Raw genomic sequence first — 60,948 nt, 5'->3', positions numbered from 1 at the left:
GGGCTTCTTTGACGGCTCCCTCAGGATCAGGTCTTAGATGTAGCTCCCCATTTCCTCCTTCTCCCTGCAGACTTCTCTTGGCATCAGCACATCATCCTTTTAACCTCTGCACTTAATAAAACATATTCTCTTCTGTTTTCCAGTAGGCTTAGCTGTTCTGGCATTTACTAACCTGCCACCTACTGCAAAATAAATGGAGAATGAAATAGTCTAAGACTTTGTACAAAACCTTGGCCCCTCAGGGTAAAAATCTAAGCCTAAACAAGTGGGAACAGGCCCGGTTGCCTGGCCAGTTTCTGGGGGACTGGAAAGAGATGACAGTGAAGGAAGAAAACCATGTTTGGCACATAGTTGGTGCTCAATCAATATTTGTTTGGTAAAGGAATTAAGGGATGGCTTGAGGGACTCTCAGGTATTGCAAGGCCTCTCAGGTATTGTGGGGTATCTAGGTATGGCCACCTGCTTCTGCCTTGGGAAAGAGGAAGGAAGGGGAGAAGATATCTATGTATTCTGGCTCTCCAGGCATTTGTGCTGAGGCCAGTTTTCTTCTTGAGTTAGGAGTTCCATGATTGGTAATTTTCTCTTTTCGGAGAGAAAGAAGGGGGTGTGTGTGTGTGTGTGTGTGGTTCCCAATACTTATTTCCTTACACTCATGCCTGAATACCACGGGTTACAAACCATTCCTTTGTCATGATACCAAGAAAAATAAAAAGTTAAAAATGTCAAGAGAGAGCTCTGTCCAGCATTTAGGATCCAGTTACATGGTCCTTACAGCCGCTTGTCAGACCCCAACCGCCAAAATGGTGAAGCAGATTGAGAGCAAGTATGCTTTTCAGGAAGCCTTGAACAGTGCAGGGGAAAAACTTGTAGTAGTTGACTTTTCAGCCATGTGGTGTGGGCCTTGCAAAACGATTAAGCCTTTCTTTCATTCCTTCTCTGACAAGTATTCCAACATGGCGTTCCTTGAAGCAGATGTGGATGACTGTTGGGATGTTGCTTCAGAGCGTGAAGTCAAATGCATGCCAACCTTCCAGTTTTTTATTTTTTATTTTTTATTTTTTTTTTTAATTTTTTTTTTAACATTTATTTATTTTTGAGACAGAGAGAGACAGAGCATGAACGGGGGAGGGGCAGAGAGAGAGGGAGACACAGAATCGGAAGCAGGCTCCAGGCTCCGAGCCATCAGCCCAGAGCCTGACGCGGGGCTCGAACTCACGGACCGCGAGATCGTGACCTGGCTGAAGTCGGACGCTTAACCGACTGCGCCACCCAGGTGCCCCTTTCCAGTTTTTTAAAAAAGGACAAAAGGTGGGTGAACTTTCTGGGGCTAGTAAGGAAAAACTTGAAGCTACCATTAATGAATTAATCTAATTATGTTTTCTGAAAACATAACCAGCCATTGGCTGTTGAAAACTTGTAAATTTTTTTATTTACCAAAAGGAAAGATCAAGTATGAAGACTGTATACCCAATTGCCATCTGATTATATAAAATGGCAATAAAATATTAAGTCTACCCTTAAAAAAAAAAAAGTCAAGAGAGTTCAGTTTTACTTAGCAAATATATGTGCTCAGCACTTAGGATACAAAGAAGACTTGATTCTAATCTCAAAGGGCTTCGAATGTGGGTAGACATAAAGCCAAACAGAGTATTTACTGCAGGGGAGATAGTGCTGTAACAGGTTAGCTCAGGGCCTTGCTACTCCAAGTATGGTTTCAGCAGCAGCAGCAGCAGCAGCAGCAGCAGCAGCATCTTCTGGAAACCTGTGAGGAATGCAGACTCTGGCTCCAACCCAGTCTGACTGAGTGTGCATGTGAGTTTTAATGAGATTGCTAGGCGAATCATATACACGTTAATATTTGAGAAGTACTGGCCTAGGGTGCGGGGATGGGATGTGGGTGTGTTTCTTAGAGGAAGTAAATCCTGAGCTATGTTTTGAGAATGGGTAGGGTTAACTGGGTGGTATCACAAGCAGAGACAAAAGCATAAGTAAAAGTTTAGTGGCATGAAGAAGCATAGGGATGATTTGGGAAGCGGCTTAAAATTGATCCACAAAAGGGAGAGAGTGTAGGAGAGAGGAGGAGGGAGAAATGTAGGAAGATGGCAGGTCAGGCCGTGGCCAGATCCGGACGCACGTGCTCTAGGTTACGTAGATTTGCCTTGATCTAATCCATGATAGAGACGCATGATGAGATGTTTGGATTAGTGTTTAGAACACTGCAGCCCTGAGAAGCCTGAGAAATCAAGGCCAAAGGGCAGAGAAATTATTTAGGAAGATACAGCAACAGTTTGGGAGAGAGAGAATGAGAGTAGTTAGGTACTGCAGGTAGTGCGGTGGGAATGGAGAGAAGGGAACAAGTTTAAGAAACTTTAAGAGGTAATAAGCAGATGAAAGACTTCAGTATGAACTGGCGTGAGAGAATGGGAGAGAGCTGTGCCTTGACTAGATGAATCGGGCAGGCTTCCGGCTAGGATTAGTGGGTGGTTGCTCACGACACCACTAACAGAGATGAAAGAATAAAGGAGGATGAGCAGGTTTGAGGAGGGAAATTATGAGTTCAGTTTTCAACATGTTCAGCTCAGGTGACTAGGAAACATGTATAGGTTGGGGGAAAAAAAGAAAACAAGGGTGGAGAATGGGTGAATCAATCAGGGTGGAGAAGGAAAGTGATGAGGAAGAAACAATGCCCTGTCCAGGTTTGGGGCTATGGTAATACACATAGTATATCTGTGAGTTTTTCCCCCAGCCCTATTTCCACAAGCTGCCTTCTTGGAACTGGTTCCAGAAACTGGTTGGATCTCAAAGAAGAGCAAATGGTTTTGATTCATGGTTTCCTATCCTGCAATCAACTCGTTGTTGACACCATTTCCTCTACTAAAAGAAAAAAAAAAATAAACCTGGAGTTCAAGCTGCTCCAGGGTCAGAATGAATAGTTGTCTTTTTCCATATTGACCTGTGGGGTGAATAATTTTGGCCACTTCCCCAACACTACTTCCAAAGTAGTGATAATACAACGCCAAGGTGTGTGGATATTTGTGGTCATTCGTCAGGTTCTGGAGGACTTCTGCCACAAATCATCCCTGGTTTTGAACTTTTACAGCACTTTCATTTTGGACCTTAAAATTCAGAAATTGGTAATAGCTTGTTTTGGATCATTTCCATAATTATTTCCTATTTTGCAATCTGTTCTCTGCTCACAGAGTAAAAATCGTCTGGGACTTCAGCGTCTCCACAGCAAAAAGTCCAAAAACACGTTAACATTTTCGGTACAGTCATCCCCAGCCAATAAAAAGCAAAAGGTCGGCACGTGGTTTATTAGTTTGGGCAGGAGGGAGGTATTCCAACTAGATCCTTTCGCTCTTGCCAGGATCAAACATGGCGGGCCGCAGCCAGAATTTCCCGAACACCCAGTTCGCTTTCCCGTGACCCTAGTCAGTCTTCGACGCTCCTCTTTCTACCTTCCTTCCTCCTCAGCCGCTCCCAGAGGGTCAGCACTCGGGAGCGCGACAGCGGGCCTCCTTCCCGCCCCCACTCGAGGGCCCGCCCACCAGCCCGCGCCAGCCAATCGAAGGCCGCGCTGCGGCGGCTGGCAGCGCCGGCCGGCCCCGCCCCTCAGCCTCGCTGTGGCCTGCGGCTCCCGGGCCGGTAGCGCCGCTGTCGGTCGCGAGGACGGGTGGTGTGGAACCGCGGGTCGCGGGCGCTCGCCGCCTGCCACAGCTCAGCCCAGCGTCGCCGAGGCTGTGAGCCCCGAGCCTCCGCCATGGACTTCGAAGACGGTAAGCGGCGCCTCTGGCTGGTCGCCACGGCGGGCGGGAGGCGGGGTGGCCGCCCCGGGGGTCTGTTTACGGTCTCAAGATGGCCGTGTGGGCTTTGTTCTGCGGGCCCGGAGGCCGCCCGCCCGCCGCGGGCCCAGTGCCCGGAATCGGCCTGTGTGGGAACCCGCGCGCCTTGTCGCGCCCGCCCGGCGCCCGCTGCCGCCGGGGACCTGGGAGTTCCGTGCCGGCCTCGGTGAGGGGAAGGGCGCGCCCAGAGCGCCACGGCCTCCGGTCTCGGGCCCCGGACTCGCGCTCCGGACTCGCCCCGGCCCCGGTGCGTGGAAATTGCCCCGACGCCTCCCAACTCCCCGGTCTCGGGCAGAGGGGCGGGTGGGGCCTCCCCGGCCTCGCGTCGCGTTCGCCTCACAGGGCGGCGACCCAGCTCGTCCGTGTAGTAAATCCCCAACCAGGTTGCTTCTTAACAGATACAATTTCCAGAGGCTTGTTCACGGTGATGTTTCTCGTCTTAGTTTGAAGACGAGTTTAAAGGGCGTCTGTAAGTGACAAGTATAGGTAGATCTCTGTGCCGAATGGAAACCTGAGCTATATTACTGGTTAGCAAACTGGGCTGTTTATCCACCAAAATTACCTGGTCGTTAATCCCTAATTTCAAATAGCTGCGTGAACCTAAGCATTTTTTCCTCTGGATTGTGTATGGATGGGACTTAAGTTAGAATTCTGGCACGGCATCACATGCCCTTCAAATTCAGCTCTGTGCCCAGCCGCCTGCGTTGGACTTAACGTTTAAAGAAACCGTATTCCAGCAATACCTTTCAGCTGTCTCTCACGCTAGTTCTTTAAACCATTTTCACAGGCTCCCAGAGTAAAATTAATTTGTTTTTCACCATGTCTTCAAATCTTGCCCAACTTTTTTATAGGAATTGGTGTCAAGATAAAATGAGTCGGTTAACGACAGCGTTAGGGAGACGTGGAAAAGGGTTTCAGTGATTAAAGTGGTCTTAATCCTGAGTAACCAGACGTGTCTAATTAAAACCGGCTCGCCAACTAGTTGTAAGCCCCTCACCCAACCGAAACAATTACATTAAACATTGAATGTACTGTGATCTCAGCATGAGTCTGACTAAACGATCTTTTGATCTTTGATTTGATTTCATGCCAGAAAGAATTAAAGCTGCCAAATCTAAGTATATGAAAGGGGGCTGAAAGAACCCATGTTTAAAAAAGTTTATTTGTTTATTTTGAGAGAGAGAGAGAGAAAATCCCAAGCTGTCGGTGCAGCGCCAGATGTGGGGCTTGATCTCACGAAGCCTGACATCGTGACCTGAGCCGAAATCAAGAGTAGGGCTCTTAACCAGCTAAGCCCCCCAGGCGCCCCTGGGATAACCCTTTGGTGGAGCCTTTTCAATTAGTTTGAAATAGGAAGTCCAGCTGTTAAGAGTAGCACACTCCCGTGTTTTTGTTTGTTTTGGTTGGACTTTGACTCATTTGGATACAGATACCTTAAAACTATGTTTATTTGAAGTATCGAAGCTGGGAATGAAAGTTAAAAATATATTGCTATGTTTTCATACCAAAGTTTGATGATAGTACCAACACTCAGGGTACAGCAGAATCTACCCAGGTGGGGGGAGGGAACAATGGGAGTGGTTCCCCCCCCCCCCCACCAAGGGAATCCATTTTCTGTAGAGAGTTGAAAAACAATAAAACTTAGTTTGCTTACTTTTAATTGTCACCATGTGCCTACAACTCCAGCGTTAGTAATAAAATTATAAACAGTGTCAGTGAGTAAACACTCCTCCTCTCTCTTGCTTCCTTTTCTCCTTTACTGCTATATTTGGGAGTGGAATTTGACTAACAATACATCTGAATCTAATCCTATGCAGCGTAGCTGGATTCTGTTGCATTCAAGGGATCACTGTATCAGCTTTCTTTCTTTTAGTATTTATTAGTAAAATTAATTAAAGGACTTAACAATTGCCAAATCCGTTTTAACGGAAATTGCCAATATGGTTTTTGGTGATGTCACATCCTGGAGAGATACAGTGAAGGCAAACATATATGTTTGTGTATATGCATTCTCAAATAAGATCTTGAAAACTTTAGAGAGCGAGTAGGTAAAAGAAATATATTTAACTTTGAAACAATTACATATTACATACAATCAATTCTCACATGGCCCTTTTTGCAATATTTGATACATAATTTAATCTATCTGCCTTCCTTTTGTTTCCCTGTATAAATCAGTACTGGATTCCCTTTTTTGGCAATTATTGTATATCAGGTGTTAAAGCGAATTTTTACATTTTAGTAATTTGGATGATTTGCCTCTTGGGGAGATAATGAAGAGAGATACATGTTTTTCCATATTAAATGTTTGTAATTATTTACACTCCATTTTTGTAGATAATAGAGTTAATGACATTTTAAGAAATTGTGTTTGATTTGAATAGATGAGTATGTAATTTCAGACTTTCGCTAATATTGCACTAATTTCTTTCTGTTAAATGTGTCTTCATAGATTATACACACTCTGCTTGCAGAAATACTTATCAGGGCTTTAATGGTGAGTATCCTCTTTTGTTTGCTCTTAAATAATGTTAAAGGAATGCATTTCAGTTTTTCTCTACATGCACATAAAGTAACAATGTAAAAAGCCAGTTCTACCTTGTTTCAGTCATTGTTTTGTCTCTTAATGTATCACTGCTCAGTGTTAATGTGTCACACTATGTATAGTTTTTGAATTAAGGAATTTGGGAATCAGAAAAAGTCAGGGCTATTCCGTATAGTTTGACTCTTTTGTTAGAATTATGATTCCTTTACTTTATTCCAAAAGGCCTTGACTACATTCTGAGTGATGAGTTACAAGAAACTGGTCGAGTTCTTTTTGCTGACTGAGAAGCTTTGGTATTGAATAATGTAGATTAAGTGGATTATTGTCTTGGTTTTATATCGCTTCTATTGTAATACATTTTGACCTTGTTTTTGAGGTCATTTGCTTTAGTGTCTAAATGTGTTTGTATATAAAGAGCTGTCTAGAGGAGCACATGAAGAAGCCTGATTGTTTATTTTATTTTTTTAAATATTTTTTTAATGTTTACTTTTTGAGAGAGGGAGACAGAGCATGAGCAGGGGAGGGGCAGAGAGAGAGGGAGACACAGAATATGAAGCAGGCTCCAGGCTCCGAGCTGTCAGCACAGAGCCCATTGTGGGACTCAAACCCATGAACTGTGATATCTTGACCTGAGCTGAAGTTGGACACCCAACCGACTGAGCCACCCAGGAGTCCCTAAGCCTGATTGTTCATTGACTTAAGCATGACGTTAGAGTTGTGACTACAGAGCTAGATAAAATCATAAGAGGTAGGCAGAGTACAGTTGGATGTTATTTTGATAGTTATTAAAGTTCTGCCAGACAGGATGATAACACAAAAAAGAACGTGGAAGAATTCAGTGAGGTAAAAAAGGACCCCCATAGAGTGGAAGTACACATATTGATTGCCAGAGAAAAGGAAAATTCAGCTGTGTACAGAATATAATATATTCACAAAATAAAACTGAAGCAGGTGTACTAAATAAAACCATGTGCCATTTTATGAGAATAATTGCTGTCCAATTAATTTCTGTGTATCATCTTTAAGAATTTAGAGAAACTTTGTATTTGATGTGGGCTATGTGTAGGAAGTAGTATATATTGAGTGCTGAAGAATACCTTTTTTTTTTTTTTAAGTTTATTTATTTTGAGAGAGAGAGCATGAGCAGGAGAAGGGCAGAGAGAGAGGGAGAGACAGAATCCCAAGCAGGCTCTGAATTGTCAGCCCAGAGCTGGATGCAGGGCTTGATCTCACAAACTGAGATTGTGACCTGAGCTGAAATCAAGAGTTGGATGCTTCACTGACTGAGCTATCCACATGCCTCTGGTTGTTGTTGTTGCTGTTGTTGTTGTTTTCTTAATGTATTTTTGAGTAATCACTACACCCAACCTGGGGCTCAAACTTACAACCCCAAGATCAAGAGTTGCATGCTCTACTAACTGATCCAGCTAGTTGCCCTTGAAGAACACAGTTTTGAACAGGAGAATGTCATAATAAAACTACCAGAGGAACTTTAATTTGTATCCACATTTAGGTAGATTGAAAACTGGAAACTTAGAGGAGTGCCTGGCTGGCTCAGTTGGAAGAGTATGTGACTCTTGCTCTTGGGGTTGTAAGTTCAAGCCCCATGCTGGATGTAGAGATTTCTTAAAAATAAAATCTTAAAAAAGGAAAAGAAAAGAAAAAACTGGAAAATAAGCTAAAAAGCCATTTAATAAATTTAGGTGTTAGGATTTAAAGATCCTGAACTTGGGAGAAGACTAGTAATTTTGAAAATAGTAAGATGTTTCTAGAGAAAATTAACAGAACTTGCAGGCTGACTGACTAGTAATGAGTAGAAAATTGAGAAGGATGAATAAAAACGAGTCCAAGATTTTAGTATATGTGCTGCCGAAGCGAGCACAAAAACGAGTCCAAGATTTTAAACTGGAGTGAGTAGGACTAATACGTTCACCAAAGAGAGACATTTGGAATGATAAAAGGCTTCAATTTCTAGTAGTGTTTACCAGAGATTTGGATTCAATGTCTAAATGTAGGACTTTGACAGGTAGAGTCATACCAGGCCGGAAGTTTATTTTCTTAATGTATAGTGATGCAAAAAGAACTTTAGCAATTTCTATCACAGTGGTGACTTTTTGCTTAAGAGATGCACTTTATTTTTTATTGAAGTATAATTGACATACAACATTACATTAATTTCAGGGGTACAGCATGATGATTCACTGTAGGAAATGATTTCACTGGGAAAATGATTACTGCAATAATTCTAGTTACCATCCATCACCATATATAATTAAATTTTTTTCTTGTTAAAATTTTTTTTTTTTTAACGTTTATTTATTTTTGAGACAGAGAGAGACAGAGAATGAACAGGGGAGGGGCAGAGAGAGAGGGAGACACAGAATCGGAAGCAGGCTCCAGGCTCTGAGCTGTCAGCCCAGAGCCCGACGTGGGGCTCGAACTCACGGACCGCGAGATCGTGACCTGAGCCGAAGTCGGACGCTTAACCGACTGAGCCACCCAGGCGCCCCTAAATTTTTTTCTTATAATGAGAACTTTTAAGATTTAATCTCTTAACAGTTAAGTCATCATGCTATACATTATATCCTGTGACTTATTTTTTCTCCTCATGACTTATTTTTTTATAACTGGACTTTTGTACCTTTTGATTCCCTTTGCCCACCTGCACTCTCCCCTCTAGAAACCACTAACCTGTTCTCTGTATCTATGAGCTTGGCTTTTTTGTTTTGTTTTGTTTTGTTTAGATTCCACATAACAGTATTTGTCTTGCTTTGTAACTTATTTCACTTAGCATAATGCCCTCAGGGTCCATCCATGTTGTTGCAAATGGCAAGATTTCATTCCTTTTTATGGCTGAGTCCTGTTCCTCGTATATGTGAACCCCATCTTTTTTATCCATTCATCCTTTAGTGGACACTTAAGTTGTTTTCATACCTCTCCTATTATAAATAAAGCTGCAGCGAACATGGGGTGCATATATCCTTTTGGATTAATGTTTTACCAATGTTGTGAATTTTATTTTTTCTCTTAATTTTAGTTCCAACAGTGGTTTTCATCTGAGGGTGATTGTTAGATTCCCCTGGGGAGCTTTTCCAAAGTGTGTTTGTTTAGGTCATACTCTAGTCCTCTTGAATCTTAGTTTTAAATAAGGGATCCCTGGTTGTGCATGTGATGAAAAAGTGCTGTGAATGATTTTGGAATGCATTGCTGGTTAAAGATCATTATTTGACAACACTTTGAGGTCTAGGTTATCTACACTTCATACATGAGGAACTTAATTTCAGAGATGTAATTTGACTTTATTCATTTAACAAATATTTCTTGAGTGACTGCTGTGTATTAGATACTATTCTAGGAACTGGCAATATAGCAATGAGCAAAATGGAAAATATTCTTGCCCTTGTAGGGAGTACAATCTAGTGGGATGAATTGGAGAATAAGCAAGATAAAGAAGTAACACATATCGTATATTAGATGGTAACAATTGCTTAGAAGAAAAAGGCCACAGAGGATGTTGGCGGTGGTGGTGGTGGTGGTGGTGTGTGTGTGTGTTGGGGAAGGACTTGCTAAGGTGACCTTTGAGCACAGATTTGAGAAGGTGCGGATGCAAGCCATGGCTATCTAAAGGGAGAATGCTGTAGGCTTTAGCAAATACGAAGCCAAATGAAGCCAACAATACAATTCATTGTTAGCATTGTCTTTTCCAGCGACTGAAATGAAGTAGAAGGTACTGGAAAATACGTCAAGTTCCAAATTTCCTCCACACCGTTTCCTGGAAGGAAGTTGTATTTTCAATGATTCCATGTTTCCTTCCTGCCTCACAATAACTCTTTTTATATAAACAGCAGAGAAAAAAAGGAGAGCATTCCAGATAGAGGAAAGCAGGAATAAAGGTACAGCTGAGTACATTGTGCTTCAGAGAGACTTAAGAAGAATGTTTTGACTAGAGCTGATGATTTTTGCTGAGCAGTCTTAAGACAGAGTTAGAGTGGTGAGGTGTAGCCAAAGGCATTGAAAATCAAAGATAACTTGTTTATATCTAAGAGACAATAGAAAATGAAGACCTGAAAGAGTGGAGGGATTGAGCAGTGCGGATACAGAGAAAGAGCATTCCAGGCAGAGGGAGCAGCAGGTGCAAAAATGGGTGTGTGCATACTGTGTTCTAGGAACAGCTGAGGGTCTAGTATACCTAGAGTAGAGCGATAACGGGAGGAATGGTAGATGATGAAGTTAAGAAGTGATAGGTAAATCATACAGGGCAGTATTTGTCAGATATAGCAGTTGACTTCTTTTTTAATGTTTATTTATTTATTTTGAGAGCAAGCGAGTGAGCGAGCATGAGCTGGGAAAGGGGCAGAGAAAGAGGGAGAGAATCCCAAGCAGGCTCCACGCTGTCAGCACAGAGCCTGATGTGGGGCTCAATCCCACAAACCGTGAGATCATGACCTGAGCCAAAATCAAGAGTCGGACACTGAACCAAGTGACCCACCCAGGTGCCCTACAAGTGTTGACATTTTGGACTAGATAATTCTTTGTGGGGGGATGTCTTGTGCATTGTAGACTGTTCAGCAGCATCTTTGGCCTCTGTGCACTAGATGTGAGCAGCACCTGCCCTTTGGTTGTGAAAACCAAAAGTGCTTTCAGAGATTGTCAAATGTCCTCTGGAAGGCAAAATTGTCCTTGGTTCAAAGCCACTGGTATAGGGCCTTACGGATTATTTAAGGGTTTGGCTTTTACTTCAGGCAAAATGGGAAGCCATTGGAAGTTACTGAGCATTGAACTTTATTTAAGTTTATTTATTTAAGTAATCTCCACAGCCAGTGTGGGGCTTGAACTCATGACCCCGAGATCAAAAGTTGGCATGCTCTTCCAACTGAGCCAGCCAAGTACCCTGAACATGATTTAAATTCACATTTTAACAGATTTATTCTGGCTGTTTTCTTCAGAATAAACAGAAAGGAAGCAAAAGTGAAAGCAGAAAACTAGTTAGGAGGCTGTTGTAGTAATGTAGATTTGAGATGCTGGTGGCCTGTATCAAAATGCTAGTAGTATGGAGGTGGTGAACAGAGGTCCTATTTCAAGAGTTGGTGTGACACAGCTTGTTAATTATTTTGATAAGTCGGTTGTTTTTTCCTGTTACTCCTCAGCTCCTTCCTTATGATTTAATTGTAACTGAGTTTTAACATTTGTTGAACTTATAGAGTGATCAAAGCAATAGAATAGATTTGATTTAAAACATGAGGTCGGTTTTTGAGTGAATTACTTTCATTTTATAATAATAATAAAGATATGCTATATTCTTCTAGTTTTATTCATTTATTTAAAAAATATTTTGATGTTTATTTTTGAGAGAGAGAGAGAGAGAGACAGAGTGTGAGCGGGGGAGGTGCAGAGAGAGAGGGAGACATAGAATCTGAAGCAGACTCCAGGCTTTGAGCCGGCAGCACAGAGCCTGACGCGGGGCTCGAATTCATGGACCGCGAGATCATGACCTGAGCTGAAGTCGGAGGCTTAACCGACTGAACCACCCAGGCGCCCTGTTCCAGTTTTATTTGTAAAGTGATTTCTAAGTTCATTTGGTAACCTGGAAGAATGTTGTTTATATAGAAGCAGTCATCTTATAGAATCTATATCCCTATAATCATACTGATTACATACAGTATAAAGACTTTTCCTTTTTTCCTTTTTAATTAACTGAATAGTACTATACTATGAATAATAAGCCAAAATCATTGCTATGTAGTTTTCTTAATTTTTGTGTACTCTACAGTGCCTGGCATAAGGTGGGTGTTCAATAGTAGTAATTTATGACTCCATAGTGAAATAAAAACACAGAATAAAAAACTAAAAGATTTAGTATCTGAAGGCAGCCTCTGCGAGCTCAAAATTGAAACTCGCAGAAATAACAATATGAAACTTTTTGCTTTGTTTATCTAACTGAACTTAGCTCTAAGATTATTTTTTAATATGAGGCTTAGAGGAAGGCTTTTTATTTTGAAATTTTTATTTTAATTTCAAAATTGTCCTCTGAGATAATATAAGAATAAATTACCAACTCTAAAGACAGATAATTGACATCGGGCTCTGTGCTGAGTGTGGAGCCCACTTAACATTCTCCCCCCACCCCAATACCCTTCTCCCCCACTTGTGCTCTCTCTCTCTCTCTCAAAAAAAAAAAAAAAAAGATAAATGACTATTTTATTAATCTAGAATTGTGTTGTCTAATATGGTAGCCATTAGCTGCATGTGACTGCACACTTGAATGTGGACAGTTGGAATTTAGATGAGCTATAAATGTGAATAATGCGCCCCATTTGAAGTCTTAGTATAAAAAATGTATTAATAAACTTTTTGTGTTCTGTTATGCTTATTGGTACTTACAAGTTTTATGTAATTCTAAATTTCACTGAAAAGCTCAAGTTTTATCATTGGCAGCAAATGCTGTTAGTTGTTTTCCTTTAAGTGACAGTTTTACTTTGTTCATTTTTGAGAAAATGCCAAATGCTCAGTCTGTCTGTCTAGTAAAAATAGTATTCTTTGTAAAAGTGGCTAATTTCATTTCACAACCAAGCACTTGCACAATGGCTTTTCCTGGCAAAAACCGTGATACTTTGGTATGCAGCAAAATTGCTTTTTGTGCTACAGACACTACCAGAAAGAAATTGTACTCAAAAGTCATGGTTTAATAAAATTGATAATTCTTAACTGTTTCATCAAGGACATTTTTAAGTAGAGATGGCCCTTTTTATTATTTTTTTACTGCAAGTGTGCAGTATTAAGGACTACAATGACTGCTAATATCCTTTGGTGCCATTGCCTTGATTTGTGGTGTGGGACCTGCACTTTTACCCACCAGTGCTTTTGCGTCTTCAGTGCAAATGTCAGCACTGTGAAAAAGGCAAATAATGTTGCAGTGTTATTTATGAAAATAGTTTGATCTTGTGGATCCCTGAAAAGGTCCTAGCAACTCGCAGTGGTGAAGAGACTATTCTTTGAGAACAATGGTTCTGGGGTATATACAAAATTAGTAGAAATCAGACCCTGCCCACAAGATGAGTGTACATTTAGGATGAGGCCACAAATAGCAGAACATAAGGCAGAGTATCCTAAGCTCCATATAAGAGCTATAGACTTTTAGGTATTTAGAAGAAAGAGATGATAATCAACTGAGATGGTATCATTAAATTTGATCTTAAAAGGGTTAGTATTTGAAATGGACTTTTAAAAGATGAGAAGATTTAAAAAAAAATTGTTTTTTATTATATTTATTTATTTTTGAGAGACAGAGTGAGACAGAGCACAAGCGGGGGAGGGGCAGAGAGAGAAGGAGTCACAGAATCTGAAGCAGGTCCCAGGCTCAGAGCAAGTGTTCAGCACAGAGCTCGACAATGGGCTCGAACCCACAAACCGTGAGATCATAACATGAGCCGAAGTCGGTCACTTAACTGACTGAGCCACCCAGGCACCTTAAAAGTGAGAATATTTTAAGAAGCAGATATTTGGGGTGTTAGCTGAGAGTGTTTCACATAGAAGCAACAGCATAAAGCTAGAAGGGTGGATACATATTGGACTTTGAGAAAATAATGTCATCTCTTTGGACTGTAGTTCCCTAATCTATAAAGCAAGAAGATTGAATTTTATCATTTAGGTTGCTTCCAGCTTTAAGGTCGCAAGATTCTGAGTGATATTTTTGTGAAGTTGTTGCTGTTGTCATTATTATTAGGACCAGAAATATTTAAGTGGTTGTAATTAAAATTTAGTGTTTTAAAAAATATAAATTAAGGTATTTGCTCTTTGTATATTGTTGTATTTATTAGTGTATAAAATTTGAGGAGGGTGACAATAAAGGATTTTAAAGGACTTTATAGGACACATTCTAAATGATTTAAAAATATCATTTTTATAATCATAGTAAATTTATTTTATTACCTCTTTCGTTGTATTTTTTACATCAGAGGTTGGGATATAGATGGAATTGCAGTGTAATAAGACATACTTAATACCCTTAATGTATTAGAATTTGTTTTGTGTGTGTTTTGTATTGCTAGAGTTCACATTCATTCCCTATTCAGAGTATTTGAGGATTTAAATATTTGTTGAGTTGTTATTTATAGGTGTAATACCACAGGTTGGTCCCCTACTCCATGATTTTTACTTTTTAAAAATGTCTATTTCGGTTAGTATATGAACAAATTTAAATTAGGCTAATTGAAAATGTGGCTGCTTCTGAGTTTTTAGATCTTTTGAGAGCAGCTAGATGCAAAAAAGTATACTTACAACAAAGTTTTTCTTCTTGACATTAATAAATGATTTTTTTTGAGAGTAGGAATTATTATTATATACTATGTAATAAGCTAATATAGAACCTTAAAGTAGCACCCTAGTCAAATAGATGTTGATTAAATTAAAAATAATTCTAATATAGAACTTTCTTAGTTGACAATGTTTTTTTGAAAAATAGGTTTTATTAGCAAATCTGATTATTCAGTAGATTATCATTTGTGAGGTTTTTTCCTTCCACGTCTACTGTGAGTTTAGCTTAAATGTTAATGATGACTTATTATCTCACATCATTGATACGAATATCTTGTGTTTTATGCAAAGATTCCTGAAGAGGGTGGTATATCTTACTGACCTTTTGTTACTGACTCTGTTTTAGGAATGGATCGTGATTATGGCCCCGGATCTTATGGAGGTCTGACATTCAAGGATATTTATCTAAAAATTCTTCTTTTGAGTGCCAGTAAAGGTGAGCATCATTTAATTTTTTTCTTTTTAAACTCTTTATAGGGATGGACCGTGACTATGGCCATGGATCCTATGGGGGTCAAAGATCCATGGACTCCTACCTAAACCAGTCATATGGCATGGACAATCACAGTGGTGGTGGTGGGGGTAGCAGGTAAATTGCTTAATCACTTGGCCAAATGATTAGATGACTATAAGATTCTGGATATTTTAATTTAAGTATTCCTTAGGCATGTTATGATGCTTGAATTTCACTATTTGGTATTGAATAATCACTTTAAATGTTTAGAGGTGTTAATTAATGGTTATAAAAATTACCTCAGGATTACTGGCAGACATTATTTTAGGAAAACTTCAAGTAGCTATTTTCATTTCACTATAATAGAGTAAGCTTTTCTGTCTTTAGTAGTGAACTCTTTTTTTTTTTTTTTTTTACTTCCTTTTAACTCCTCATCAGTCAGAATGTTCTGAACAAATGATATAAAAATGTTATTGGAAATATTATCTGTGAACCTTTTTCTTTATGATTTTTAAAAGTGTCTTTTCTGATGTGGGGTGTTCTGTAAAGCAGCAAAGCAGTCTTTGACTGGAATGGGTTTAACTGAACCAGTCTAGCAACATTCAGTTTTCTGAGAAACATTTAAGGTAGTTATTCTTTTAATTTTAATTTTAGAGTAAGTTGTAGGAGCAAATTGTAATAATAAAATGTTCTTTAAGTCCATATCGAGGTTATTTATTGGCAGATACTACTTAGACCAAAAACACTTGTGCTCTAAGCTAGGAGCATTGTATTAAAGCCATGAATACTATACCTTTGCTTATTTTAATGCACTAGAGTTTAGATTATTTTTATATTTTACTGTTGATACTGTGTAAAGCTTAACACTAGTTGAACTACTCAGGCCTTAGGGTTGACCACATTTCAGGCAAAGAGCGTATACCTTTTAAGGCACAGATATTTCTACTAAGTATAACTAGTTAGGTAACATTTGAAACTATCCTCCTTCTTCATAAAATGAAGGATCCGGATTCCTTAAGGATGGACTGAACGATGCTTTACTTTCCTTCTTTCTGCTTCAAATGTGCCACTATGGTTTAATAGTAGAGGAAAATCAAGAAAATGAACAGATAGAACAATTTTGCTTATGTGATAGATGTTTTAAAAAGAGCTGGAAAGAGGAATAATTTTTATACGGTTACCAGGATTCAGAAATAAATAGTACATTCTATTTAGTGATCTGTAAATAATTGAAGTAATGTAACACATTTAACTGTTTTAATATATCCGTTACTGCCCTATTGCATTGTAAATGTGATGTGGATAAACTATGTAGATGTTATCGTTTATCTCATGTGTAATTGTGGGCCTTTATAAAACTATGTTGTAAGCTATGAAGCAACTTTTGTAATCCATGCTTTGGATTTGTGAGAAGTAAGATGATTTGTTTCTTCTGTTGACTCTATTAAAACCTTGAGGAGACGGTGTGCTCCCTTTTTTAGAGTAGTTTTATGTGATAATTTCCTACCAGGAAATAATTTTTTAAATAATTGAAGATATAAAATGTACTCTTTTTCATCTGCCTTGAAAATTCATATGCAGAGGATATATGTTCGTGGTCTTTTACTTTTATGTTCTATTTTATGTGCTTATTCTTCTAGATTTGTTAGATTTGCTAGTCTACAAGTAGAAAGTGACTGAGGATTGATTATTGACCTTATCCAAAGTTGGGCAGGATATCAAATTTTGTAAGCAGAGATAATTCTCCAAATTTTGACTGCTACAGACATAAGCAGTTTTGTTACATAGATTATTAGGGGTGCAAAAAGGATCTCTTCTGTGTCACAAATAGCCTATATTGGTATAGTCTTCAATTTATGTCCCTATTGAAAGCCAAAATATTGTAAATATTTGGTATTTTCCAGTACTAGGGATGGATTCAAAGAAAGTTTGAGTAGTTTGTGAACTTTAGCAAATGACTTTTTCCAAGACTAGGGCTGGGCTTAAATACTGACAGACAAATCTTTTTAATAAAATAGAAAAGCTGCCACAAAGCAGATTTTTAAGCTAAGGTTTACTTAACTCAATTCATATTTAAAAACTGACTCAGATAGCTTTCTATCTGGTCTCATGTTGAACTGCCCAGCCCTAATCAGGGTGTGAATAAAAGTAGAACTGTGCAAACCAGTATGGTATAAATGAATTTTAGTTGATAAATGTCATCTGATAATTTGTCTTTTGAATTGTCTAACATTAGTAAGCTTACTTTTGTTTTTTCCCTCACTGTGCAACTTTTCCAGGTTTGGACCTTATGAGTCTTACGACTCCAGGTCTTCTCTGGGTGGGCGAGATCTGTACAGATCTGGCTATGGTTTTAATGAACCCGAACAAAGCCGCTTCGGAGGTAGTTATGGTGGTCGATTTGAGAGCTCCTACCGGAATAGCCTTGACTCTTTCGGAGGTAGAAACCAGGGCGGGTCTAGCTGGGAAGCACCTTACTCCCGTTCAAAATTGAGGCCTGGGTTTATGGAGGACAGAGGAAGAGAGAATTACTCTTCCTACAGCAGTTTTTCTTCACCCCATATGAAGCCTGCACCTGTAGGCTCTCGGGGGAGAGGAACGCCTGCTTATCCTGAAAGTACGTTTGGAAGCAGAAACTATGATGCTTTTGGAGGACCATCAACAGGCAGAGGCCGAGGCCGAGGAGTAAGTACAACAGAATCTTTTCAGATTCTTTTCACTAGTCACTCTTTTAAACCCTTTCAAGACCACGGTTTTCAACTAGAATAAACACTGTTCATCCCAGTGTATTTTGAAGAAAAGCTGAATCATAAGCATAATTTTTAGGTTGCCTGTAAAAGTTTTTCCAGCACTTCAGAAAACAAGTGGCAGTGTGAGATGATTGTTCATAGTTTTGCCAAATCTCCCTTTATTAAAAAGGTGAGGATATTAGGTTTTGGTCTAAAAGGGGTTAAAAGGAGTTGCATTTTTCCTTGTAAAACACTAGCAGTTTTGCTGGTGGGACAGTTCTTGGATTATTGTAAAAGGTAACCAACCCTTTGGAGTTTTTGAGTAGGTTAAAGGTGCAATGTATGATAAAATGTTTATACTTTGCTGCTAACTCTAGCACATAGAATTTCTTCAGAGCTCCATATTTCACATATAACACAAGGGACTAAAAGTCGGTAATAATAGATGAGGGTAGCTTAGCTATGTTTACATGGTGAAGAAGTTGATATGTCTAATAGGTTGTAGAATGATTTGTGGTCAATATAATTACTAACTTACTCTCTTGCAATATGTCCTGTTGCTGGGTGTTTCGTTTTCCCTTGTGTCACTAGTTTTTACTATTGAGAAATAAGCTCCTACTTGTACAGACATGTCTCTGGCTCCTTCCTAGGAAGTAATCTTTTGTAAATTATTGCTTACATGAGTAAATATACCAGTCTTCAAGTGTTTTATTTCAGGACATAGTATAAAGAGAATGACTTATGTTCTTAGGTAACTTGACTGACATGAAATTTTACTAGTAAGTGTATGTAGATTGTGGAGTTATATAGTTTGGTCATATGAAAGATTCTGTATTTTTGCCTTAATGTAAGAAATGGTTTACTTAAGTCAGTTACTCTTAATATTCTCTTTGCAGAGGAAAGTACTTCTGATAAAAAATGTAGTAGGGCACATGTTTTTGTCTCTTCATTGGCTTTTGGTACATCAGTGTAGTGTGTCCTTTTTGTGTAGAAATTTTGCATTGATAACAGTTACCCTTTACTGATGTAAAATGCATTGCACCTTTAATGGATAATTAATGAAGATATTTCTAATGTGACTCTATAAGTTACCTGGAAACACTAAACTATTCAAGTTTACTAGGTTAGATAGGGATTCCTAAGCATATATATAAATGTAAGCAACTGATACGTTGCTCTTCCACCATAATTAATGACTATAGGTTAATTGAAAATTGTTGGGGTTAGTAGGCTTTGGGTTTTGAAATTGAAAATCGATTCCAGTTTGAAAATTTGGAAAACACTTAACACTTTTCATGCTGTATTATTACTTTAGGCAAATGATTTTTTTCTTAATGAGACTTCAAATATCAATTTTGTTTTCACAATAGAAAAACAGGTATTCCTGTACTTTGTGTTCACCATTCTAGTCTGAATGGACTTTTCTTTCTTTCCTCCTGTTAATGAAGTAGATGAACCAACAGGACTTTTCTTTTTTAATCTTCACTTGTACAATTCCCATTGGATCCTTCTCTTCAGATTACTCCTCAGTCTTTATCTTCTAAAAGTAAGGTTAGCAGAATAAATTTCTATGGACATGTAGCCTCTTGGTGTAGTGGATTTTGTTAATGATAAGAGAAGAGAAAGGGACACAAGAGTCGTTTGGTTGCATGACTCTTCGTCTGTAAACTTTTGCTTCTTGGGCTTCTGGGTCAGAATATGTTTCTCTAGGTAAGAATGTGAATGGAACGTCAGATGTAATTCTTTATCTGAAGTGTGTCCTGGAAGTTGATGCATGGTTATGCTTTAACTCTCCTATCTCATACTAATGTTCCATCTCGCCTTCTCATTCCCTTTTTCAACAGGGAGAAATCCTAAATGATTTCTGGATCTTTTTTACTTCAAACTTCATATATGGTCTTCTTTATGCATCTTAGTTTTAAGCCAGGTTTTAGTGAAATAAAGATGTCTTTTTAGGTCTTTTCATGGGAAAACATCAATTAGGAACTCTGAAGAGGAGTTGTCAGAGAGTTGTACAAGTGGTAATATTCTGACAGGCACATTTGCTGTTTATGATCTCAATTTTGAATTGTAAAAATTAAAAAAATAGGTAGGAAATATCCATATTTGTTTTACTGGAAATAAAAATGCTAATTCACTGGATTTGAGTTCATGTAATAATTTACAAAGGTTTTCCACGTGTTTATTCAGAGCGGACATGTAAAATTTAGTTCAGTTCTGGGTAATTTTCAGGTGAAAATTATTAGATAGATAACAGGTAAAATTTGTGTGAATTCATACTTTATCTTTAGATATTATGCTAATATTTCTTGATTTCACAAATTTGCAGCATATGAGTGATTTTGGAAGCATTCATAGACCTGGAATTGTTGTTGACTATCAAAACAAACCCACCAATGTGACAGTTGCTGCTGCAAGAGGAATAAAGAGAAAAATGATGCAACCATTTAATAAGCCTGGTGGAACCTTTATCAAGAAACCCAAGCTAGCAAAGCCTGTGGAGAAGATGAGCCTCAGCAAATCACCCAGTAAGTGAGAAAACATAATTGCTATGGCTTATGGTACTTCTAGTTTTTAAAAAAATTAATGCTTTAGATAATTTTTTCATGTTCATATGACAAACTGCATAGTAGTTTCAACTGTAGAAATTAGATCCATTGAATCACCTAGTGTAGTCACTAATCACTCATACACATCAAAATTACCCAGAGACACTTTTTTAAAAAATTTTTTTTTTTCAACGTTTTTTATTTATTTTTGGGACAGAGAGAGACAGAGCATGAACGGGGGAGGGGCAGAGAGAGAGGGAGACACAGAATCGGAAACAGGCTCCAGGCTCCGAGCCATCAGCCCAGAGCCTGACGCGGGGCTCGAACTCACGGACCGCGAGATCGTGACCTGGCTGAAGTCGGACGCTTAACCGACTGCGCCACCCAGGCGCCCCCCCAGAGACACTTTTTAAAAATGCACATGCCCTGGTCCACCCCTCTTCCCTGAGTCCTTATTTAGGATGGAGTCAGATCATCTATATGTGTTAAAAGGCTTCTCACATGATTTTGATTCAAAGTTTTATCTTGGGTGTTATATTTGTTGTTGGAAGGTACTGCTGAGGATGTAGTATTCTCACATTATACAGATTCCCCTTTATGAGGACAAAGGGAAGAAATTTTTCATGGTTCTTGGTACTAGGAAAAGGTGTGTTTCTTCTGGAAATTTAATTTGCTTTTAATTTTGTGGACTGACGACTCTTAGAGACAGTCACATTTTCCATCTGTACATTGTTAAAAAATTGAGAGCCAATCTGAAAATGAAATGAAGAAAACCATTTCATTCATATTAGCATCAAGAAGACTAAATACTCAGGTAAATTTAGCAAAAGTAGTATAAAACTTAAAACAGTATTCAAAACCTACAAAACATTGTTGAAAGAAGTTTAAGAAGATCTAAATAAATGGAAAAACTAAATAAATGGTTCAAAGATCAGAAGATTTAATGTTAAGATGGTTATATTCCCCAAACTGATCTACAGATTTATTAGCACAATCCCTGTTAGAATTCCACCTGACTTCTTTGCAAAAATTGACAAGTTGATTCTAAAGCTCATAAGGAGTTGCAAGGGATCTAAAATAGTGAAAACAGTCCTAAAAAAGTGAAACAAAATAGAAAGACTTACACTTCACCTTACTTGGAAAGACTCAACACTTCTCAGTCATCAAGGCAAAAATAAATATAAAAAAACAAAAAGTAATTCAGTGTACATGTAAAAATAGACAAAATATTTGGTGTATATTATTTTGCTGTTATGTGTTTTCACAAAGAAGTCTGAAGAAGACCTTTTGTTAGCTTTTATTTAGGTACATCCTTGACTGTCATCTAGTTTAGTCAAGTGTACTTGATTTCGTGTAGAGATATGTTACAAAGTTAAAAAATAAAAATAAAACAGCATAGATAAGTAACAGTAATTTGGCTCTGAACTTTTTTTTTAATAAAAAAAGCTTTATTGAGATATAATTCACACACCTTGTAATTCATCCATTTAAAGCGTGCCAGTCATTGGTTTTTAGTGTATTCGCAGATACGTGCAAATATCACTAATCTATTTGAGAACATTTTCATCTCCTCGCAGAGACCTGGTACCCTTTAGTCATTACCCCCAACATACCCCACAGACCAGAGCAACTACTAACTTACTTTCTATCTTTATAGATACCTGTATTCTAAACTTACATATGAAAAAAAAAATTGTATAAAATGTGGACTTCTGTAATGGGCTTCTTTCACTTAGCATAATCTTTTCAGGGTTCATTCAAGTTACAGCAGGTATTAGTACTTCATTCCATTTTATGGCTGGAAATATTCCACTGTATGAACAAATCACATTTTCTTTATTCATTCACTGATGGGTATTTGGGTTGTATCTACCTTTTGGGTACTTTGAATAGTGCTGTAAACATCTGTGTATAAGTTTTTGTGTGAGCATGTGTTTTCATTTCTCTTACATATATATGTAGGAGAAGTGCTGGATCATATAGTATAATCATTTGAGGAACCACCTGTTTTCCAAAGCATCTGCACCATTTTACATTCCCACTAGCAGTAGATGAGAGTTCTGATTTTTCTATATCCTTGCTATGGCTTGTTATCTATTTGATTCAAACCATCCAGGTGGTATGCAATGGTATCTCATTGTGGTCTTGATTTACATTTCCCTAATAACTAATGGGTGGGCATTTTTTCTCGTGCTTATTGGCTCTTCATATACCTTTCTTGGGAAAATGCACGTTTAGATGTTCTGCTCACTTATTAGTTGGGCTATTTGTCTTTTTATTGAGTTGAAAATATTCTTTATATATTCTAGCCATCTCTGTCTCACTTATAGAGATAAAAACACAGACTTAAACATTCAACCTTTATTGATGGGGGAGTGGGAGGGAGGGGAAAGTGGGTGATGGGCATTGAGGAGGGCACCTGTTGGGATGATCACTGAGTGTTGTTTGCAAACCAATTTGACAATAAATTTCATATTTAAAAAAAAAACACAAAAAAACCCAGTCAACCTTTACATGAAACAAAAATTTAAAACTTAGACAATAAGAACAAAAAGGATAAAATTAAATACTGTCAGGCTATTGTCAGGTACTCTGATTTAATTCTGTTTGTTTTGATCATTGATGATGAATTTTAATAAACTTTTGCTTTAAGAAAATTATATGCAATGTTGAAAAAAGGATTTAGCTCATTTACTCACCTAGTTTTTGTTGTTTTCTTGTGAGAGAGAGCATGTGTTTGGGGGAGAGGGGCAATGGGAGAGGGAGGGCAAGGCAGAGAGAGAGAGAGAGAGAGGGAGAAAATATCGATAGATAGGAAGAAGGAAGGAAAAAGAAAGGAAAGAAAGAATGAATACCCCAAGCAGGCTCCATGCTCAGCTCAGAGCCTGATGTGCGGCTTGATCCCACGACCTTGGGACCATGCCCTGGGCCAAAACCAAGGGTCAGATGCTCATTTGACTGAGCCACCCATGTGCCCCTTAACTAGTATTTATTAAAAATGATCTCTTTGAAAGCACTTTAGAAACAAGAGGTCAAACTGCCAAAGCTACTTCAAAATATTTCTTTAAAAGTTGAAAATCAGGAAATGCCAACTTCAGTGACAGATATAAACAATATAAATCACAGACATGACACATCAAAAGTAAAAATTTACAAGGTAAAATAGTACAGAACTTAATTTCAAAAAGTTTCAATGACAGAATGATAACACCGTGTTTTATTGTACATGTGACAACAAAAGCAAATTCAAATAATAAATATTATGTGGGGCACCTGTGTGGCTCAGTTGGTTAAGCATCTCTTAATTTCGGTTCAGGTCATGATCTCATGGTTTGTGAGTTCAAGCCCTGCGTCAGGCTCTGCGCTGATGGTGCAGTGCATTACTTACTTAAGAGAAAAAGAACTAGACATAGACATGTCGTTAAGATAAAAATACTGAATAACTAGGAATGTGTGTTCTCTGGAAGACCAGAAATAGTTTCTAAGTCCCTAATTCTGCTTAGACAATCTAAACTCTGACCATCTAATTGTGTCTTTGTATTTTCCCAAATTCATTCTCAACAGTCACTATTTTCCTGAATATTAGGTCCAGGTAAGTTATAGAAGACATTGAGAGTCTAGAGTAAGATCTGCCATATTCTTCGTCTTTCCTCCATTAAAAGAAAGGTTGGGGGAAGAGGGGTGTGGAAGCACAAAAGCTTTTAATTTTGATAAAGTCTAATTTATCTATTTTTCTTTGGCTGCCCAGTTCTAAGAATTCCTTGCCAAATTCCAAAGTCATAAAGATACACTCCTGTGTTTTCTTGGAAGAGTTTTCTAGCTACAGTTCTTGCATTTAGGTCTTGTATTTTAGCGTTTGCATGTGGCTGTCCAGTTGCCCAGCACCATTTGTTGCAAAGACTGTTCTCTCCCAACAGAATAATTTTGGCATCCTTGCTAAAAACCAGTTGACCAGAGTTTTATGAGTTTATTTCTGGACTCTCAATTCTGTTCTGCTAATCTATAGGTCTGTCCTTGTGCCAGTAACACAGTATCTTGATTATCATAGCTTTGTAGTAAGTTTGGAAATCATGAAGGGTGAGTCTTTCTATTTTGTTTTTCTTTTTAGGATTGTTGTCACTACTTTAGATCCCTTCCTTATGAGCTTTAGAATCAACTTGTCAATGTTTGCAATGAAATCAGTTAGAATTCTGATAGGGATTGCATTAAATCTGTAGATCAGTTTGGGGAGTACAACCATTTTAACAACGTTAAGTCTTCTAATCTCTGAACCATTTATTTCCATCTTCTTTAACCTCTTTTCAACAATGTTTTGTGGTGTTTTTTTTTTTTTTTTTTTTTGGTAAGTTCATCCTATATGTCTATCTACCTATCTTCTTATGTATATAATCTCTACACATAACATGGGGCTCAAACTCACAACTCTGAGATCAAGAGTCTCATGTTCTTCCAACTGAGTCAGCCGGGGACCCCTGTTTTGTAGTTTTTAAGTACTGTGTAAGTTTTACATTTCCTTTGTTAAATTTATTCCTATTTAGTTTTGTTGATGCTAATATGAATGAAATGGTTTTCTTAATTTCATTTTCAGTTTGCCTCTCAATTTTTTAACAATGTACAGATGGAAAATGTGACTGTCTCTAATTGTCAGTCCACAAGATTAAAAGCAAATTAAATTTCCAGAAGAAACACACCTTTTCCTGGTACCAAAAACCATGAAAAATTTCTTCCCTTTGTCCTCATAAAGGGGATTCTGTGTAATATGATAATACTACATCCTCAATAGTACCTTCCAAAAATAAATGTAATATCCAAGACAAAACTTTGAATCAAAATCATGTGAGAAGCCTTTTAAAACATATAGATGATCTGACTCCATCCTAAATAAGGATTTAGGGAAGAGGGGTAGACCAGGGCATGTGCATTTTTAAAAAGTGTCTCTGGGTAATTTTGATGTTTATGAGTGATTAGTGACTACACTAGGTGATTCAAAGGATCTAATTTCTACAGTTGTAATTACTATGCAGTTTGTCATGAACATGAGAAACGTATTTAAAAGCACTGAAGCCATAGGGGTGCCTGGGTGGCTCAGTCGGTTAAGCGTCCGACTTTGACTCAGGTCATGGTCTAATAGCTCTTGGGTTCAAGCCCCACGTTGGGCTCTGTGCTGACAGCTCGGAGCCTGGAACCTGCTTCAGATTCTGTGTCTTCATCTTTCTCTCTCTGCCCCTCCCCAGCTTGGGCTCGCTCTCTCTCTCTCTCTCTCTCTCTCTCTCTCAAAAATAAACAAACATTAAAAAAATTAAAAAAAAAAACCAAAACACTGAAGCCATGGTAATGATATTCAAATGAAAGAAGTTTAAGAAATACTGGTTAATCTCAAACTGATTTTTCTGGTGAGTTCAATTTAGATTGTGATCACCAAATATACCTTGCATGTTTAATGGTTTATGAAGTGGGAACTGAAAAGGGAGGATGGAAAAATGATATTTAATTTTGACTCTTGTTGATATCCTAGCAAAAACTGATCCTAAAAATGAAGAAGAAGAAAAGCGACGTATTGAGGCTCGGCGAGAAAAACAAAGGCGCAGAAGAGAAAAAAACAGTGAGAAATATGGAGATGGATACAGGTTTGTGCTTAGTAGAGTCTGAAAATTGGTCTTATTAAAAAACAGTTTCCTAGGAAATGCAAATACATCAGTTGGAATGTGAGAAAATTCATGGGGTCAAATGAAGAGGCTTGATCAAAGATACATAGGAATATTTTTGATTCTTGGTATTTATGTGCAGTCACCACTGAGAAAAATAAGAAAAAAGAGTTCCATCCCTAATGGTAATTTAAAAATAAAAAATACCTAGAAATACAGTATTCTTAAAAAAGAAATATGCATCATGACATGAAGAAAACCACAAAGTCTTGAGATTTGACTACATGGAGACATAGTGATATTCTTGGATAGAAAAACTAAATAGTAGAAATGTAACAAGTGTCATCAATCTTGATTCCAAAGAAGATTCTGTAAAAGAAGAGTAGATGAGTAGGTACTAGCTTTTCTAGATAATCGAAACATTTGAAAGCTGTAATAGTTAAAAATATGTGGCACTAAAAAAAGGCTATTAGTATAATAGGATTATTAACCTCTAAATACATGTGTTATATGTAAGAATGTAATATATAATACAGATGTTGCAAACAAAAGGAGAATTGCTTAAAAAGGGGGGGGGGTTGCTTGAACAACTGAACAATAAGAAAAATAGTTTAGACCCTTTCTTACACCAGTGAAGATGAATCCATTGGATTAAAGAACCTACAAAATGGAAAATAACAGGAAAATAAAATAGAATATTTTAATTGCTGCAGAAGTCTTTTTTCTAAGCTTAAAAGTGGTAGATTAAATTACAAAGGAAATAATGACCACATTAGTTTCAATAAAACTTTACACCTTGAAAACAGACAGACTTGGAAAATATTATAAACACAAGAATGATTAATATCTAAGGTAAATATCACCCAACCAGTATGTTATAAAAAGTAAAAACAAGATGCCTAATATATGATTGGGTGAAGGAACAATAGCTAGTTAATAGTTTTAGGGGAAACGCTGAAACTCATTGTAAGATAAACTGGGAATTTAAATAATAGCATGGCATTTTATTAGGAGAAAAGAAACATTGATTGACTAACATGGATACAATCAAAGCACACACTTATAATTGCTGGTAACCAAATAATATGGTTTTAACCACTTACTGGGAAGCAGTTTAACAGTCCTTAAAAATGTCTTGAATTTTTTTATAGTCCATGATCTCTCCAGGAAGATAATGTAAAAGTAGAAGAGTTTAATCTAAAAAGATGCCCTTTACAGATCCTCTGTTTCCCTTCTGTCTGACCCTCCGCTGCACACGCGCATGTGCTCTCTCTCTCTCTCTCTCTGTCAAAAATAAACATTAAAAAAAAGTTTAAAAAAACTAAAGCTTTGGATATGATATATCTGTGTTAATATACACGTGTGAATTGGAGAAAATGAAAGAACTGAACTTTCATTTAGCTGTAAATATAAATCTCATATAAGCTAAAGTATGTCAGTTCAATTAAATTGTCATTTTAGAATAAGAATCCTTTATAATAGTCTAAAATTATCATAATTTATCAGAGCAGTTTTGCTTTGAGTTAGGAAGGTAAGAGACTGACAATAAATAACTATTCTTGCGATACATTCTTTTTGGATATTTGAATGCTTTCAATATAATGGAGTAGAGGGAGCCGGGGGGAGGGGACAGGGGTGTGAGAGCTATAAACAAACAATAGTATAAAGGGAAGAGTGCCAGAAGAGAAGTACAAAATGATCTTACAGGAGGTGACTTCTCACTAGGAGTGCAGGAAAATCAGGGAAATGGATGGAGGCAGTATTTGAACTGACTTGGGAATGGTAGGATAAATAAAATAAATGGTAGGAGCTGTTAGGCAGCCCTGGTAGAGGGCATGGCTCGAGGTTACAGCAAGGAAACAGGGACCTTTCATTCATATTCTGGATATGGAAAGCTGTGTAGATTGAACAGGGCTCTAGTGGGGGTTGGCAAGTGTGATTTAATTTGAATATTTAACGAAGACATACTGTGTGCCAGATACTGTTAAAAGCATTCAGTAGGGGGATGGGGCACCTGGGTGGCCCAGTTGGTTGAGTGTCCAACCTCGGCTTAGGTTGTGATCTCTTGGTTTGTGAGTTGGAGCCCCGCATCGGTCTCTGTGCTGGCAGCTCAGAGCCTGGAGCCTGCTTCGGATTCTGTGTGTCCCTCTCTCTCTGCCCCTCTGTCTCTCCATCTCTCTCAAAGGTAAATAAACCTTAAAAAAATTTTCTTTATAAATATTTAGTAGGGGAGCACCTGGGTGGCTCAGTTGGTTAAATGTCTGACTCTTGATTTTGGCTCAGGTCATGATCTCACGGTTTGTGAGATCGAGTCCCACTTTAGGCTCTGTGCTGACAGTGTGGAGCCTGTTTGGGATTTTCCTTCCCTCTCTCTCTGCCCTTCCCTTCTTGTGCTCGCTTGTGTTCTCTCTCTCTCTCTCTCTCAAAATAAATAACTTAAAAAAAAATAAAAGTATTTAGTGGGTAAAGCCAACAAGATATAGGAGAGATTAAAAACTTTTTTTAAGGGCAGCTAAAAGTGTTTTGACTTTGTTTTATGATGCTTAAGTCAGTGAAGCCAGTAAAGTGCTGTTGTCTCTTTTAGGAAGTGACTAATTAATTGAATTATTACTGTGTGGCGGGAACTGTTCTAAGGGCTTTATATACATTTTTTTTTCCATCCTCAATGATACTTCTGTAAGGGTTCTCATTGCATTAAGATAAGAAAACTGTGATCCAGAGAAGTCAAGTAATTTGCCCAGTGTCTCACAAGGGGGCTCTGATATAAACCCAGCAGTAGGCTCCAGATCCCAAAGTTTTAACTAGGAAAATTAATATAATAGTGATATAAGGAATTAATTAGAGGGGCACCTGGGTGGCTCAGTTGGTTAAGCATCTGACTTCAGCTCAGGTCATGATCTTGCGGTTGGTGAGTTTGAACCCCGCATTGGGCTCCGTGCTGACAGTTCAGAGCCTGGAGCTTGCTTCAGATTCTATGTCTCCGTCGGTCTGCCCCTCCCTGGCTTTTGCGTGCACTCGCTCTCTCTCAAAAATAAACAAACATTAAGAAAAAAAAGAATTGGAAAATGGAGACTAGAGACAAACCAATGAAGAAACTATTGTTATAATTCAAGGAAAAGGAAATAAAAGGAATACATAAGATAGGAACACTTTATAGGAGAACAAAGGGAAATTCATATTGGAGTGGCTTCTGAGCTTCTAAATTTATCTAGCCTTGTCAGTCATCCTGAAGTGGTCCTTAGAAGGTAGGGTTTTTGGTCACCCAACAGCTCCAAAGGAGTGAATTATGGTTGTCTGATGTTCACCTGGCTTTGTTGGTTATTACCTTAGTGGACTGCAAGCTTGAGAGTGGAACAGAGTATAAAAATAAGTAGTGGAACTTCGGAACTTGGTATTTTTGGAAGTTTGCTTTGGCTTTATAACTCTAAACTTGAAGTGGATAGCTTAGGACTAGATTAAATAGATCCACTGATTCCATTATTTGCAAAGTGGTATATAATAGCAGTGTTGGCCAAATATTTAAAGAAATACTGTTTTTTCTGACTTCAGCTAAATTTAGATCAACCATAAGATGGTATAAAGGAAATCATTTATTTTGGTAAAATTAGTTTTATTGGCATGGTCTTATGAACTCTCAGTAAATAAGGCAATATTTAAGGAAAACTTTTTTTTCTTTATAGAATGGCATTCACATGTTCATTTTGTAAATTCCGAACGTTTGAAGAAAAAGATATTGAGCTACATCTGGAAAGTTCTTCACACCAGGAAACATTGGATCATATTCAGAAACAAACCAAATTTGATAAAGTAGTTATGGAGTTTTTGCATGTAAGTAGCTGTTTTTAAATCAAGAGGCACTTTATTTGTATTTTAATTTCTTAGTTTTTCAGTTTCCCACCTCTCTTCCAAGTTTCTAAAAATTTAATTGACTACTTAGAGAGTTTTTTTTAATATATGAAATTTATTGTCAAATTGGTTTCCAAACAACACCCAGTGCTCATCCCAAAAGATGCCCTCTTCAATGCCCATCATCTACCCTACCCTCCTTCCCACCCCCCATCACCCCTCAGTTTGTTCTCAGTTTTTAAGAGTCACTTAGAGAGTTTTTTTAAAAAAAACTAGATGTGAATTCCTCTGTAAAGATTTTAGATTTGTAATTTGAAAGAATATTTTATGTTTTTACAGTAGTTTATGGCAGAGGTGTCAGGAAAAAGAATTCCTTTAACACCTGATTATTGATGCAGAATCAGCTATCATAAGTTGAGAGTCTACTGTGTACCTAGTGTTGTGCTGGGTACTTTCATTCATTATTTCATTTGAGCGTCATCACAGTTCTTTTTTATCATGAAAGATCATGCTCAGAGCAGTGTAGTGACTCTTCCAGTTAAGTGGCAGTCTGAATTCAGAGCTAGAGAGCTGATGTCTGTTTAGTGTCCTTTCTATTATCAGTGTGTGGTCACTAGTTCAACAGTTTTTCTTGACTGTTTAACAAAAGGTGCTATGCAAGGACTGAAGACACAGATACCACCCTTAGTGAACTCAGAGTAATTGGAAAGAACACACTCATTTATACACAGATGACACAGTTAAGTCGGAGGGCCAGGAGTGAGGGTGTAGGCAGGGGGGTTTGGAAAAGGTGAGGATAGTTGGGGCCAGGGATGTTTAAGGAAGAGGCTAGAGCTGGACTGCTAATTGTACATATAGTTAGTTTGGGCAAAAGACATGGAATTGTTAGGAGGTTAGAAACACAGTGATCATTCATTCTTCCCCATCCATGCAGAATTGTGTACCTTTACAGAAATTTCTTTCTGTTAATTTCATTCCTTAACTGGTTCCTGTCATTTAGGACTTTAATGTACCACCTGCCCTGAGAAGACCTCTCTTAACTCTTCCAGCTCTGTTTGATTTCTCTTGTTCTTTATGCCTAAAATACACTTTGAAAGTGAATATTTTTTGTAAGTATCCCAGTAATTTATTTGTATTTGTATTTAACGATAGTCTTTTTCAACTGAATTATAAACTCCTTGAGGACAGATATTAGTTCTTATATAACAGATGTTATCTTCCATAGGCTGAGTTTGATGCTAAGCTCAGTGAAAACTTTTTGTGTTTCTTCCTATTTTGTTTTATAGGAATGTATGGTGAATAAATTCAAGAAAACATCTATTCGTAAACAGCAGACAAATAATCAAACAGAAGTAGTTAAAATAATTGAAAAAGATGTTATGGAAGGTAAGTATTTAAACAAAGTGTATTAGAAATTAACACATATATTTTACTTACCATAATCTATTTCAGTGTAGATGCTGCCCACTAGTGTGATCGAATCATATGTGGTAGCCGTGAGTAGGTCATCAGAGGTGACCTCCTTTTCCTCTTCTCATGTTTACGAATTTATCACTATCTACCATTATGTTTCTCACTTCAGTTTTACAAGAAAAATCAGCTTTTCCTCTAGGTGGAAGTGAATTCTTACATTCTGTCTTCTCACTTCTCATCTCTTTAAGGACTTTTGCTCAAATAGTGAACTCTTCTGTTTTTCTGTCTTTTTATTCCTCTTGATTCTGTCCCTGAAGCCTATGCTTTCATCTTTAAAAAAGAAAAAAAAAACTGCATCTTTTAAAAAAATTTATTTTATTTTATTTTATTTTTGAGACAGAGACAGACAGAGCACGAGCGGGGGTGGGGCAGAGAGAGAGAGACACACACACACAGTCTGAAGCAGGCTCCAGGCTCCCAGCTGTCAGCACTGAGCCAGACACAAGGCTCGAACTCATCAACTGCAAGATCATGATCTGAGCTGAAGTCAGACGCTCAATTGACCCAGCTACCCAGGTGCCCCCCAAAATCTCCATCTTTAAAAAAGAAAAGAAAAACAGATACTAGTTCCCCTAAAACTTGCTTTCCTATTAAACAACCATTCTTCTTTAAAGCATAGTCCATACTGATCTTTGTCTTCACTACCCATTACTACTTCGCCACAGTAGACCACTTGATGTTACCAGTGGTCTACCAAAACTGCTCTGACAGAGATTCCCGATACCAGTAGGGTGATTCAGTAGGTTCTTCTGAATCATTATTTTACTTCTCTAACATTTTCCACTATTTTTTGTGAATCTGTTTCCACCCCTAGTTTCTGTGGTAGCTCACTGTCCTGAGGTTCTTTATTCCTTTTCTTACTCATTGTGTTTTTATTTTATTTTATTTTATTTTATTTTATTTTTATTATTTTTTTAAGAATTTATTTATTTTTGAGACAGAGAGAGCAAGCAGGGGAGGGGTGAAGAGAATCCCCAACAGGCTCTGTGCTTTCCACACCGAGTCTGACTTGGCTTGAACTGAGATCATGAACTGAGCTGAAATCAAAAATCAGATGCTCAACCAACTGAGGCATCCAGGTGCCCCTCTCTATGAAGCTTTTAGAAGTTGATATTTCCCAGTATTCTGTTTTCAGTTCCATGATCTTCTCTTTTTATATTCCTTCCTTATGATTCATCTAATCTCAGAGCTTAAAACTATCTCCTCTGTGTTGATTACTTACATACTTCTGTCTCTAACACAGATCTATCTTCTGAACTCTTCTCTTGAACATCGAGATGCTTATTGGCCTTTCTCTTCAGCAGTCTTATAAAAGGAACGTATCAAAAAAATTTTGTGTGCTCTTTGGGCTTATTCCACCCCATTAAGAAAACAAAAACTCAGAAGACTGGTCTTTCATTTTCCTTGGAAGGTAGCCCCACCATCTAAGCCACAAGTATGAAGTTAGTCCTAAGTAATTTTACTTTATTATATCTATAACATTGTATCTTATTGGTTCTGTCTTTTAAATATCTTCCAAGTCTGCTTCTTTACCTCTTTAAATATTGCATCTGTTCAAGTCTTTATCGTTCTCTTGGCAGTTGTATTATTTTCCCAACTAGTGCCCTTACTTTCAGTCTTATCTCTTAAGTCTACTACATGACTGTAGTACTTCAAGAAGTTTAACTGGGTCTCCATCCTCTATAGGATAAACTTCAAATTCCTATGCCTGGCATGCAAAGTTCTCCATGATATAGGCCCTGCTCTTTTTGTCTCTTTTGTCCCTTCTTTATTCTCAGTGCCCCAGCTATATTGAATTACTTGGAACTCCCACAAAGTGCCATTTTCTCTCACCTTTCCCTTGCATACATTATAACTTCGCTTGTAATAAATCTTGATCACAGTTTTCAAGGTCCAACATATATTTTGTTTTTTGTGAATCCCAATTTTGACCTCTTTTTCCCTATCCTTGCCTACCCATATTCATTTTTATGGAAATTCTTTTTTTTAGTACAAAAATCAACATTTGTCTTCTTTCATATTATATATTTGGGGGACAGACTCCTGGGACTCAGAGCAGGATTGTAGAATATGCAAGGAAATATAACGTAATTCTGCTTTATAATTTTAATCTGTTATCCATAGTTTTAATCTATATATGCAGATTTATGAAACGTAGTAGAAAAACTCAACCTACATATCTTGATCTTCTTTTTGGAAGAAGGGGGTATAAATAACCATAGAAACGAAATAATAAAAACTCATTTTGTCAAAAATAAGAATATATGAATCATTACTTATTAATAACTTGCTTTCTTTTGTAGGTGTTACTGCAGATGATCACATGATGAAAGTGGAGACTGTTCACTGCAGTGCATGCAGTGTGTATATCCCTGCTTTGCATAGTTCAGTGCAGCAGCACTTAAAATCTCCTGATCATATCAAAGGGAAGCAGGTAAGTTTTGACCTGTCTTGATGAAGTCATTGAAATGTTCATTAATCCTTTATTGTCCTTTAACGTCTGTTGTTTCACACCTACCCGCTTACATACAGTCCTATTAATCTCATGTGTGAAAAACTGTAAAGATAACTAGAGAGGCAGTGTAGCATAGTAGTTAAGTTAAACATGGTGGTTAAGATTGGGCTCTGGAGCAAGAAGTCCTGGGTTGAATCCTGGTCCAGTACGTGATGTGTTAAGCAAGTAAATTAGCTTTTCTTTGTCCAAGTTTCCTTATTTGTAAAATGGGGATAGATAATCATTCTACTCTTGCATGACTGTTTAAAGATTAAGTTAGTTACAATAGAAAAGACACTTAAAATAGTGCCTGACAGGGGCGCCTGGGTGGCGCAGTCGGTTAAGCGTCCGACTTCAGCCAGGTCGCAATCTCGCGGTCCGTGAGTTCGAGCCCCGCGTCAGGCTCTGGGCTGATGGCTCGGAGCCTGGAGCCTGTTTCTGATTCTGTGTCTCCCTCTCTCTCTGCCCCTCCCCCGTTCATGCTCTCTCTCTCTCTGTCCCAAAAATAAATAAAAAACGTTGAAAAAAAAATTAAAAAAAAAAAAAATAGTGCCTGACACATAGTGTAAGCATTCAGGAAATCATAGCTATTGAACTGTTTTTTTCATTAACACTTTTTTAAGTTGGTTCAAAACAGTTTTATGAGAGAGAGTGTGTGTTTTAGAACAAAACGGAAAGATTTAATCATAACCTACATTTTTCTGATGGCTGGGAAAAATAAAAAAAACTAGCATTACCAGTTACTATCTACTGTTACATTTTTGAGTAGAATTTACTAAAATATTCTAGGAAAAATGTACTGTTTTCTTTTTGATTGGCATATTTCTGCTTCTAAATTGGTTGGTTTTGTTTAGTCCAGTTTATTTCAAATGTGTATATTGTGAGAAACTAGCTTGTTTGAGAAGCAAACTTAAAAATTCAAATATTACAGGCTTAAGTTTTAAATAGAGCATACTTGGGTCTTAAATTCATATTTTGTATTGATGTGATTTTCATTTAACTTAGACTTTGTTAGTCACTTTGAGCACATATAATCTCTTAAAAATCTTTGTCCTTTCTCTTCTCTTTTGGCATTCCCTTGACACTTTTTTGGCAACTAGACATTTTTTTTTAAATTTTTTTTTTTAACGTTTTATTTATTTTTGAGACAGGGAGAGTCAGAGCATGAACAGGGGAGGGTCAGAGAGAGGGAGACACAGAATCTAAAACAGGCTTCAGACTCTGAGCTGTCAGCACAGAGCCTGACACGGGGCTTGAACTCACGAACCAGGAGATCAAGACCTGAGCCGAAGTTGGCCGCTTAACCGACTGAGCCACCCAGGCGCCCCCAGACATTTTTTTTTTTTTTTAACATTTATTCATTTTTGAGAGACAGAGACAGAGCGTGAGTGGGGGAGGGGCAGAGAGGGAGGAAGACACAGAATCTGAAGCAGGCTCCAGGCTCTGAAGTGTCAGCACAGAGCCCGACGCAGGGCTTGAACTCATGGAACACAAGATCATGACCTGAGCTGAAGTCGGATGCTTAACTGACTGAGCCACCCAGGCGCCCTGGCAACTAGACATTTCATATTAACCTGTCCTCCTTTGTATAATGCAGTCTTAGGCTAACTATAGCCCAGAGGAGGACTATTCTAGCAGTATGAAAAATTGTTCTTTCTCTTTTGATAGCATGAAAATTAGTAGTTAGAATAGTTAGGGTGGGGGAAAGTGCATGTATAGTAGAAAGGAGAGCAACTGTTTAGTAGACCTAGATGTGTCATATGTAGTAACTGAGTGAATGAGTCTGATTGGCTTATTGAATCTTCATTATGTTAATCATGGATGGTTTAGATTGTGTCACAGTAGTTGTTGCTTTATAGCTTAATTTGCCAGGAGAGAAATAATTTAAATCTAGGAATTTGAGCAGACAATGTTGTTTTAATTATAGAAATATTCATGGCATGGTTTTCAGGTACCTCACTGTGTTCTATTTTTCATAGGCTTATAAAGAACAAATAAAAAGAGAGAGTGTCTTGACTGCTACAAGCATTTTAAATAATCCAATAGTGAAGGCGCGATATGAACGTTTCGTTAAGGTAAGACTTTAGGGCAAAACCTTTTTAGGTTACATTGTAATATCTTTATAATCAAATGATGACATAGTAACTGATATTAAAATATAGTGCAACATTAGGAAGACTTTTACTTAATATCTTGCATATAGGTAAAAACATTGTTTTTCCTAATTGTTGGGATTTGTTGGGAGAGGGAACAAGAAGTCATTCCTCTCTCATTTCTTTCTCACCGTGGATCATTTGAGAGAGATTCAGGAGTCTGATAGCAGATCATAATGTTAGCTTTATTCTTGATTTTTAAACAAAGGAGGACTTGAGGGATATGTCTTAACATGTGTAGTTACTGTGGACCTTAAGTTTATTTTATTTTGAGAGAGAGAGAGAGAGAGAGAGAGCTGGTGTGAGTGGGGGAGGGGCAGAGAGGGAGAGGGAGAGAGAGAGAGCATCCCAAGCAGGCTCTGAGTTGCCAGCTGTGGAGCCTGATAATGGGGCTCAAATCCACGAACTGTGAGATCATGACCTGAGCCGAAACCAAGAATCAGATGCTTAACTGACTCAGTCACCCGGGTGCTCCCTGTATTTCACTTCCAAATTAGATAAACTTTTATCTCCCCAGCTTCTGTTAACTGGTTCAGCCAGACAGCAGTAGGCTTCCTTAGCTTACCACATGTGCATATTATGTAGAAAGTACCTAAACTAAGGAGAACTCTTCTAGAATTTTTTACTATGAATGTGATCCGTGGACCAGCAATATTGGTATTTCCTGGGAGTTCATTAGAAATGGAGAGTTGCATTTGAGCAAGATCCCAATTGATTCAGAAACATGTTAAAATTCAAGAAGCACTGGTGTCGAGTTACTCAATGGTATCCCTTTGTTCAGCTTTCCTGTCTGCTGTGTTCCCTGATGTTATTCCCCAGAACATCCTCTGCCCATGGTCAGCTCTGGTCATGTCTTAAAAACTCTTTCAACTTTCAAGTGCTCTCAGTCTGACAGAATATCTTTTTAAATCTTTGTCCTATGAAGATATAATCAGTTCATCAATTTATCCCATTTCTTCAACTGCTTCTACTTCACCCCCTCGCCTGGATACTCATGGTCAGTCCTTCCAACAATGCAGTGCTGCCATTCCAAAAGTCCTCACTCATTCTTCCACCACTTACCAGTTCCCAGCACTATGCCCTCTGTGGTTAGACTGTCTTCACTGCAAGTATCATGGAATTGTACCATTGCTGTGTTTGCCAGGTTTTCGCTGCAGTTCACAGTAATTTTGCGCATTACCAACCGATGTAATGTGCTTCCTACAGTGACTGTTTCAAAGCTTTTCCATTTTTTTTCTTTAAAATTTTTTTTGAATGTTTACTTATTTTTGATACAGAGAGAGAGCATGAGCAGGGGAGGGGCAGAGAGAGAGGGAGACACAGAATCCGAAGCAGGCTCCAGGCTCTGAGCTGTCAGCATAGACCCTGACGCGGGGGCTCGAACCCATGAACCGTGAGATCATGACCTGAGCCGAAATCAGACGCTTAAGCGACTTAGCCACCCAGACGCCCCAAAGCTTTTCCACTCTTAACCTGTTTTCAGAGATCCTACCACAGAAGTACATTGAATCCTGGTGTAATTGAGTAGGACATAAATCTCTATCTGTTTCTACCAGAACCCACATATTTGCTTTTGTCATATGCATATGATTTTAGAAATTAGGTTAGGAAAATGTGGCCTTTAAGCGTTCCAGTTTATGGAATATAAAGAAATGACTTCAGTAATTTATTTATCCACTTTGGTATGAAATAGGTGCTGAACAAATATGTCATGATTTGTCATAAGTTAAAAAGCTTCAGAGTGTATTTATTTTTGATGTTACAGCAAATAAAAATTGCACTGGTAACAAAAATGAATATGCTGATTTTAAAAGCTGTTTTTCCTCATGTTTTTAGGGTGAGAATCCTTTTGAAATTCAAGATCATTCTCAAGATCAACAAATAGAAGGAGATGAGGAGGAGGAAGAAAAGATTGATGAACCTATTGAAGAAGAGGAGGAGGAGGAGGAGGAAGTGGAGGAAGTGGGGGAAGTAGAGGAAGTAGAAGAAGTGGAGGAAGCAGAAGAAGTGGGAGAAGGAGGAGGAGTGGAGGGAGCGGGAGACACAGAGGAAGCAGGGGACCAGGAGGCAGTGGGGGAAGGAGAGGCAGCCGGGGAGGGAGAAGCAGTGGGGGAGGGAGGAGTGGGGAAAGGAGAGGAAGTAGAGGAAGAAGCAGCAAAGGAAAAGCCTGTTGACTTCCCTGTTGACCAACCTGAAGAAAATTAAATAGAAGGTATTAGTCAGATTTAAAAGAAGCTTTAAATTTCTCTTGTAATGTGGAAAAGGGTAAGAATTTTAATAGTTTAAAATATGAGAGTTAACACCCATATTGCATGCATTCCACACATTCAGATTTGTTTTATATAATTTCTAAATGTTTGGCATTTGTTTAATAAAATGAGGGTAAGACTATTTTAGTTTAGTTTTTATAGTTACCAACTTAGATTAGATAAATTGTTTGTATAATTTTTAAGCTTAATTTTTATTACTTTAATTGGTGTTAAGGATAACAGATGTGTATTGTTAGTATATCTATTCTAATCATTTGAACTTAAATGCTGCTGTTGGGAGTATATATTCAAGTGTGCATTAATGTTTTCAATACTTACCCTAGAAGAGATAAATTGGGCAAGTATTTTGTGCTCTGACTGTGTATTTTTTTACTGCATTGGACATTGAATAGTAATTTGCGTTAAGATACGCTTAAAGGCTTTTTGTGACCATGTTTCCCTTTGTAGCAATAAAACGTTTTTTACAAAAACTCTTTCCCTGGATTAGCAATTTTAAATGAAATGATTCATCAATTAAATTAGTATTTAAAATGAGATTTTGCCTTAATGTAGGAGTTTAGCTCACTGATATTTCGAGATGATTGAGACGAGTTGAAGAAGAAATTTACTTCCATCATTTTAAAAGTACTACTAAAATATTTTTTAACATATTTCAAGTTGAGGTCAGTCCATAACTGACTTGTTTATACTTGTTTTAATTCCTTTCTTTTCTTTGTGCCTATGTCAGATCTTGAAATCTTGAAAATACATTTGAATACAAATAATTTTTTATAGTTGTGTTAGTTCTTTTGTCATGTCTGTTTGTAGCTGAAGAACCAAGAAGCAAAAGTAATCACTTTTCTAAAAAACAAGTATTTCTTTCCTGAATATTTCTCTCCTTTTAAAAAAAAAACTTTTTATAGTTTAAAAAAACTTCTTTCAGCTTACATACTGAAGAAGAGATGAGACTGACAGATGGTCTATTTTCTTTAACTTTTTTTTTTTTTTTAATGTTTATTTATTTTAAGAGAGTGAGGGCAGGGGAGGAGCAGAGAGAGAGGGAGACACAGAATCTGAATCAGGTTCCAGGCTCTGAGCTGTCAGCACAGAGCCCACGTGGGGCTCGAACTCATAACCTGAGCCAAAGTTGGAAGCTCAACCGACTGAGCCACCCAGCTGCCCCCAGATAGCCTATTTTCAAATGACCATCTATGTCACTGAAAAATAGTGCTCTTATTTCTTTGAATCTTTACTCTGGAGGGGGACTCAGTGAAATAAAATAGCTTCTCAAAATACTGAGGCATTGAATGGATGAATATATAGGAATATTAAGTAATCTTAAGGCATTGAGTGTGTGAATATATAGCCATTTGTAGAATTTCACTTTTTTGCATACAACAAAACTTTTAAAATTACATTTTTGGAGGCTGTGTTGTGGGCTAGATTTGCTTATCTTTAAGCTTTAAGTCATTTGTATCCATTTACAGGGATTTAGAGCCAAATACGACTGGAGAAAATTGGGATCCTATCTAAGAGTCTGTATTTACCTAAATAGGCTTCAGAAAGCTTTTGCGCTCAGGAGTTAAAATTTTAAGGATAATAGGACTTGATCGACCTTCTGTTTCTCATTTATTTAGTTTCTACTTTATTTAAAAATACTTGTGGAAGGGTAAGGTAAAAAGAGAACAGATCCCTCTGAGGTATAATTAGTGGGTTCTCTTGGCACTAAGTGGGTGTTTTTTTAAAAAAAGAATGTCCCTAGCAATTTGAGGTTTTAAACATTTGGAAAGAATCCTGAATAACAAGAATCTGTATAACAACTTCTAAGTAAATGTTTTATTTTATTTTAATTTAAATTTAATTTTACTAATTTTTAAAAATGTTTATTTAGAGAGTGTGCATGTGTGTGCAGGAAGGGCATAAAGGGAGAGAGAATCTCAAGCATATACCATACTGTCAGTGAAGAATCCGACTCGGGGCTCAATCCCACAAACCACGACATCAGGACCTGTGCCAAAATCAACAGTTAGACACTTAACCAATTGAGCTACCCAGGTGCCCCAGTTTTATTTGTTTTTTAAAGATTTTAAAGTAATCTCTACACCCAGTGTAGGGCTCGATCCCTGAGGTCAAGAGTAGCCTGCTCCACCTACTGAGCCAGCCAGGTCACCTATAAATGTAGAGTAAGAGAGAAAGAACATGTGGGTAGCAATACTTGTGGGAAACATACAAAAACCTTCATTCAGACTAGCTTATTTGCAAAGTATTATTAATAAAGTATATTTTGTTAATTGTACTTAATTTAGAAATTCAAATTTATGTATATCCTGTTAGATAATTTGTAGTTAGGCAATTTATTTCATTTTTTAAATGTTTTTAATGTTTATTTTTGAGACAGAGACAGAGTGTGAGTGGGAGAAGGGCAGAGAGAGGGGGGGACACAGAATCTGAAGCAGGCTCCAGGCTCTGAGCTGTTAGCACAGAGCCCAATGTGGGGCTCGAACTCCTGGATCGCAAGATCATGACCTGAGCTGAAGTGGGACCTTAACCGACTGAGCCACTCAGGCACCCCTGTAGTTAGGCAATTTAATTTGCAGGCAGATTGATTTTTGTGATCCTTAAAGTTTATATTTTCAATACTTTTCTGATAAGGATTTGTATGATATCTTTTAACTTTCAACTTCTGTTATCCAAGTGTTACTTGTGTGTTTATTAAAAAACAAAACGTGGGGCGCCTGGGTGGCTCTGTTGTTTTAAGTGTTGGACTCTTGATTTTAGCTCAGGTCATGATCTCATAGTATGTGAGATGCCCTCCCCCGCTCATGTGAATGCACATGCTCTCTCTCAAAATAAATAAACATTAAAGAAAAAGAAAGCATGTAATTACAATAGCCAAAGAAATTTATATATGATTTACACAGTTGGTTAAGCCAGATGCCTAGGGATTGTCCTATATTCTTCCCTTTTTATCACCTCCTACCTCCAGGCTACTGGAAAGTCTGTGTTTTCTACTTCCAAATTTTATCTGACTACCATTCCCAGTTCGAGTCCCCATCATCTCTTACCTGGATTATTAAAATAGTTTATTAACTAATCTCGTTTCCACTCTTGCCCTGCTAGATTCAGTTTTCCACACACAAGCGTAATTTTCTAAAAATAGAATTCAGGTAATACTAGTCTCCTGCTTCTTTTTGTATCTGTACAATTTAAACTCCTTATAGCAATCAGGCCTGGCCTAGCATTCCTGCTTTATATCATGCTATTCTTCTCTCCAGCCACGGTTGTCTTCTGTTTAAAAAAATTCATTTTTAAAAATGTATTTTGAACGAGAGAGCATAAGTGGGGGAGGGGCACAGGGAGAGGGAGAGAGAGAATCCCAAGCAGGCTCAGTGCTGTCAGGTGGAGCTGAATGTGGGGCTTGACCCCACGAACCGTGAGATCACGACCTGAACCAAAACCAAGAGTCCAGCACTCAGTGGACTGAGCCATGCAGGCACCTCTCTCCATAATATTTTACAAAAGCATTAGAATGGCCTGTTTCAAATCTCTAGGAGTGAGAAAACCGGGTCTTGTTCTTGTTTTTGTTCTTTTTCTCCCGTTGGATTATGTAATTCTTACAAGTATGTGAAGTTTTTTTTTTTTTTTTAATGTTTGTTTATTTTTGAGAGAGAGAGAGAGAAAATGAGTGAGCAGGGGAAAGGCAGAGGGAGACACAGGATCCTAAGCGGGCTTTGTGCTGACAGCAGACAGCCCGATGTGGGGCTCAGACTCACGAACCAACAAAGCCAAAGTCAGATGCTTAACCAATTGAGCCACCCAGGTGCCCCCATGAAATTCTAATAGTAGGAAAAAAAAATTCTAATAGTAGGACTAACAGTTTTTCCATATAACAAGCAGCTCTCTGTTGCATCATTCCCCTACTTGAAATCCTTCAGTGGCTTTTTATACATGTCAGTGTAACATCCAGAGATCCTTTTAGTGTGACATCTGTGGTTCTCTATGTTTTGTACCTTGCCTGCTTCTCTAACCTTGTATGTCAGTCTTGACTTATTTATATTAACTGCCTGTGCCTGTAAACATTTGAATTTATGATCCTGCATCAGGAGGCAGAGTGGATCCTAGAATTGCCAAGATTTAACTACAATCTGTGTTATAGCATCTAGATGTTATATTTATATTTCATAATACTATAGCTTATTATAAAATATACTTATATTTTCAAATATATGTATTATATTTTATAATAGTATATTATGTAATATATCTAAAAAAAAAAAGCATTAATCCGAAGAATGAGATGAAAATAAAATATCTGCAGAAATTTGTGTACCAAAAATCATGGACATACAGAAAAAAGAACTACAAAGGCAAATGTTGGTTATGCATGTTAAAAAGTATCTGAGAATTCACTTTTTATTGGCAAGGTTGTTCTTATTTAGAGATACATAGTATCAGGTTATCTTATTATCAGGCTTATATTATTTGACATTTACTTTGCCTACCAAATTGTCCTTACTGTGAATACAAACTTTATATGTATTTAAAATACACAAAACTTAAAACTTACCACTTTCAACCATTTTTGAGTGTACATTTCAGAGGCTTTAATGACAAACTATTTATTTTTAAAAAAATATTTGTTAATGTTTAATTATTTTTGAGAGAGAGACTGAGTGTTAGTGGGGGAGAGGCAGAGGAGGAGACAGAATTGGAAGCAGGCTCCAGGTTCTGAGCTGTCAGCACAGAGCTCCAGGTGGGACTCGAACTCACAGACCAGGAGATCATGACCTGAGTGGAAGTCAGACACTTAACCGACTGAGCCACCCAGGCACCTCATTGACAAACTTTTTAAAAGAAACATTTGTTTTGAGAGAGCATGGGTGAGCGCACAAGTGGGGAAGGGGCGGAAAGAGTGAGAGAGAATCCTAAGCAGGCTCCACACGGTAAGCACAGAGCCCAACTCGGGGCTTGATCCCATGAAATCAAGAGCTAGATGCCTAACCCACTGAGCTACCCAGGTCCCCCAACAAACTTTTGATTCACATTTGGAATCCCTTGTAGTTCTGCTGATGGACAGAAAATGGAGTAGTCATGCCGGCCAGAAGTATTTTAGCTCATGTGACAGTTAATAGTTCATATTATAAATTAACAATGTGACTTTATTTGGTAGGTAGTCCTTACCCTGATAACTTCTCTATTTGATACGCAAATAAAATCAAGGGGGACTGCAAGGCTGGAGGGCAGACCCTTGGGTGTGGTAAATTCAGTCCCTGCTGCCATCAGTTTGGACCTCCTCAGAAGCAGTTATGGTAGTCTCTTTCTGCCTTCCTTTCCCCATCTGATTTTCCTAATTTTTCTTAAATTAAAAAAAATTTTTTTAAATTATTATTTTCAAATGTTTATTATTTATTTTTTAAATTTATTTTTTAATTTACATCCAAATTAGCATACAGTGCAACAATGATTTCAGGAGTAGATTCCTTAATGCCCCCTACCCATTTAGCTCATTCCCCCTCCCACAACCCCTCCAGCAATCCTCTTTGTTCTCCGTATTTAAGAGTCTCTTATGTTTTGCCCCCTCCCTGTTTTTATATTAGTTTTGCTTTCCTTCCCTTATGTTCATCTGTTTTGTATCTTAAATTCCTTATATGAGTGAGTCATATGATATTTGTCTTTCTCTTACTAATTTTGCTTAGCATAATACACTCTGGTTCCATCCACATTGTTGCACGTGGCAAGATTTCATTCCTTTTGATTGGCCGAGAAATACTCCATTGTATATATATATATATACTCCACATACATATATATACCACATCTTCTTTATCCATTCATCCATTGATGGACATTTGGGTTCTTTCCATACTTTGACTATTGGCAATAGCGCTGCTATAAACATTGGGCTGCAAGTGCCCCTTCCAAACAGCTCACCTGTATCCTTTGGATAAATACCTTGTAGTGCAGTTGCTGGGTTGTAGGGTAGTTCTATTTTTAATTTTTTTTTTTATGTTTATTCATTTTTGAAAGACAGAGACAGAGCACAAGCAGGGGTGGGATGGAGAGGGGGGGGACGCAGAGTCCGAAGCAGGCTCCAGGCTCTGAGCTGTCAGCACAGAGCCCAACGCGGGGCTCGAACTCACATACCGTGAGATCATGACCTGAGCCGAAGTCAGATGCTCAACCGACTGAGCCACCCAGTCGCCCCTCTATTTTTAATTTTTTGAGGAACCTCCATGCTGTTTTCCAGCGTGGCTGCATCAGTTTGCATTCCCACTGGCAGTGCACAAGGGTTCCTCTTTCTCTCCACATCCTCGGCATCTGTTGTTTCCTGAGTTGTTAATGTTAGCCATTCTGACAGGTGTGAGGTGGTATCTCATTGTGGTTTTGATTTGTATTTTCCTGATGATGAGTGATGTTGAACATTTTTTCATGTGTCGGTTGGCCATCTGGATGTCTTCTTTGAAGAAGTGTCTTCGTGTCTTTTGCCCGTTTCTTCACTGGATTTTTTGGGTCTTGAGTTTGATAAGTTCTTTATAAATTTTAGATACTAACCCTTTATCTGTCATTTGCAAATATCTTTTCCCATTCCATTGGCTGCCTTTTAGTTTTGCCGATTGTTTCATTTGCTGTGCAGACTTTTTATTTTGATGAGGTCCCAATAGTTCAATTTTGCTTTTGTTTCCCTTGCCTCCAGAGATGTGTTGAGTAAGAAGTTGTTGCAGCTGCAGTGAAAGAGGTTTTTGCCTGCTTGCTTCTCTAGGATTTTGATGGCTTCCTGTCTTACATTTAGGTCTTTCATCCATTTTGAGTTTATTTTTGTGTATGGTATAAGAACCTGTGTGTGGTCCAGGTTCATCTTTCTGCATGTCGCTGTCCAGTTTTCCCATCACCATTTGCTGAAGAGACGGTCCTTACTCCATTGGATATTCTTTCCTGCTTTGTCAAAGATTAGTTGGCCATACGTTTGTGGGTCCTTTTCTGGGTTCTCTATTCTGTTCCATTGATCTGAGTGTCTGTTTTTGTGCCAGTACCATGCTGTCTTGATGATTACAGCTTTGTAGTATAGCTTGAAGTCTGGGATTGTGATGCCTCCTGCTTTGGTTTTCTTTTTTAAGACTGCTTTGGCTATTCGGGTTTTTTTTTTTCTTTTTCTTTTTTTTTTTTTGACTCCATACAAATTTAGGATTGTTCTAGATCTGTGAAGAATGCTGGCATTATTTTGATAGGGATTGCCTTAGAAAAAAATTTTTTAAAAGACTGTGTTAGAGGTAGGGGTGAGGCAGAGTTGATGGTGATAAGAGATGGCTTTCTTGGTGACTAAGAGTGTGTAAGGGAACAACTATAAGCTGCTTAGTTATTAGAGGAATATAATTTATGAATTTGGGGAGAGGTCCAGATTAAAATGGCATACTGGAATCAAGTCATTATCTTCTGAAGTTCTATTAAAATTACAGAACAGACAATGATAAAAAATGCAAGTAATAACAGTAAATTCATAACCACAATGGAAAGACAACAAGGTTACTGCGAAGCATTTCTACAAGATATAAAAGAAGGAACCAGATCTTGGTGAAACAGAGAGGCACAGTCACATCGAGATGAAAGTTAAGGAAGTGAGTGCCTCCATGTTTTAGAGGTAGCTGTGAGTGTGGCTGGCTGTAGCATGGTAAGCCATGTTATTAAAGGACTTGAATAGTTACGCTAGTCCCTGGCTCAGAAGCCTTAGTCTAGGATATTCTTCCAAGATAAAGTCATAGCACAGTTTGCTGTTTGCCCATCAGAGCGTAACTTCTGATGTAGTAGACTCTCAGAGCATATATACAGCAGCCATCAAAGTGTGGTAGTGCCCTAGGTGTTTTGTGGATCCCACAAAGAGCTCTGATTCCTCATACTTAGAAAACAGGCAAACAGAAAAACTTGGTGGCTGTCCATTTCCCATTTTCTTACTGACTGCGCCTCCCTCCTCTCTCATACAGTTAAAATGCTAGGTTACTTGTAATCAAAATCTGCCAGGGTATTTCACTCAAATTGAGAGAATAAACTCCAGGTATTAAAACTGAAAAGTCTAGTAGTTTCACAGACCGCCATCTGTAAGCCTCCTACTGCCTGTTGTTGTGTGGATTTTACATTTTTAAAGGGTTGTGGAAACAACAATATGTGACAGACATCTAATACGGCCTTAAAAGCCTAAAATACTATTAACTGGCCCTTTACAGAAAAGTTGCTGACCCCTTGTTTCTCATTTATCAGTAATAGACAACACAGAAGCAACAGACGTTTAAGGAAGAAAGCAACATGAAAAATAGGTAGTATACTTAATAAGCAGAAATAATCCTGAGGATACAATTCAGGGAAAACAAAACTTTAAAATATTTTAGTACATACTAAAGTAAATTTAGTATTATATGTAAAAATAGCAATAAGTATAAGTTTTCTATATAATTCTTAGATACAGTGTTACATATCATTATACTCTCCAAAGAAATTTTAGAGGTTATTGCACTAGTTTAAAAAAATGCAAACTGCTATGAGAAAGAAATATCTTGGAAATAAAAAATAACTGCTGAAATAAAAATCTATTTTAGGCCAAGTAGTTGAATAAACATGGCTGAAAATCAAATTACTGAGCTAGAATTTTAAGCTGAGGGATACTTCCAGACTCATATAAGAATAGGTCAAATAGGTGGAAATTATGAGAAAAGTTGAGATGTAGAAGATTCAGATAAACACCATCCATTTAAAATGAAATTTCATGGGGCGCCTGTGGGTCTCACACAGTTGAGTGTCTGACTCTTGATTTCAAGAGTCATTTCAAGAGATTTCATGGGGGCGCCTGTGGGTCTCACACGGTTGAGTGTCTGACTCTGACTCAGGCCATGATGTCACAGTTCCTGGGGTCAAGTTCTACATTGGGCTTTGTGCTGACAGCAAGGAGCCTGCTTGGGATTCTCTCTCCCTCTCTCTGCCCCTCCTCCACTTGCACGTGTGCTCTCTCAAAATAAATAAATGTTTAAAAAAGATAAAATGAAACTTCATGAGGTCTGGAGCCATATGTGTAGGAAGTTTAGCGTTGAAAATCCTGCATGTTATCACAGTACCAGGTGCATGAAATGCTCAGGAAATACTTTTGAATGATTGAATATATGTATATGTGTTGGAGGTTCAGAAGTCGATAACAGAAAAAGTAAAGAAAAGAAATAATAGGAAAAAAATGTTTTTCTGATAAAAGACTGGCCATATATTAAAAGCTCTACGTACTGAGGAAAAATAATTAAAAAGGAGATGAACACTTAAAACATATTCCGACTAAATTTGTGTAATCCTAGGATTATGAGAACAATCTCAAAATTTCTAAAGAGAAACAATATACCTGTAAAGGGAAAGGATCACATTGGTCTCAGATTTGTCATCTGTATGTTGGCGTGCTAGAAGACAACTGTTAATTTTTAAAATTGTGTGGGAATGGGGTCCTGGGTGGCTCAATTGGTTAAGCATCCGACTTTGGCTCAGGTCATGATTTTGCAGTTTGTGAGTTCAGGCCCTGCATTGGGCTCTGTGCTGACAGTACGGAGCCTGGAGCCTGCTTCAGATTCTGTGTCTCCCTCTTTCTCTGCTCCTCCCCCTCTCAAAAATAAACATTAAAGTTGTGTGGGAAAATTACTTTGAATTTAGAATTCTATCTTGAGCTAAACTGTCATTTTAAGAGAGAGGGCACAATAAAGACATTAAAAAAAATCAAGAACATGGAAGGATTCAGAAATTAACTCAAAACTATGCACAACATGATTTCAAATTATAATGAAAAACTGTTGATGAGAAACTGACAAATTTGCAATTAGAACGAGGTATTTGAACACAACTCTTTTAGAAATTATTGACTGAAGAGTTTAAAATTGAGGACACAGGTTTTGAACTATATAATTCAGAAACTTCAATAGTTACAGAGAACTTCTTTTCAAATACTGTGAGAAATGACCATGAAGCAGGCCACAAGAAATTATGTACAGGCTCTGTCCTGCTATCACAGTGCAATAAGCTAGAAATTATGGGTAGCAATCAATTAATAAAATCTAGTCAGAACACATGGTCCTCCAAATGCTTGCATTTAAAATGAAACAAAACCATACAAAACTTTAAGGAAGAATTTCTTTAAGCCTTTCCAGATTATACAGAAATCTGAAATACCTCTCGATTTGGTCTCTGAGACTGGCAGAACGCTTATTCCATAATGTCCAGCAAAGATAACTATAGACCAATCTCACTTAGGAGAAAATAGAATCATTGAAAAAACATTAGCAAATTAAATCCAAGAAAATGTGTCATGGCAAAGTAGGGTTTATCCAAAGCATAGAGCATCATCTATCAATGTAACTCAATACATTAGGAAGTCTATTATTGTAACTTAAAAAAAAAAAAAAGGCAGATGAAACGAGAAAAAGTCACATAATCTCAACAGATGCTGGAAAAACATTCCCTGAAATTTAACGCTCAATCCAGATTTAAATCTTGTCAGGCTAGGAATAGAAAACTTTTTAACTTGGCTGAGGACATCAACAGAAGCCTTCATCAAACATCCACATTTGAGACAGGATCAAGCCTACTGGCTGTACACTTACTGACAAGAAATAGAAATACCAGGGAGAGAGAACACAGTCATTATTTCAGGCAATGTGATATGGAGATAGTGGATTAATTGAAGAGGATTAATTGAAAAACAAATGTACTTTCATTTAATAGTCAACATATAAAAACCTGTAGCTTTCTATAGACTAGTATGGCCAATTTGAAATGTAATTTTGAAAAACCTTATTTGTGGAGTGCCTGGGTGGCTTAGTGGGTTGAGCTGCCAACTGCGGCTCAGCTCATGATCTTGCGTTTGTGGGTTTGAGCCCCGTGTTGGGCTCTGTGCTGACAGCTCAGAGTCTGGAGCCTGCTTCAAATTCTGTGTCTCCTCTCTCTGCCCCTCCCCTGCTTGCGATCTGTCTCTTTCTGTTTCTCAAAAAATAAAATAAGATGTTAAAAAAAACCCTTATTTGCAATAAAAATCTGAACTATTATCTAGGTATAAACCTTAATGGGAAAAGTATAAGATCTATATGAGGAAAACTACACATTTTAATAAAGGGCATAAAATGCCTGAATAAATAGTAAGCATTCTATATTCCTGTTTGTAAAAACTTAACATTGTCCAGATGTTAATTATCCTCGAACAAATTCATCAAATTAAAATTCCAATAGGATTTTGTTACTTAGAATTAATGTCGCCTGTAAGAGAAAGTTAAAAATAACAGCAATTGGGGTGCCTGGGTGGCTCAGTCGCTTAAGCAGCCAACTTCAGTTCGTTCATGGGTTCAAGCCCCACGTTGGGCTTGACACCTCAGAGCCTGGAGCCTGCTTTGGATTCTGTATCTCCCTCTCTCTCTCCCATCCCTGCTCATGCTCTGTCTCTCTCTGCCTCTCAAAAATAAAAAAAATTTTAAAAAAATTAAAAAATAATAACAGCCACTTAGGATTGAAGTCTTTCATATAAAAGTTCAGGTAAGTAATGCAGGGTTGGTGGTACCCTTTCAGGTATCAGAAACTGAAGCTCCCTGTATAGTCCACCATCTTCAAAACACCTCATCTTCAGTCTTCCTGTCTATATTTCAGTCAGTGGAGAGGAAGAAGAGAAGAAAGTGACACAACTTCTCATTAGGAAGAGATACCAGAAGATGGCACTTACGTTTCTACATTATTTCCATTGCTTACAACAGTCATGGGAACGTACCTGCCAAGAAGGCAGGGAATTGTATTTATTCTATGTGGCCATCTTTCCAGCTGAAAAGCAGGGGTTCTATTTGGGGAAAGGGGATAATGGATATTAGGGTGCTACTAGCAGTATATGCCATTTAAACTGATTGAGAAGTTCATATGCAAATAAGAAAAATATTTAAAAAACAACGAAAATTTAGCTTATGTTTCTTACTAGAAATGCGTAACAAAACAATATATCAAATATGAGTAGATAAGTAAAACACTGAAGAAACTGTGAATATTATGTAGATATAGTACAGATAAAGGTATAATTTTGAATCATGGGTAAAAGATAAAAGTAGCCTATGAATGATTTGGAGACAGAATAGTTACACTGGGAAAAGACCTACGCAAGTCACACTATGCACAAAAGTAAATTTCAAGTGGATTAAAGAGATAAAGGTAAAACCCCCTCCACATGTATTAAAATCTAAGAAACTTATTTGTAATTTTGGACACAATTTTTTCTCAGTAAGTTACAACTTCCAGCAGACATAGGGGAAAATATTGACAAATATGGTACATAAACTACCATAGGGTGAAAGACACTCAAGTTGAAAGAAGAGTGGTTGAAGGGGAGAAAATGTTTGCAATATGTCCAAGAGACCAAAGATTAGGTCAGTCAATAAAGAGATCCAGTTTATCAACCATTATGTTAATAGACATTCAGAGACCTAACAATAGCCACTATTGGTGAAAAAAAAAGTCCCTTTTTCATATGATTGATGGCTGCATAAACGGTTTCATCTTATTTGGAGGGCAATTGGGAAGTAACTAGCAAAATTTAAAATGCACCTACTATTTGGTCCAGCCATCCAACCTATAAATAGCTCTTCATTTGTCTGAAATCACAAATGCCTGAAATGTGCTTGAGTTCCAAGATAACATTTCACCTTATCTAAAATGTATTGAGGCTAATAACTTTTTTGCTTTTACCAGAAGGTGTCAGGAAGGGTTTTTAACACAACAAATACCACCTGGCTGATAGCAATGGTAAGATGCCATCGACTGTAAGATGCATTCTAGCCTGAGAGATGATAAAATGGGAGTGGGGGTGGGGAGAGTGTGTCTAAGAAATGCTGAAACAGTGTATCTAAAAGAATAGTCTTTGCAGCATTATTTGTAATGATGAGAGATTGGGAACCTAAATATTCAGCAATAAGGGAATGAATAAAACGTGGTAAAGGTTGATTGTTACGACAATCGAATACTCTGGCCATTGGAAACAGTAAGAGATCTATGTTTTGACATCAAGATATATTGCTCAGAAGAAAAAAAGAGTTATAATATATGCATTAGAGTTTTACTTGGAGGAACTATATAAGTTCCAAACTATATATTTGTAGAGAAATGCATAAAAATAAAAGTAATATATTTAGGACCGCGAGATCGTGACCTGGGCCGAAGTCGGCCGCTTAACCGACTGAGCCACCCAGGCGCCCCCTTCCTTTGATTTTTAAACAAGGATGTAATTGTGTGTCACGTTTATAATGTAAATGTTTAAGAAGAATCTGGAAAACCCAGGGAAGTATAAAGAATAAAATAAAAAACACCTAGAATACGACCATCCAAGTAATAGTACCATTAGCAGTTTTTGTGTATTTCTTTCTATTCCATTTTTCGTTGCAACTCCGTAGTTGTTGACACTGTTCCTTGAGGTAAGAGAAACAGGAATGTCAGGTTTTAGGTAAATCAATGTGGGGGCATGTTTAGTTGGCATTGCCTGTAGGGCACTGATACGGTGATATCAAGCAAGCAATTGGATATATGGGTATGGGGGCCAGGGGAGCTCAGTGATCAACTTAGAGTATTAATGCTTTCTCTTTCAAGTGATGGGTTTTAATATTCATGTGTCTGACACAAATAAAAATGTCATTTCTTGTGGCAGCATAGTGTAACACAGCTTATTAGCCCTGGAATTCAATAGATCTTCCTCTCCTGCTGTTGCCCTCCCCTTACCCCCGCTGTATCATTTTCTAGTTCAGTCCATTTGTCCATTTCAGGGAAAAACATTTAAATGAAAAAAAGCTTCTGTTTTCTCATCTATAAAATGAAGGTAATGTTTGTTACCTTCATGACTGTTGTAAAAATTGAATAAGTAAAACACCTACCATTGTCTGGAGCGCTTAGTTAGCTCTCAGCATTGAAGTTTTATTTTTCTTATTGTTACCTAAATATCACTGCACACTTAGTTATTTTTAATTAGAGATAAAAGAGAAGTGGAAGTACTGGCTGGGTAAGTCCATGGCAAAATTAATACAGAAATTTAGGGTGTTTTTTTTTTTCCACATTCATTTTAACATAGTTTTGATCTTTCATGATGTGTTTTGAAGATTACATCTACGCTCTCCATAGGTTTGCACAGTCCTTTGGTCAAAATTAACAAAATCATTTGATAATTTAATATAATTGAAGGGAAGTAATTCATGAGTGTCTCATATACAGAACTAATAATCATGGTTATCCCAAACAACTTTCTCCTTCAGCATCAGAGGTGCTTAACTGACCAGGATATTAAATAACCTGCTAATATAAGAGCTCCAAACTCAGCCATTGTAAAGAGGTAAATAACTCTCCTCAACTGGGATTTGAATTGCTTGTCAGTGCCGAGGTCACTATCACTGTTAAATGACAGATGTTTTCCTGAAAATCCCTCATATCTCTTCTTGTCATATAAAGTTCAGTGTCTGCAACAACAGGGTGGTGTTCTTTAATAACTGTTAAATTTATTCTTTAGAGATTTTACAAAGATGTCCTATTGCTCCTGGAGGACTCCCTTGACACCAAAGTCTGCATTTTCTTTTTGCATAATGCCTACAATTTAGAGCCACCAGGCTCCCTGTTGTATAGCTCCTGTATCCTTGGTTCAGTACAACCAAAATACTCATAAATCTCCTTTCTTCCAGTAGCTTTCTGCAGCAGCTGGGGTATGACAGTGATGTCCCTGATCTATAATTCCAGACAGCCCAGGGGTGGGCAGATAGACCAATCCCAAGCTGCTACGTCAGATAAAGTGATGTTGTTTGCACAACTCAGTGTCCTCAAGAGGTCGTCATGTAATACTCCCAATTTGTATTCTGCATAAAACTCATTTTACAAGTTATAAACTTCCTATAGGGAACAAACGTATCCAGCTAAAGGATGCTGAACATATGACTAATTTTAAACTGAAAGGGAATGGGCTAAGCCTTTTCTATCCTAGAGCTAAAAACTATAAAAGAAACCAAATTCCTATGTAAGTACGCCATTCTTCAATTTGGAATTCTAATGAGGCAGTGTGTTGCTGAGACCCTGCATCTGATCTGTAATGCTAAGAACATGACTGATTAATATACACCTTTGTGCATCAGAGTTAAGGTTTTTATTCATAGTCATCACAAAAATTGATTGTATTACTATTTGTACTTTGTTGACCTACCGTTGAGGCAGCAATTAAATGATTCTTATTATAATTTTAATTGCATTAGAAAAAACTTGCCTAAATGGTACACAGCTGAACTCGAACAACACGGGTTTGAATTGTGCGGGTCCACTTACAGACTTTTTACGGTATTGTGAATGTATTTTCCCTATTACTTTGTCAACATTTTTTTTTCTGTAGCTTACTTTACTATAAGAATACAGTATATAATATAACACACAACATACATTTTAGTTGACTGTGTCAATTTGTGTTAATTGACTGGTCAGCCATAGGCTATCATAGTTAATTTGGGGGGGCATCAAAAGTTATGCAGAGTTTCAACTGCATGGGGGATTGGCAGTCCTTTTTTTTTTTTTTTTAAACATTTATTTATTTTTGAGACAGACAGAGACAGAGAATGAACAGGGGAGGGGCAGAGAGAGAGGGAGACACAGAATCTGAAGCAGGCTCCAGGCTCTGAGCCATCAGCCCAGAGCCCAACGCGGGGCTCGAACTCACGGACTGCGAGATCGTAACCTGAGCCGAAGTCGGACACTCAATCGACTGAGCCACCCAGGCTCCCCGGGATTGGCAGTCCTAATCCCTGTGTTGTTCAAGGGTCAGCTGTACTCGTGTCTTTATTTTCATGGCTCTTCCTAATTCTTCTAGAATGTTTCTAGACATTGACAAATGTCCCTGAGAGGCAAAATCTCCCTCAGTTGAAAACCACTAGTCTACATATATTAAAAGCAGTTGGGTGTGGAATTTGAACTCTAAATGATCTGCTTGATAATATTAGGATTAAAAAAAAAAGCTGCCTTCAATTCAACTGTTTTAGGAAGTATTTCTGGGCTTTCTTGACTTTTTTCCCCTCTCTTCACCAGTAAAATGTGCTGTAGGTGTTTCTTTCTCCACTCTATGCCATAGGCCTTTGCTTCCAGAAAGGTGTGTATCTTCCTCTTTTTTTCCTACCTCCAGCTTCTAGCACAGTGGATGGCACATGTTAGATGCCCAAAAAATGAACTGGATGGATGAATGGATGTTATAGTTATTTTTCTCTTGGAAGTATATATCTATAAAATGACAGACCTTTAAGAAAAAAATAGATGTGTCTAGCTATTTTATTTTGCTTTGTGTTATCTCTTTGATTGTTCCAAGCCTGTGAGACTTTATTTTCATGAATCATTATTTATTCACCTAATATTTATTGAGGGCTTACTATGTGCCAGACACTAGGAGCTGAGGATACAGTTATGAACAAAACAGACAGGATCCTTGTCCTTTGGAGTCTTACAGATGGTTAAGGGACAGTTACGATCCAGGAATGACCTGCTCATTCAGGTCAAAATTATGTGGGGCCTGGAAACCTCCTGTAGATACATGGCACAGTGGGATCATGGCCTGTAGGCTGCCGGGCTCTCCCTTCTGATTCAGAGAGCCTAAATTCTGCTTTATAGCTTTTCCCATGTTCTAGAACACCAGAGGGGGAAATTTGGGGTCAACTGTGGTGGGATTATCATTAGGAAGTAATGCTGGTTTTCAACGGGTGTCTTCCTAACAAACCTTTTCCCGGTCTCCTGCCAGGAGCCTAGAGAGGCAACATTCCAAGAAAGCACAAGATTTTGAGTGGGGAAAAAAAAAAAGTGTTGAATAGCTTTCTTTCTCCTCTAGTTACAAATGTATCCCTACATTTGATTAGGATCAGTCAGCTGTCTCTGTAGGTGCTGATGGGACATAGTAACAAAAATAGTTCAAATCTGCTCACTAACTTATTCTTAGTTTTCCTGTAAAGTTTCCCACCCTCCCCACTCCAGCTTTCCACATGCACTAAGGAGTGTCTCACATGTGTTCATGAATATTTGCTTGTACTGCATGTGGTCTCTGCCAGACGCTGACGTCCCCCCCTGCATGACATCTCTAAAAACTTCACTTGAGTCTACAGTTGGTACCATACCAAGATTACCATATGTGATCCTGCAGATATCTTTTGACCTCCTCTCCTACTTGTTGTGCCACAGGTAGAACGGCCTTCTTTCTTCTCCTCTCGTACATTATACTTGCTTCTGTCTGTGTGCCCAGAATGTTCTTTTCCCAAACTGCTGTGTGACTGGGTCTCTTCCATCATTCAGCTACATTAAAGTGCAACTTTCTCAGACATGACTTCCCACGTAGTCATTCTCTATGCTGTATTACTCTTTTACTACCCACCCCATCTAAAATCATTATATTTATCTGTTTATCACTGGTCTCCTTTACTAGAATAGAAGCCCTGTGAGAACAGGAATATTTTCTTTTAATTCAGCACTGGATCCTTGGTGCATAGAATGGTGGTGGGCACTCAGTAAATACTTACTGACCTAATTAATCAATCAATCGATGTGATAAATGGCTGAGCAGAGGTATGTGGCAAAATGGGAAAAAAATATCTCATCCTTATTTGTCTTATATTTTTAAAAAACATTATTTTTAATTTTTAATGTTTATTTGTTGAGAGAGAGCATGAGTGGGGGAGAGGTGGGGGATAGAGGATCCGAAGCAGGCTTTGCACTGACAGCAGTGAGCCCAATGTGGGGCTTTAACTCAAACCATGAGATCAGAACCTGAGCTGAAGTCAGCCGTTCAACCGATAGCCACCCAGATACTCCTATTTATATCATATTGTATTAGGACAAAATTTCTCAACTTTGACATCATTGTCATTTTGGACAGGATAACTCATTGTTGTTGGGGTTGGTTCTGTGAACTGTAGGATGTTTAGCAGCATCCCTGGCCTCTGCCCACTAGATGCCAGTAATTCCCCTCCCCAATTTAAGACAACCAGAAGTGTCTCTAGACATGTTTGCCTAAGGGCAAAATCGCTTCCAGTTGGAAACTACTTTTTAGAGAGATCCAAAGCAGGGAAACTTGTGCACCTGTTTCTTACAGAGTTTTGGAGATACAGTTTTGGCCATTTTTATATTAATGCTGCATAATCTCAGTGGCATATAGCTATATATGTATATTTGTTTGTTTTTTCTCAATCGTGCACCTGCAGTTTTGCTGGGATTGGGCTGATGATCTTAGTTGGGCTTGGCAAGGTTTGAGATCAAACTGCAGATTTGATCAGGTCTGTTCCAAATTCTCACTTTCTTTAGATCAGTGACTGCCTGAATCATGTTCATGATGAAAAGAAGATGTGCAAAAAGGCAAGCCCAATCATGCTAGCATATTTCATTCAAACTTCTGCTTTTGTTATGTTCTCAAACATGTCATTGATTAAAGCAAGACATGTGGCCAAGACCAAAGTCAAAGGGCAGGGAAATCCACTACCTACCATGGATTTTGGGGTCAGATCTAACTGCTGATGTTGGTACAGCTACTCAGTGTCATCTGAGTCAGCATCTTGCTTCTTCTGGCCTTCCCTCATCATCTCAAGATGCTGCTACAGCCTCAAGTAATATATCTACATTTAAGGCAGGAAGAAGGGGTGGAGGGGCAGGCAGTCCCCGAGCATATCTGTCTGTGTTATTGGGAAAGCCAGTATTTTCCTGGAAGTTCTCCAGCAGGCTTCTGCCTATCTCTCTTTGGCCAGAACTGGGTCACGGCCATCCCTAGCTGTCTGTAGTGGGAGATGGCAAGGAAGAAAAGTGTTGGCAAAGATGGTTGAGTCAGTTTTCCAACAAGCTCTGGGGAACAGTTTTGCTATGCTTTGATTTAGAGGAAAGCAGTAGTGGTAAATAACAGTAATAATAACCTCAATTTGTCAGCCATGGACACATCAGAGATTGTGCTAGTTGCCTTGCATTTATTCTAGTACTTAATCCTCACCCAACCACAGATAAGGATGCTGAAGCTCAGAGCGGTTAAGTAATGCCCCTGGGCCCATCACACCCCAGTTCACTCAGCTAAACAGGGACAGAGCAGATCTGTAGTTCATGTCTAGTTCCCTCTGATTCCAAAGCTTGTGAATTAAATCTGTTTTGAGTACGGTATACATGATGAATAATTTTTATTTTATTAAAAAAAATTTTTTTTACATTTATTTATTTTTGATAGAGACAGAGCACAAGTGGGGGAGGGGCAGAGAGAGAAGGAGACACAGAATCCAAAGCAGGCTCCAGGCTTTGAGCTGTCAGCACAGAGCCCGATGCGGGGCTTGAACTCACAAACCGTGAGATAATGACATGAGCTGAAGTCAGCACTTAACGAACCGAGCCACCCAGGCACCCGTACACGATGAATAATTTTTAAATCAGGGAATCCATAAAAGTTGTTAGACTCTCAAACTTAGGGTTAATCAATTACTTGAACTTGGGAAGTGACTAATGACTCTGAAATTCAGCCATCTAGGATAATTTAATACTTTTATTAACTTATTCAAATACTTACTGAATAACAAACACAATGCACTCTGCTAGAGACTATGTGTGAGAGAGGCATAAAAGATGAAACACTGAAACACTGACGCCTTACTCATGTGTTCATGTTCTCAGAAAGAGAACACAAGTTGGCAAGTGGTAAATACTAGACTGTAAGACACAAGGGGGTGTGGTCGTGTCTTTTGTTTGCCCCAATGTGCAAAGGCCTAGTATATTCCTGTACGAGAGGAACTCTATACATATTTGCTCATTTGAAACGAAGAAAGGAACAGACGGAATATGATTGGACTTTAGACAAAGATGTGCTCCGGATGAAGGAGTTAGGGAAAGCTTTGTGGAAAAAGTGGCGTTCGACCTAGGACTTGAAAGATGCAAATGATTTGGACGGAAAGAACTACGGATAGTGGAGGTGGTGGAGGAAAAGCAGGCAAGGAAGAAGTATCAGGAGCAAGGCAGAAGAAAGCCACCGGCTGTCTCCAGGGAGCAGCGTGTGCGTCCATGGGGCTGCAGCGTAAGGCGCGTGGACGTGGTAGCAGCGGTTGGCGGCAGATGGTACGGATCGTGGAAAGTCTTGACTGCCAGGGTAAAGGGTTATGGGTTTTATTCTGAGGCAAGAGGGAGACGGTAGAGTGACACGAGCAGAGCAGGACTTCAGGGAGATAAATCTGCCAGCAATTTTAAGATGTACTGGAGTGAGGAAAGGCTGGCGTGAGCTGGGGATTGCAGTTGGAAGGGTAGTGTAACACTCCAGACAGGATAGCGGGGACCCAATGAGCACCTAACCCAGGCTGACAATGGAGTGGAGGCAGTGGGTTTGGAAGCTGTTAATGTGGTGGCGGGGGGTGGGGGGGGTGGGGGGGTGGGGGGGGTAGGGGGTGGCGGGGAGGGGGTGGGGGGGTGGGGGGTGGCGGGGAGGGGGTGGGGGGGGTGGGGGGTGGCGGGGAGGGGGTGGGGGGGGAGTACCTGCAATTCATTTGATTTAGTAGGGGGCCAGTGAGAGGGGAGTCAAAGAAGGAATACTAGTTTTTGACCTGAGTGACTAGACAAAGGTGCCGTTAAAAGAAATGAAGCTCACTGAAGGAAGTCCTCGAGGGGCTTGTTTGTGAGGGAAAATGCCGTTTGGTTTTGGTCATTTGGAGTTGGAAGGCATTGTTGGATATCCAGGTAAGAGTAAAGCTTGGGTGGTAAGAGTTGGCGATTCCCCTTTAGCATGGACATGATGGCTGAAGTCAGAGGATTATTATTCCAGGAAGAGCACAGACGGGCAGATTCATGCGGGGTCTCAATGTGTTTGTCACTGTGTCTAGGGGACCAGTGTTTAGATAATAATGGGGTTGAGATCACAGAGGATGCTTTTGGAGCCCTTAAGTTTTTAGGGGGTATATGCACGTGTGTGTGTGTGTGTGTGTGTGTGTGTGTGTGTGTGTGTGACAAAAAGATACTGTCCTTCAATGAGTTAGTGATTTCCTGTTTTATCTTCTGCAGTTTTTTTAGTGGAAGGCAGGGGGCAGCAGAGTCCCACTTTTCAAAGGAGATTCCGGCCACAACTTCAGAAGAAACGTTGCTCCCCACCCCCTCCCGCAACTTGTATCTTTTTTGTTAACGATACCATATCCCCTTTTTAAAAGTTGGAGAACATAATTTGATTCCAAAATTTCTGTCTTTGGGAACAGCATTCGGATCTGAAGGCTAACTTTGGGCAAGCGTGCCTCCAAGCTGAATGTATCAACTTCTTTTAAAGAAAAGGAGTTAAGAACTTATTTACTGGTGATGGCCTGATGCTATTTCAGTAGAAGGCGTTGGACAGGAATTGCAGATTTTTAGTGTGAGGGCTGACTCTATCCTGGAGACTACCGTTGGTATTTAAAGAAAAGAAATTAGGCCCGCCAGAGCCGCATTCTTGAGATACCTTTACTATTACAGTTATAGTCATGGTGAGTACGGTCCACAGTCCTTGTTGCTGCTGTTGTCTGGGTTTCCTCAAGTCAGGTTGACTTGGGATAAGGGTGGGAAATGAAGCCACATTTACAAGGGTAACTCATACTTCTTTGCCTTTTGACCTATCTTACCACTGCTGTCCCTCCTGGTGCTTTCCAATCTTTGTCATTTTACCTCCCAGCCTCCACCTACTGTCTAGACTGTGAAGCAGGGGCACAGAAGCTTCTCATTTCTGTTCCTAGGGCTCTGCTCTGCTGTCTTCCAGCAGGTGATGTCATCGCTGGTCACAGAACAGTGGGGCCTACTGCTGACCTGCAGCGTGCAGGTCACTCTGGGCCCCGGGGCTGTGCTCCCAGGCTTGCTTCTCTGTGGTCTGCTTTGTTACACACACAAGGACCACATCTACCTGTATATTGCTGTGTCTGGCACAGGTGAGCTACGGAAGAGGTACCTGATCATTTTGTTGAATAGGCACCACAACCTTTTCATTTCAATGTCATAATGGGATTTTTAATAAAATTTCTCTTAAAAAACAGGGTTGTTATCCCCAGTTTTTAAACTTGGACTTCTCTTTCCAGATGTCGGACATTGTCCATGGGAATAAGTACAAAAGGTTTATGGGGTTCCGGGGTAAGATAGGGACAGCGTGCAGCTCAGTGCCAAGTGGCTGTTCGGGGATGAGCCTCCAGCAGGGACTGGCAGGCATTCATGCTTTCAATGTGGTTCCATACCTGGGTCACGTCATACTGTCTTCAGTTCTTTGACTGCGTCGTGCTCCTGAAACCTCCAGGCCCTTGTTCATACTGTTTTCCCCCTTGGCGTGTCCTTCCTCTTTTCTGTTTCAGCAGCTTCTTTTTCCTGCCCTACTTTTTCTTTTTCCCCTCATAGAATTCATTTCTTTTTATCAAGTTAGGTAGTTTATCTCTTATGTTTGTTGTCTGTTCTCCTATCCTGCTAGGTAGAATATAAGTTCTGTGAGAGCAGGGATCTTTGTTGGTCACTTATAGATCCCCAGCACCCAGAATACTGTTTAGAATATAATAGGAACTCAATAAATAATTCGTTAAGTGAAGAAGTGGGTCCCCGAAGGCTGGACTTCTATGTCATTGCCTCCGTGAAGCCTTCTGTGTCTGACTTCTCCCAATCCTGGATAAGATTTGTTTA

The 60,948-nt window shown here is 38.4% G+C and overlaps 1 protein-coding gene and 1 long non-coding RNA gene across 6 annotated transcripts in view; both read left to right on the top strand.

Moving 5' to 3' along the window:
• The first annotated feature begins 3,647 nt into the window (after positions 1-3,647).
• ZNF326 (zinc finger protein 326) lies at positions 3,648-49,286 on the top strand. 4 transcript variants are annotated; one of them, XM_060624505.3, is made up of 12 exons: positions 3,648-3,776; positions 6,295-6,339; positions 15,047-15,082; positions 15,178-15,289; positions 17,698-17,839; positions 20,213-20,411; positions 25,948-26,059; positions 29,758-29,905; positions 31,210-31,309; positions 33,700-33,830; positions 35,870-35,965; positions 37,880-49,286. In XM_060624505.3, the coding sequence occupies exons 1-12, from the start codon at positions 3,761-3,763 to the stop codon at positions 38,246-38,248; spliced, it is 1,506 nt and encodes a 501-aa protein (XP_060480488.1). In that variant the 5' UTR covers positions 3,648-3,760; the 3' UTR covers positions 38,249-49,286. The 4 variants fall into 4 exon arrangements, with proteins under 4 accessions (XP_060480488.1, XP_060480487.1, XP_060480489.1 ...); XM_060624504.3 differs by having other exon boundaries at positions 17,434-17,839; XM_060624506.3 differs by lacking the exons at positions 15,178-15,289; positions 17,698-17,839 and having other exon boundaries at positions 3,734-3,776; positions 15,047-15,136.
• A 9,115-nt stretch (positions 49,287-58,401) lies between these two features.
• The window catches only part of LOC132673017 (uncharacterized), a 5,965-nt gene continuing 3,418 nt past the window's right edge, over positions 58,402-60,948 (top strand). Inside the window, exons 1-3 of one of the 2 annotated variants that reach the window (XR_009607833.3) lie at positions 58,402-58,429; positions 59,332-59,780; positions 60,027-60,215. This is a non-coding gene — a long non-coding RNA (uncharacterized LOC132673017). Of the gene's footprint in view, positions 58,430-59,331; positions 59,781-60,026; positions 60,285-60,948 lie in introns of those variants that run through there. The other variant, XR_009607832.3, reaches the window with a different exon arrangement.

This window comes from Panthera onca, chromosome C1 (genome assembly GCF_046562875.1).
Source record: "Panthera onca isolate mPanOnc1 chromosome C1, mPanOnc1 haplotype 2, whole genome shotgun sequence".
NCBI lineage: Eukaryota > Metazoa > Chordata > Mammalia > Carnivora > Felidae > Panthera > Panthera onca.
The sequence above is the reverse complement of the archived record's forward strand: the minus strand, read 5'-3'. Positions and strand labels throughout refer to the sequence as shown.

Excerpts from the sequence above, each read along its gene's own strand:
- ZNF326 (XM_060624504.3), top strand. Across the intron at positions 29,906-31,209 it reads TAGTTATGGAGTTTTTGCAT|GAATGTATGGTGAATAAATT; the intron begins GTAAGTAGCTGT and ends TTTGTTTTATAG. Across the intron at positions 33,831-35,869 it reads ATCATATCAAAGGGAAGCAG|GCTTATAAAGAACAAATAAA; the intron begins GTAAGTTTTGAC and ends TATTTTTCATAG.